The 51,924-nt window shown below is 48.6% G+C and overlaps 1 protein-coding gene and 1 long non-coding RNA gene across 3 annotated transcripts; one reads left to right on the top strand and one right to left on the bottom strand.

The window, feature by feature from the left end:
• Window positions 1-27,726: 27,726 nt before the first annotated feature.
• Window positions 27,727-28,821, bottom strand: LOC135361707 (uncharacterized). Its single transcript, XR_010405399.1, has 2 exons — window positions 28,541-28,821; window positions 27,727-27,938 (listed from the first exon to the last, which is right to left on the bottom strand). It is a non-coding gene; the product is annotated as an uncharacterized LOC135361707 (long non-coding RNA).
• Window positions 28,822-28,900: 79 nt separating this feature from the next.
• Window positions 28,901-51,295, top strand: RRM2 (ribonucleotide reductase regulatory subunit M2). 2 transcript variants are annotated; one of them, XR_006792413.3, is made up of 12 exons: window positions 28,901-29,116; window positions 29,196-29,270; window positions 29,638-29,781; window positions 30,266-30,382; window positions 30,953-31,086; window positions 32,748-32,842; window positions 32,970-33,103; window positions 34,293-34,397; window positions 34,484-34,597; window positions 46,002-46,104; window positions 46,489-46,556; window positions 48,778-51,295. XR_006792413.3 is itself a non-coding variant. In XM_045884069.3 (10 exons), the coding sequence occupies exons 1-10, from the start codon at window positions 29,009-29,011 to the stop codon at window positions 34,825-34,827; spliced, it is 1,179 nt and encodes a 392-aa protein (XP_045740025.1). In that variant the 5' UTR covers window positions 28,908-29,008; the 3' UTR covers window positions 34,828-36,587. The 2 variants fall into 2 exon arrangements, 1 of the variants encoding a protein (XP_045740025.1); XM_045884069.3 differs by lacking the exons at window positions 46,002-46,104; window positions 46,489-46,556; window positions 48,778-51,295 and adding an exon at window positions 34,675-36,587 and having other exon boundaries at window positions 28,908-29,116.
• Window positions 51,296-51,924: the final 629 nt, after the last annotated feature.

Here is a 51,924-nt window from a genome sequence, read left to right as displayed (position 1 = left end):
GAGAAGTAGGCATACAAACCAGAGACTGATGGAAGGTCTTCATATGGACAACACATCATCCTCCACCTCCTCCAGTTCATGTGTCAGGAGAAAGGATCGGGTGGCTAGTGGGGAGCTCTGCTGCGGGGTGAAAGAATCTTTTCCTGATGAGGTTTTACCTGGAGTGGGGAGCTCTGGTTGGGGTGGGGTATTTACGAGTGGGCAGGAAGCAGCCCACTCTGGAGTTGGGCTACTCTAGGTTCGGGTGCCCACACCTGGCCCACTGAGCTACAGTGCTGGCCCAGGTGGCGGGACCGTCCCCTCCCAGGGGCTGTGGACAGCACAAGCATCACAGCTGTCCAGTATGGCATCATCCACAGTTGCCGGCCTCCGTGAACCTGATCCCTGCTCCTTGCAGATCCGCCACTCAGACAGCCATAGGCTGACTCCCCTTTCCACAAACACAGTTTTGAGTTGGAGATTTGGAGGGCATTCAAAGCATACTTAGACTCTAGGCTTTGTTATTTTTCATCCTAGGGAAGTCCTATAGCAGGAGGGGAGAGGGGAGAGGGCAGTGGGGGGAGGGAGGGGCAATGCAGCAGGTGTGAACATGGCCTTAATAGGTTTTGATTATGGAAGTGAGCCTTTGCACTCCCGCTGGCTAAAGAGCACACATCCAACATGAAACGTCCAACTTTAAGCTCAAACCACCCCACTGTGAACGGCACCTCTGCAATGTGGAAACTGCCCTGTTCTCGTCGCTTCTGCACAGAACCAGTGCATGGTCCCATAGAGCTGGGGAGATGCTTATATCCCTCCTCCTTCTGGGAGACCTGAATATTCCCCAGTGAACTGATCACCCAAAGGAACAGTCAAAGCTCAGGTTAAATATTAAGTTTGCTGGCCCTTCTGTTCATAGTGTTTTAACTTGTTAAGTGGCACCGAAGTCTCAGCCTGCTCATATGGATGGATGCCTGGGAATTGTTTGTACAGGTCCTCCTGTGGAAAGGACCCCCTGTCCTGTGGAATGCAATCAACCACCACCCAGGGAGGTTAGCTAGCTCTTCCTGGTCCCTTTACAGACCTGGGCTCCTTAAAGGAGCCTCTTAGCAACCTCCTAAGGTAGATACTACCTTCCTCCATTTTAGGGACGGCAAAGCTGAGGCTCAGAAGAGCTGCGGACTCGCATAAGGTCTTGAAGCCTTGAAGTAGCGAAGGTGGGACTCGAACCCAAGTCTGTCTGGTCCTCATGGTCTTTTCGTTACGCTTGCTATACCCAAATATTGAGAAACCTAGCAGAACAGACAAACTGAGCTCCTTAGAAGGAGCTACCACCCCAGTACCCAGGTCTACCATGTAGGTAGGGTGACCAACCTTTTCTGTTTGCCCAGGACTGAGGGTATTCCTGGGTTGTGGGATTTTCAACCAATGAGTCCGTCGCCCTACACGTAGGGTTGTACAGATTATTTACTGAACGAAAGTGCCTGACCAGGGAGCAAGTAGAAGCTGCGATTCAGCCATGCTCCATCCACCCAGCTCTCCCCTGTGCATCAGGGATGTGCCCCCCTGCCCTGGAGGGAAGTGCAGAATGAGCTAGCATGGTGTGGAGGACAGGCTGCCCCAAGATGAGCCACTCTGACCTGCAGATTCTTTTGAGCTAAAGGCAATCCAGACCCTACAGGCTCAAGAGAAACTTCTGCCCCTCCCTTAACTACATAGGAGAATCTAAATCAGAGGATCTTTCCAGAATAAGGGTTACTTCCACAGATAAATTTTATCTGAGTGACCCATCTATATGGCAGCGCAAGCTTTTGTTTACCAAACATTTACTCTTTTTCATCTTCCTGTGAATTACATCCCTTCCCTTTGAAGTCCAAGACCCCCTAGCCCCTTCTCCTTAGTTCACAATGGCATAAATACCCGATTTTGCCTGTCTTTGGAATTTCCATGTCTGTGTGGATTCCCTGTATGTACGCTATTAAATCTGATTTTCTCTTGCTAATCTATCTCGTGTCAGTTTGGATCTTAGTCCAGCTAGAAGGACCCTTGAAGGGAACAGGAATTCCTGCTTTCTGACACTTGCTAAGGCCCCACCAATTCCTCTGATGCTATTAACCCAGAAGTTTGAGTAGCTGAGTGATTAAGGTAATGTTCTCATTTTACACTAACCTGTTTACCCTCTCTGGCCAAAGAATTTCTCTTAATCCCTACACACACACACACACCACACACACACACAGGATCCAAGCACAAGTTCCTAATCATGTTCTTACAAACTAGTCCTGTCACTGATGGGCAATGAAACTGGAGGAATATGGGAGATCTAGAATGTTGTGTCTGATAGCCAACATTTCCTCCTGGAAAAATGGTAGGAACGCACTCTCCACCTTGGGATTCGGCGGTCCTGGGACATTCTCTGGCCAATGATTCCTGAGCAAAATTGAGTGTGTCACTTTTGGGACTCCAGCCATCGAGCCTGCTGGAAGATCTCGAATTCTCTTTCTGCCACGGTGACCAGCAACGTTCGCGATGGTGGTAGCTCTGTCACCCAGGGTCCTAGAGGGGCGGTCACTGAACAGATCCCCTGGCCAACTTGTGATGGGTATGGAGCCAAGGCAAGAACTAAATCTTTGCTGCTGTAAGCCAGTCCTCGTGGGTGTTTCTTGCTGTGGTGTAACCTAGCCCCACTGCACTCCATGGTGAAGAAATGGACACTTGATTCTGTGAACTATGTGGAGGGCTCTGCGGAATAGTACAGTCAGGTTGGCAGTTTCCAAAGACCACCCTATTCTAGCTCATTCTTGGGGTTGTTAAGCATAAATAAGTTTAAGAATAGGGTTTGTCCTAAATATATTCTTAGAAACTAGGATTTTTTCAAGCTTTGATTGTAATTTTCTTTTGATAAAAAGTTACTCTAATAGTAGTTGTGATGGTTAATTTTATGTGTCAACTTCACTGAGCTAAGGGAGGCCCAGGTAGCTGGTGGCACATTATTTCTGGGAGTGTCTGGGAGAGTGTTTCCAGAAGACATTAGCATTTGAATCAGCAGACCAAGTCAGGAGATGCCCTCCCTGATGAGGCTGAGGACCTGATTTGAACAAGAAGGAGGAAGGGCGAATTCTTACTCCCTGCTGGAGCTGGGACACCCATCTTCTCTTATCCTTGGGCATTGGTGCTCCTCATTCTCAGGCCTTTGGGCTCAGACTGAGTTATGCCACCAGCTTCCCGGGGTTTCCAGCTTGCAGAAGGAAGACTATGGGGCTTCTCAGCCTCCACAACCCCGTGAGCCAGTTCCTATAGTAAGCCTCCTCTTATATATACCCCACTCTATATATCCTATTGCTTCTGTTTCTCTGGAAAACCCTAATACAGTAAGCCACGTAAAATCTCTGAGTAATCAAAAAAATCAAATTTATTTTCCTACATTGATTAAAACTTAACACTTCCATTTGGGGCCAGTGTGGGGCTTTCTCTGCATAGTTCTGTGCTCTCCCCACACTGCAGTAGATCAACACAGCCAGCAAGCTCCCTTCTGGGCACAACAAACCTCAGACCTCAAAGACAGGGGGGTGGGGGTGGGTGAGGAAGGGGTCAGTGACAGCAGCAGTTGGGCTCTGCCGCAGGTGAGAGGCCAGCCATCCTTCTGGATCAGAAACCGCCATTCAGACTCAAGAGGTTTCCTTTTTTCTCACTCATTTGATTTTCTGTGTTAACATTGCAACACCATAATAACCTTACAACTTGGTCATCATGGCTTCCATTTATATGTGCTTGCTGTGTTTAAGAGAAGGGACCAGTAAACCCAAAGATGGACCGTTTAGTTCAGGAGTCGGCAACCTACAACCAGCAAGCCAAATCCAGCTCCCACCTGTTTTTGTAAATAAAGTTTTATTGGACACAGCCATGTCCCCCGTTTGTTCATGTGCGGTCTTCCACTGGTTTAAATCACTCTGAAGGGTTGAGTAGTTACCTCAGAGGCCCTTTGTCCTGCAAAGCCTAAAATATTTACCATCTGGTCCTTCCCAGAAAGGGTGCCAATTCCCAGGTTAGTTGGAAGGCCTCTGAGTTTCACCCAGTCATTCCGGATGATATAGCTTATTCATGAAAGAAAAGGAAGTTAATATTAACCACCTGCGATTTTTAGTAACTTATTTCTGCCTTCATACCTAACTTAGCCTTCTCACCCAGGGCCTTGGGTGAGCTTGTTGAGCTATGAAATTCACAGTAAAAGGTTCTCATAGACAAACCCACCTTCTCAGTTTTTAAATTCCTTCTTTTGTATGAGCCAGAAACTAGATCTGCAAATCATCCTCATGTTTCTGCTTCTACTGGTTTTTTCCCTTACAGATAAAATGTTGAAAGTATTACCGTCCCCTCATTCTCTCTCTTATTCACACACAAAGGGAAAAATCTCTCCGATTTCCAGTTTTGTAAGCATCAACACTAGTGATGTGTTAAAAGTTATTTGAAGCTGTTTAAGAATACATACCCAATTATGCTTTGATTCCTTAAACTAAAAGCAAACTTATACCAAAATGAAATCATCAGAAAAGAAACTCAATCCGTTTGAACAAGTATACACCCCACATATATTCAATCTGATTAAGTCTACAAACATTTGTGAAGCACATAATGATAAATCTGGGGAATAAACAAACGATCCATAATCCCTACCCTCAGGGAATTTGGGGACCAGAGGGAGAGACAGCTATGTTAAATAATTCAGATAAAGGGAGAAATGGGAAATAACAGGTACAAAATAGAGAGGAAGGAGGATTAACATGAATTAACTCAAGAGTGGTCAAGAAAGCGTCCTGGGGCCAACACCAGAGCTGGGTTTTAAAAGAGGAGCAGAAGGTGAGTCTTCGAAAACAGAGGTGAAGGCACGGGATGTTCGTGGGCTTGGCGGGGAGGGCAGAGAAATGCTGCCTTCTTCCAAATGCCCTCTTGGGTTCTTAGCTTCCTGCTCCAGTGGGAAAAACAGCAACCGGATTTTTATTTATTTTTTTTATTATTTTATTTTATTTATTTATTTTTTTGCAACCTGATTTTTAAATAGAATCCTGCTTTTGGAATGAAATGAAATCCTCGAGTAAAGAAAGGCTTCTCCTGGCCCCAGCCCATCTCCCGTTCCCAGCACAGAGGTCATTCTGTCACTTGGAGCATGACCCCCACGGGCCCCTTGCTGGCGCTGTGTTCTAGACTAGACAGCGATGGTGAGGATGCCACACAGCAAACACGGGGGCGTGGAGTCAGCCCTGGAAGGAGCCTGGGTAGCACACGCGCTGAACAGAGTCCTGAAGAAGGAAAAGTGACTCACCCGAAATCCTGCGGCCAGGATTTCAGAGTTACCATTTATTAAGGGCTCTGGGGCCCTTATAATAAACCATTCTGATGGTTTGACCCATAGCAGCATTATGGGGTAGACTCCATGGTCCCCCCATTTGACAGACAAGGCACTGAAGCTCAGAGAGCCCAAGACACTTGCCCACAGTCACACAGCTCATTGGAGCCTCGGGCCGTCTCACTGCAGAGCCCATGCTCCAGAACACCGGTCCTCACGATAAGGCCACGTGCCCGGGTCCCTGGCTGTGCCCTCCATCACCCGCGAGCCCCCCCAACTAGCAGACCAGCAGGCGGGAGCACGGACGGCTTTGGTGGCATTTACAGAGCGTGTCATGCACCATCATGACAACATGCATCTTGAAGTCTCTCTTTTCCAGTAAGATGCGAGCACCTCCGCTCTTAAAGCAAACTTTGGTTGCCCTGGTAACTGGGCCATCAGCCTCTTCCGGCCTGAACAGTGCCAGCAACACCCTGGTCTTATCTCTAAAACCCAGCACTCAGTGAGTCACTCACGCGCCTCTAGCTGCAGGCTGCCGAGCTCTGGGTGGGGGGCCCGAGGGGGCGAGGTGGGGCAAGGAGGGGCAGGGAGGCTCTCCTCACTGGCGCCAGCCATCTTCAGCCTCAGGAGCAAACTGCCGAGTCAGTACTTTGATCCTGGTGGAGGTAGGAGAGCCTTTCCTTAGCCATCTGTGTTTTGTTGGGGGAACAGGCATCGCGGGGGGCAGGGGGGCGTTTTGCTGCCTCCCAGACCCGGCTTCCTTTTCTTTGTTGTTGTTAAACTAATCTCTACACCCCACAAGGGGCCTGAACTCACAACTCCAAGATCAAGAGTCGCACCCTCCACCAACTGAGCCAGCCAGGCGCCCCCCAGCGGTATGGATCAGAAGTGCCCTGCTGTCCAGGGACTGGCGGTCCCCGAGGCCAAGAGCCGCAGCGAGCCGGGGACCAGGGCGTCGGGCCAGGCCGGGGAGAGAGTCCCGCTGTGGCTGCCCCTCTCTTGGTGCTGGCTGCCTGGGCCCGTGGTCGGAGCTCCACATGGCCCCCCCAGAGCGTTGCCCAGACCTGCGGCCCAGCAGGAAAGAGGAGAGGTGCCAGGCAGTTAACAAGGAGACAGAGAACCGGTCTCAGGTTGGAGAGTCAGGAGACACGGTGACACAACACAGAAGGGGTCCTGCACCCCAAAAATGGCTGTCGGGGAAAATCCAGGAAATTGGGATCTAGTCTAGTATCGTGCTTACCACAGTCAGTGTCCTGGTTTTGTAATCCTACTATGGTGATGCCACATGTCAGCACTGGGGGAAGCTGGGTGTGCTATGGAAAAGCTCTTCCATAGGTCTAAAATTATTTCGAAATAAAGTGTTTAAAAATCGTATGTTTTTACTCATGAGAATAAAAGGCAGTACCTCCTTGGGACCTCATAAACTCATTTTGCCAGACTGCCTTATATTTCCTCAATTCTTTACTGCTCCAGTTACTCAGGCCAAAAACCTTGGGGTCATCCTCAACTCCTCCTCTCTCTCACATCACACCTTCAAACATCAGCAGTTCCCTTGGTTTGGCCTTCCGATGACATATCTGGAATCTGGCAACTTCTGACCACCTTCATGGCCCTCTCTCATTCCTTGCCAGCCTCCCTGCTCTCCATGCCCGTCCCCGATCATGCCAGACACACGCACACCCCAGGGCCTTTGCACTAACCGTGTCTGTGTCACTCTTTCAGAAAGCTGCACAGCTCACGTCCATCCACATGGATGGATCCCACTCAGTCCCATTTCATCATTGTAGGGAGGCCTATTTTCAATCAACCCCCCACCCTACACTTCAAACCTCTTTATTTTGCTCTATTTTCTTTCCATAGCCCTTTCTCCTTCTAAGATATAATTTAATATACTTATTGATTATGTTTATTGTTTGCTTCTGTTTTCCTCCTGCTAGAATGTACACTCCCGGGGCAGGGATTTTTTTCTGTATTGTTCCCTGCTATGCTCCCAGCACCCAGAATAGTACTTGGCCCTCAGTAACCATTTGTTGCGTTGAATGCAGTCGTTTCCTCTCCGGGGACAAGCATGGGCAAACTGTCCACAGAACTATTCTTTTGTAGGTTTTTGTTCTTCTAGAGCAGAAATATGTCTGGCTACACGCTCGCTGTCCAGCCAATGCCAAAACAGAAATGGGGTCTATTCTCAGGCAGTGGCATTTGGAAACGAAGACACTCAGATGTGAGTTTACACATCTCCACCATCTGTGTAGCTCCAGATAGATTATTTAATCTCACTGCGCCTCAGCTTCCTCATCCATCAAATGGGGATTAATAATTCCCGCATCGTCGTGTTGTTGTGGGGAGAGAATACGACTGAATGTGGGCGTGCATGTCAAGCTATCAGCATACAACAATGTCGAGCACGTGAGAGGCACGCAGAGAATGTGAGCTAAAAATGCATTTGCAAAAGGTAACTGTTTAAAATTCAAAATACATTTTTTCCCAGAGAATCGATGAAAAAAACTGAAAAAAAAGAAAAATTCCCTAGAGCACCTGAGAAAATTTGGTAACAGAACTGAGAACGTATAATTGGCTCAAAGCTGGTACAGTTCAGTGAACATTTACTGAGGGCCAGCCACATGCGGGCCACTGTACCAGCCACATGCCGGCCACTGTACCCATGGCAGGTAGGACTGACTTCTTAAGCAAGGCACAACTTTGTTTACCTTCTGGCTCTGGACTCATCAAGAGGAGTAGAAATCAGTTGTCAGCGCTCAAAGGACACTTAAATGCCCATCTTTCCAGGTGGGCAAGCTGAGGCCTGGAGATGTAAATAATTTGCCCAGGGTCACACAGCTGCTCCTGTCCAAAACCGTGTTCCTTTTGATGTTCGACATGACTGTTATCAACGACTATTCATGGAATAAAAATGTCTTCTTTGCAATACAAATGTGTCCCAGCGTCTTCTATATAATGAACAACTGTGTCACTGCTCTCAGGCAAACGTGAAGCCTGAGCTCCCTCCTCCAGCGTCTCCTTGAAGACATGTTTTCGATCAGCTTTTCTCGGGTCTCCTAGGCAGCAGGGGAGAGGTCTCCCGTTTTGTTGGTTTTGCTTCCAGCCTGGAGGTGACTGACAATAGCGCCGAGCGCGCCCCCTGCCGCCCATGGGTGGTACCGCTCTTCCAGGACTCCAATCCCAGCTCAGGCTGAGTGGGGGTCTCGCAGAACCTCTCTTTATGAGCAGGGCTGAGGGGCAGCCATCTGCCCTTAAGTTGAGGGTGTGACACTGGCTGTGGGACTTGACTTTAGCCTTTGCAACGCGCACTATTTGATTTGGGTGGGGGTGTTCATTTGAGGAGGGCTTAGGAGACACGCCCCGTCTGCTCACCCCCAACACCCCACCATCACCAACTCGTTCCTTCAATGGCACTTGGCTAAATTTAATATCTACCATGGCCTACCACGTGCAAGGCATTGTGCTCAGAGCTATGGGAAATATGGAGATTAATAAGATCTTTAAGTAAACTCACAAAGACAAAAGCGCAGCGCGTTGTTCCGTCCACCCCCGCAGCCCCTAATACGTGCTGAGGGGTGTGCTCTGACACGGGGCCGCCAACATGGGACACCGTGCGCGCTCGGTAAATGTTAGCGCTCATCATCTTCACCACTGGCCAGGGTAAATGGACTCACTCAAGGTCCCGGAGTGGGAGATAAAGGGTGGAATTAAGGGTGTATGCATATAGGGCGCCTGGGTGGCTCAGCTGGTTAAGCGACTGCCTTCGGCTCAGGTCATGATCCTGGAGTCCCGGGATCGAGTCCCGCATCGGGCTCCCTGCTCGGCGGGGAGTCTGCTCCTCCCTCTGACCCTCCCCCCTCTCATGTGCTTGCTCTCTCTCATTCTTGCTCTCTCAAATAAATAAATAAAATCTTTAAAAAAAAAAAAGGGTGTGTGTATATATCTGCTTTGGTTCAAATGCTTTTTCTCTTAGTGCCTCCATGGCGCTAGAAAAAAGAGCTTGGCCTTGAATGGCTTCTCACTCTTCCTGGAAAGGCCAGTGAGAGTGGAGTGGAGTCTTCTTTCCCACACCTCCTCCTCTAGCTGAAGAAGATCCAGGGGCTGGGGGCCAGGTGGTGGGCCCAGCGTCCTGGAGCGGGAGGTACAGTCCACCTGTGCCAGTCCCTGGGGCTGATAGGGTCTTCCCTGCAAGACGTCTTGGGTCACCAACCTGCTGACGTGGCCCCAGGGAAGGAGATGGGGTGGGGGCGGGGGGGGGGTACCATTTCCCAGAACCTTTGCCAAGGAGTATCTCTTATGGATAAGTTTTCAGAGAAGGAGATGGAGTCCCCATGGCTTTTGGGGACCCTGTGCAGCCCATCGGGATGGCAGCTGTCCTTGGTGCTTCCGGGCCAAGTGGAGTCACCTTGAAGAGTCAAGCTGGCCAGAACCCGCTAGAGGGCAAGAGGAAGACAAGAAGTGGTTTCCTAGGAATGATGCCTGAGCTGTGTGCTCCCGAAGGGGTGGGAGAATGTATGTGTGTGTACATATTTTTAAGGGAATATTGTCTAAATTCCAGAGACATGCCTTTTGTTGTCAGGCCCTAAATTGATCACCAGTCTCTATGAGGAAGTAAGTAAAAAGTTCAGATTTTAAAGTACTAAATATCAGTAGGATTTTTTTTTAAGTAACATTAGGTAACGTTTAGACCTTTTCTGCGCTGTTCCTTTAGCTCTCCTTGAACTGTTAACACAGAACCGAAGGGTCTCTCACACACACACACACCCTCTGGTCTTAGAAGGGGCAGGAGGGCAAGAAAGGTTGGCCGCGTGTAGGAAGATGCCTGGGAATGAACAGGCACCGGGGTGACCATGTGAGCAGGGCCGAATGATGGTGCCAGAGATGGGGTGGAGGTAGGGGTACTCACCAAACTGATGGCACTTCTGGGTGCCGGGGGCGGGTTGGGGGAAGGGGTAGGCAGGGTGGAACAGCTACTCTGGGCTTTTCAGGCACTTAAACCAATAAATACCCTTTTTGCTCAAGTGTCTTATCACTTGCAACCAGTAGAGTTCTGAGTCCCCTTCTGGGTTCGTTCTGCTTGGCTCTGCATTGAGTCCACCTTCCACTCTGTGCTTCCGAGTCTCAGGCTTAATTCTCTAAGCTCCAAATGCAGCAGGAAGTCAAAGCTTCTCTTTCCGCCTATGGCCAGCAAGTGGCCTGAAATTGGGCTTCTTTAGCCCAAGGCTTGAGTTGGTTGCCCATTCCTAATGGGGTAAGCGCCGTGAAATTGCCAGGGTAATGTCCTTCCCTTACACCTTTGGGGGGCCAGGAGGAAAGTGGGGAGCTGACCCATGGGCCTCGAGGGCCTTACAAGGACGTGGACATCTGCTTGTACGAGATGAAGTCAGAGTGATCAAGCCCACGCTGGGTGTGCAATCCAGGCATCCTAGTCCTCTACCTCTTGGAACACCTTCTTGACACTTTGGGTTATATCAACCCACCCAAAGTGTGATTCTGCAGGTTTCGAATCTGCCCATCTGGCAGGCCCCATCTCTAAACTCCGTAATCTCCCCACACTCCTGTCCTCAGCTGTGGGCCAAGCCTAGATAAGCATCCCTGGGCCTGCCCATCAGGCACCCACAGAGAAAGAATAGTGACACCTCCCTTGGGTCTCATCAGGCCATGCAGTGGGGCTTTTGGATGGTGGGTCCAGGGGGGGCCCTTGGAAAACTCTGGGACAAAACTCCTAATGTTCATAATAGCTACCAATTATTGAGGACTACCAAATGCCAGGTACTCCACTAGATGCCATAAATTCTTTCACTGAAGCTTCACACGTCCTACTGAAATATTAATGCCCCATTTTATAGATGAGGGAGGTAAGGCTCGAGGAAGAGGCAACTTGCTCAGTTACACAGCAGGATGTGACAGAGGACAGCAGACGAGGTCTGTCCAACTCCAAAGGCCACGTTTGGAGTTACAGCCCTCTGTTTCCATGTCCCACCTCAAATGAATCTCTGGTCTCTTGTCAAATGTTTTCAACCTTTTTCACCAAATGGGGTTATGTGATAGGCAACAGATAACAGTATCAACTTTGTTCCAAACTCTACATCGTCAACCTATTAAAATACTCCTATAAAAGTTAATGCTGGAAATGCAAACCCAAACCACAATGGTTATTATTTTAAAAACCCATAAAATAGGGATGCCTGGGTGGCTCAGTCGGTGAAGCGTCTGCCTTCGGCTCAGGTCCCAATCCCAGGGTCCTGGGATCGAGCCCCGCATCGGGCTCCCTGCTCAGTGGGGAGCCTGCTTCTCCCTCTGCCTGCCGCTCCTCCTGCTAGTACTCTCTCTCTCTGACAAATAAATAAATAAAATCTTTTAAAAAAATTAAAAAATAAATAAAATAAATAAAAAACCCATAAAATAACAAGTGTTGGTGAGGATGCTCTTGGTGGGAGGTAAGAGGGTGCAGTCACTATGGAAAACAACATGGCAGTCCCTTAACAAATTAAAAAATTACATTATTCTCTGCGTCTTTTTAATTTTTAAAAAAAAATGAAGAAGGAAGGAAAAAGTACAAGCCACATTTTCTGGTAAATTATATCAGAGCAAAGAAAATATGTAAAGTTTCTTAATTTTATTCTAATGAAGCTACTTGGATTCCAAACTATGTGAGAAACAGAGTGGGAATGAAAAGATATCTAAAACTGAAATCAAATTGTATGGATAATTAACATTTTTGACTTTCTAAATCATTCAGATGAAGGTGGAAATCAAAACCAAAAATTCAGAAAGAATGCAAAAATGAGATCACACCCATTAAAACCTGTGGAATTTGGCCAATATATACTCAAAAGAACATACAAGGGCATTAATGATTTCATTAAAACAAACAAACAAACAAACAAGCTAAGCACAGTGTGGGATCCTGGATTGACTCCTGGAACATTAGTGAGAAATCTGGTAGAATCAGAATAAAGTCTGTAGTTAATAATTTGGTACCAATGTTAATTTTTTCACTTTTAACAAAGGTAAGATGTCATTATTAGGAGAAGCTAAATGAAGAGCACGTAGGAACTTTCTATAACATCTTTGCAATTTTTCTATAAATCTAAAATTATTTCAAAATAAAAAGTTCGAAGAAAAAGATAGCAGCTTAGAGCTACACGGGTGTCGAGAGGAAAAGTACAGAGCATCCACTCAGTGGCAAGGATTCTGGCTAAGCAGTGTGGACTTGACCCCTATGGGGGCCTTGACCTCTTGCCACTCAGTGGCAAGGATCCTGACTAAGCAGTGTGGACTTGACCCCTATGGGGGCCTTGACCTCTTGATCCCAGTCTTCTGGTCATGGTACTGGTGGTAGCTCCCTTGGGGGGCCAGCTCTGCAGTGCTCTGGAAGTTGCTCCTGGAAGGTCCTGGAAGCTCCCCCCAGAGCCCAGCCCTCTACCACTTGCAATAATTTTGTAAGCATTGACTCCCCCAGTCAACCTAGTCAACCCTTTTCTGCTTAAATTGGCTACAGTAGTTTCTGAATGCTCCCTCACTGAGATGCAGATAGAAATACTGACTATTTATACCCCATAGAAGGACATGAAAAAGTTATCAAAAGTTTACCTCCCTCTGCACAAAAAGGTGCTAATCCTTGAGAGTTTTTATAGGCAAGTTCTATCAAGCTTACAAGAGACAGAGCATTTAAACTCTATGAGAGCAAAGAAAAATATGTAAAGTTTCTTAGTTTTATTCTAATGAAGCTACTTGGATTCCAAAGTGTGTGAGAATAGAAAATTTAATAATTTAAATATTAGCAATTTTTTTGTGTGTGACTGATGCAAAATCTAAATAATGCTATTGGTTCTAGTAGAGTAGTCAAAGAATAAAAGACCATGACAGACACAGACTAACTTTGGGGTTAATTGCACAGATTTAGGAAAAAGACTGTAAGGTTCATATCCTAGTTTCACCTGTTTGATCTTGGGTACGATACATAACTCCTCTGTCTCACCTTCTTCATATGTACAATGGGGATGATGACATACCTCCCTTGTGCAGTCGTCAGGAGCTAAAATGAGTAAATACAAAAAGTGCTTAGGACAATCCCAGTATATAGTAAACGTTGTGTATTAGTTGGCTATTATTAGCATCATTCCAGGATGCAATGTAGCACATTACATTAAATAGATTTAGGTTAAGAATCACAGTTTTCTTGGTAGATGCCAAATGAGTATTTGATTAGGGGCGCCTGGCTGGCTCAGTCACTGGGCATCTGCCTTCGGCTCAGGCCATGGTCCTGGGGTCCTAGGATCGAGCCCCACGTCGGGCTCCCTGCTCTGCGGGAAGCCTGCTTCTCCCTCTCCCACTCCCCCTGCTTGTGTTCCCTCTCTTGCTGTATCTCTCTCTGTCAAATAAATGGATAAAATCTTAAAAAAAAAAAAAAGAGTATTTGATTAAATTCAACACTTCTCATAAAAGCTGTCTGTGATCTGGGAATACCGTGACATTTATTGAACATAATAAAGAATATGTATCAAACACCAACAACAGATACTTCAGGAGAAAGAGGGTGAAGTGAAGCCAGATCATAGATTCTCCTTCCTGTCATTCAGTGAGTATTTGTCAAGAACATACTGGGATCCTGTGCTGGGAATGCAGCAGTAAACGGCTTGCTGGGTCCTGCTCTCATAAGCTTACATTCTAAATAAGAAAAAATTCAAGGGCGCCTGGGTGGCTCAGTTGGTTAAGCGACTGCCTTCGGCTCAGGTCATGATCCCGGAGTCCCTGGATCGAGTCCCGCATCGGGCTCCCTGCTCGGCGGGGAGTCTGCTTCTCCCTCTGACCCTCCTCCCTCTCATGTGCTCTCTCTCATTCTCTCTCTCACAAATAAATAAATAAAATCTTTAAAAAAAGAAAAAATTCAAGTGACTAACAAGTGCTGTGGAAAACATTACAATAGGGTGGTGTGTCAGAGTGACCAAACCAGTGACACTCTGCTGAGATCAGAGTGAGAAGAGTGAGCTGTGAAAGAGACCAGGAGAAAGGGCATCTCAGGCCCTGAGAGCTACCCCGAGGGCTCTAAGTGGGGGGTCAGTTTGGGATGGCCATGGAACACAAAGAAGGAATAAGCACTCAGCTATGAAGATACTGAGAATTAAATCCAAGGAGAAATGTGCAAAACCTACAAGAAGAATATGATAAAACTTACTGGTGGTCATTGAACAAAACCTTAATGAAGAAGTGTATCATGTTCATGAACGGGTGGACTTAGGATAGTATTTTCCCCAAAATAATCTATAAATTAAATGTAATTATAATTTAAAAATTCTGGTAGTTGTTTCTAGTTTGTTTTAATTTGGAAATTGACAAACAAATTGTTAAGATTCATCTGACAAATAACTGTGCAAGAATAGTCCAGAAATACTTGAATAAAAGAATAATAGGAGCATCTGGCTGGCTCAGTCCATAGAGTGTAGCTCTTGATCTCAGGGTCTTGAGTTCAAGCCCCACACTGGGTGTGGAGCCTAAAAAAAAAAAAAAAAGGAAGAAGAAGAATGAGAGAGTCGTGGCCTAGCAGACATAAAAAATAAATTACATAACTGCAATAATTAAAAGAATATGGGAATTGATCAGTGGCACATAATTGAGAATTCAGAAATTATACATATGGAAATTTAGTACCGTACTTTATAGGATAAAGATACATTTTTTTTTAAAGATTTTATTTATTTATTTGAGACAGAGAGAATGAGAGAGAGAGAGCACATGAGAGGGGGGAGGGTCAGAGGGAGAAGCAGGCTCCCCACCAAGCAGGGAGCCCGATGCGGGACTCAATCCCGGGACTCCAGGATCATGACCTGAGCCGAAGGCAGTCGCTTAACCAACTGAGCCACCCAGGCGCCTGGATAAAGATACATTTAAAAGTAGTATAGAAAAAGGGGCTGCTGTGGGGCGCGTGGGTGGCTCAGTCAGTTAAGTGTCTGCCTTTGGCTCAGGTCATGATCTCGGGGTCCTGGTATTGGGGTCTGCATCCAGCTCCCTGCTCAGCGGGGAGTCTGTTTCTCTCTCTCCCTCTGCCTCCTCTCCCCTTCCCATGCTCTGTCTCTCTCTCTCAAATAAATAAATAAAAAAAATCTTTTTAAAAAATAGAAAAAGGTGCAGCTGGCTGGCTCAGTCGGTAGAGCATGCAACTCTTCATCCCCAGGTGCTGAGTTCAAGCCCTACTTTGGGTTAAGTATAACTACTTAAAAAACAAAACAAACAAAAAATCCCTATCAACTAAAATTACTATAGAAAGGATAAGTGGATTATTCAATAATGGTATTGGAACAATGACCTATCAATTTAAAAAAGCAGAGCTCAGGGGCGCCTGGCTGGTTCAGTTGGTGGAACAGGAGGCTCTAGATCTCGGGTTATGTGTTCAAGCTCCACATTGGGTGTTGAGCTTACTTAAAAATAAAATATTAAAAAAAAAAAAAAGGAGAGTTCAGCTACTAAAAAGTAGAGTAGAGCTCAACCTTATTCAGCAGATCAGAGATTCAAGTGTACAAAGTAAGTCGTCAATATTCTGTAAGAAAATGTATCTTTGTCTGGTGTGTTAGCAGGACAGCAAAACCAGAAATCAGAAAAGGAAATTTTTAACAGCCTTATCACATAAACACTTACAAACCTCTGAATGGTAAAAGACATCATAAATGATATTAAAAGATAAATGAACAAGCCACAGACGGGGAGAAAATATTTACAAACCACCTGCCTGACAAAGGATTTGCATCCAAAATATAATAAAGAACTCTCTAAACTCAACAGTAAGAAACAACCAAAAACATCACCAGACTTTGCCAAATGTCCCTGGCGGTTCAAAATCACGCCCAGTTGAGGACCACTGAACTAGAAAATGAGCAAAAGACCGGAACAGACACTTTGATGGAGAGGATGTGTGAATTGAAAGTAAGCACAACATGCAAAGAAGTTCAATATCATGAGCCAGGAGGGAAATGCCAACTAAAGCTCCATTAAGACATTACTATACACCTACTAGAATGCTAACATGGAAACTACCAACAATATCAAGTGCTTGTGAAGACATGGAGCCCCTGGAACTCACATTCCTGGCTAGTGAAAATGTAAACGGTACAACCACTCTCCAAAACAGCTTGGCAGTTTCTTATAAAGTTAAACAGACACTTAGCATATGAACCAGCAATTACACTCTTGAGTATTTATCCTAGAGAAATGAAAGCATATATTCACACAAAAATCTATATATGAGTATTCACCATAGCTTTATTTGTAATAGCCAAAACCCAGAAAATAACTCAGACGTCCTACACCAGGGGAAGGGTTAAACACACGGTGGCACATCCACACCATGGGACACCACTCAGAAATAAAAAGGGATATACTACTCACACACTGAGCAACATGGGTTCACCTCAAGCTCATTATGCTGAGTGCAAAAAGCCAATCTCCAAGGGCTGCACGCTGCATGATTCCACTTATATAATATTCTCTAAGTGACAAATTATGGTGATGGAGACAGATTGGTGATTGCCAGGAGTTAGGGATGGGGGTAGTTTGGACTATTAAGGAGTAACACAGGGACTTTCTTTGTGGTGATGGAACAGTTCTGCCTCCTGATTTGGTGACAGTTACTTAAATCTACACGTGTGACCAATTTCTAAGAACCATGGACACACAGTGTTTACTCCCAGAAGTGTATGTAGAAACTGGTGAAATCCGGGGCACCACGGTGGTTTAGCGTCTGCCTTTGGCTCAAGTCATGATCCCCCGGGGTCCTGGGATGGAGCCCCATGGTGGGCTCCTTGCTCAGCAGGCAGACTGCTTGTCCATTCCCTCTGCCCCCCCACCCCAGCTTGTGCGCTCTCTCTCTCTCAAATGGATAATAAATAAAATCTTCAAAAAAAAAAAGAAAGTAATTGGTGAAATCCAGATAAGCTTCAAAATTTACTTAATGGTATTGTGCCAATGACAATTTCCTGATTTTGACAATCCACTATGGTTATGTAACATATTGAGGGAATCTGGGGGAAGGGTACACCAGAACTCTACTAATTTTGCAACTTCTTGTGTATCTTAAACTATTTGAAAATTTAAAAGTTCTCATTTTTAAAAAGACATACATGAAAAACCAGGAAAATATAACTGCTGTATATATGAGAGAGGAAGAGGTACTATCCCAGACAAATAGAGCTCCTGTAAACCAGTAAGAAGATGATGAATAACCCAATCAGTGTAGCGACAAATATCAGGAAATTCGGAGGAGAAATATAAATGGACATTCAATAAATATCCATGTGTCGAAGCACCTGGGTGGCTCAGTCAGTTAAGCTACCGGCTCTTGATTTTGCCTCAGGTCATGATCTCGGGGTCATGAGATCGAGCCCTGTTTCGGGCTCCACGCTCAGCATGGAGTCTGCTTGAGATTCTTTCTTTCCCTCTGCCCCTCCCCCCACTTGCATGCGTACTCTCTCTCATTTGATAAATAAAATCTTGAAACAAATTAAAAAAAATCCATGTGTCCATATTCAATCTCACTAATAATTAAATAAATTCAGATGAAGACAACAAGCAAATATTAGTTTCCATCCATACAAGACTGATGACCAACGTATAGACAGACGGACATTCCCACTCAGTGTCAGTGTAAATTGGCCAACATATTCACAGGTAGCTTTATGGTACCGCCCCAGATATTAAATGTTACACCATTTGACTGAGTAGTTCTACTTCCAAGAAATACAGAGGTGTTCACTGCAGCATTGTTTATAATAGTGAAAAATTGGAGATGACCGAAATGTTCATTACAGGCGATTGGTTAGACAAAATAACAGTAATGACCATGAATATTTATCTGGTGTTTTTGACGTCCCAGGAACTTTCTTAAGTGCTTTACATGTATCGATTCACTTCATCCTCACAATAATCCTATGAAGTAGGTTCTAGGTACTGTTAGGCTCATTTCACAACGGGGGAAACACGCTCATTAGCAAGTGGGGAAGCTGGGATTCACGCCCAGGCATCCTGGGTCTAGAACTTGTACCCTTAACCAAATACCACATTTCCAGGTGCTAATGTGGAGGGATGTGCAGGCATATGAAGTGAGAAAATCAGTATGTATAAGAGGATCCCAGACAACAGTGTGGATATAAAAGGAAAGTTCTGACGTTATCTTTTTTTTTTTTTAATGTTTTATTTATTTATTCATGAGAGACAGAGAGAGAGACAGAGGCAGAGGGAGCCTGATGCGGGGCTCGATCCCATGACCCTGGGATCATGACCTGAGCCAAAGGCAGACGCTTAACGACTGAGCCACCCAGGCACCCAGTTCTGACATTCATTATCTTTGGGGCTAGCTATTATGGGAAACATTTACCTTTTGTTTATACATTTTTATATTGCTTGAATTTATAATAATACAAAATGTATCATTTTTATAATTGGAGAGATTATAAGGATATTTAAAGGCAATAGACCAAAAATTTAAGAGAGGAGAAAGGGAGAGAGAGAGAGAGAAGAGAAAGGAGAGAGGGTGGGAGAGCAGAGTGAGAGAAGAAGAGAAAGAGAGAGAGAGACACCAGATAGGAATTTAACAGCCTCAGGCTCTTGGTCCACTCCCCACGCCCCCCTCTGCTGTGGGAGGGTCTCCCCTTGGGCGGGGGCTCCTTCTCCTGAAGGTGAAGGTGGAATCTCCTGGCTCAGTGATAGGTGGTGGGCCACCGTCTTCAGGCCTCTTCAGGGCTGGCCCTTCCCCAGCAGCTGATACTGCCCCAGGGGAACAGGAGATCACAGGCCAAAGTAAAACTACTTCAAAAGACAAACAACAAACTAGATTCCAAATACCATCAAAAACTGGAGATTAGAAGGGACAGACCAAGAATTTAACATAAGCATAACATAAGAGACTCTTAATCATAGGAAACAAACTGAGGGTTGCTGCAGGGGAAGGGGGTCATCTGGGGATGGGGTCACTGGGGGATGGGCACTAAGGAGGGCATGTGATGGAATGAGCACTGGGTGTTGTATGCAACTGATGAATCCCTGAACTCTACCTTTGAAACTAATAATATACTATATGTTAGTTAATGGAATTTAAATTTTAAAAATTCTAAAAAAAATAATTTAATCTCATAAGAAATTCTCTTACCCTAAAGCCTTTTGAGATAAATCAAGTTGTGGTTTATTTTTATTTTTTTTTTCTTTTTGGATAAGGAATTATTTATGTGTTTTAAATATGAATTCAGATTTTATACATGACTTTACAAAGTAACTATAAATTTATCAGTGCTATTAAATTTGGTGTTTTCTATTTAAAAAAAATAAAGTATTTCCCTTCGCTATAAATAAATAAACGCATAACAAGCATACAGAAATCTGTGGATTTGAGGTTCTAAAAATCACACCCGTCAAGCTTTAAAAATGCTAATATTACAAAAATAAATAAATAAAATAAAATAATTAAAAAAAAATGCTAATATTGGCAACATGGTGGAAATTGCATCCCCTGCTACGATTTAAACTTATGATGAAAAAGTTCCAATGTCAATTTAGTGTGTACAAAGGGGCACACCACTTTTCGACATCATTTTGGGGGCTACCTAAGCAAAAAGCACACCACCCATCCCAGCTGGGCACTGTGCTAGCCGCCTGACCCTGGCCTCTCCATGTCCGAAGCTCTGAGTCTGCACACCCTGGAGGTAGAACTCTGCCAGGCTGTGAGGCAAGAAAGCAACTTCTTGATTGGGATCGGAGCTTAAAATGTATCCACCCTCCTTGGGAGGAACAGAATTAGGGTCACTTTGTGGTTAACACCCACATCAAAAAGCTCCATCTATTTGGAGGTAAGGGATGGGGGTCTGAGGGTGGGAGAGCTTCCTGCTTAACCATTTCCTGTCCAGGACTGAGTGAGCTGCCCAGAAACTAATTACAGAGTTTTAACTTAAGGGGGCTGGAGCAAAGCAGGGAGCTGCTCCCTGGGGTTAAGATGCTGCCTGGAACAAGGCCCTGATTTATGCCTGAGTGCAATAATAGTTCATTTGCTGTGTTAAAGAACAAAATTCAGCTGAGTAAATTTCAAAGATCTAATTGGCTTTATTTTTTTTTAACTTTTAAAAAAGATTTTTTTTATTTATTTGAGAGAGAGCCATAGAGAGAGCACGAACAGGGGGAAGGGCAGAGGGAGAGGGAGAAACAGACTCCCCTGGACCATGGAGCCCAACTCAGGGCTGGATCCCAGGACTCCAGGATCATCACCTGAGCCGAAGGCATTGCTCAACCGACGGAGCCACCCAGAGGCCCTGGCTTTATTTTTTTTTAAAGATTTAATTAATTTATTTATTTAGAGAGACTGCGCCCATGCAAGCAAAGGTAGAGGCAGAGGGAGAGATGAGAGAGAGAATCTCAAGCAGACTCCCTACTGATCATGGTGCTCCATGCTGGGCTCGACCCCACGACCCTGAGATCACGACCTGAGCTGAAATCAAGAGTCCATCGCTTAACCCACTGCACCACCCAGGCGCCCCTAATTGGCTTTTTTAGTTGATTCATGAATCAGGCAGCATGCCATCTAGCAAGTAAAGGGGAGCACTATGGAGCTGCAGAAAAGGATTTTTAAAGCTAGGAAGGAAGTGAGAAAAAGAAAATTTTAGCAAAGAATCCAATGTTTCAGGCAAGGTCTCCTAAGGGTAACTAGCTGAAAGGCTCTATCTGTAACTTTCCTAGTGCTGACCAGTATTTTCCAGGTGTACTGATTAAAAGTTACATTCCCAGGTTGCGGGGGGTTGGGGGGGGTGGCGGATCATTGAAACTGCAGTTAGGTTAGGTATTAAGTCTTGGTTTACTGACCTGGGGATCTTAATAGGAATGACTCCATCTGGGGCCTGTGTTTTTCTTGGTCACAGCCATCAATACGAAGACAAATTTTGAAGAGCTAACATTGAACCCAAGAAAAGACACTCTTTTTTAGCAAATGCCAGTACCCTTGGAACAATGAAAAAGTGAGTTGCAAAGACATCCTCCTGCTCACTAAATAAGAGAAAGTCTGGGCTTTTCACCCAAGGTGCCCTAGCCTCTCTGCAGTCTTCTGGGCCAAGGCCGTGCTTGAATCTGGTGCGAGGCCATGTTTAACCCAAGTTGGCAAGGGTGAGAGTTCTCTGGAGCTGCTTCCTGGTCCAGCTGGGATTCATAAACCAGGCTCATGACCTCTCTGCCATGATGCCTCGTCTTCCTCATTCATGTAATTCAACCAATGTCTGCTCATTGGGGCTACGTCCTTCCTCCCCACCCCCACACCCTACCTGACTGCCTAGGAGCCCTCTCCAAACAGGGCGCACAATGCCAGGGAGGATAACGAGGCAGCTCCACAACACAGGGCACAGGGCATGGAGAAAGCAGTCAAGGTCCCAGCCCGGACCAGGCCCACACCGGCGCAGATGGCCTCGGGAGGAGACGCCACTTGAGCATGGATGTGACCAACCCTGGCAGGCCTCAGATCCCAACCTCATGTGACTGTCAGGGGACCTGATGCTTCATGGGGGTAGGAATTAGGCCTAGGGACATGGGGGGCTTTGTGGAGTGGAGACACTCGGGGCTGGGCCCTCTTCCTCATGAGTCACTCCTTCAGTTCCTTGGAGGAAGCCTTGCCCCCCACTCGTGATGGCCAAAGGTGCTGTGGGGCCCTCTGGTTTGAATGGGAGGCACCATTTCTGCTTCACTCGCCTGCATCAAAGACTACTGTGGTGGGGAGGAGACAGAAGAGAGAGCCGGAATAATGACCCAGTGACCTGAAAATGAACTGAAGTAGGAAACGGGGAAAACCACATTGGAATAGCTTCAGTTTTGTATTTCAGGAGACTGAGAGAGGTCAGCTAGGCTAATAAATGGAAAGGACTGGACTTCCATAAAGCACCTTTCAGGAGCTTTAAATATCCTACTCTGTTTAATCGTTAGAAGAACCCCCGTGCGGTAGGAATTATCATGCCCATTTTATCAGTAAAACAACAGGCACAGAAATATCCAGCGGCTTGTCCTAGGTCATCTAGTAAGTAAGAAGTGATGCTGGAATTCAGACGTGAATCCAGGGCTGGTCCCTTCACTCCACCGCACTTAGTCTAAAAGCAGCTGAACTTGTAGCAAGTGAATCATCAGCGCTGTGTAGGATTGATTTACTTGGGCTTTGTCTTTCCCCATCCTGAAGTTATTATTTAGCTCAAATGCATGAGTGCTGAGTGTGGCCTCCCAGGATTCCTCTCCGCTGACCTGGCCCCTCCTTCCTTCCCCTCCCAGCCCACCCTCCTCACAAATGGCAGGACTGGCTCCTTCTCCTACTTGAAAACCTATTTGCTTAGGTTGCTCTCGGTTGGCCCGTTCAGAATACCATTCAAAGCTGCTGTCCCCTCTCCCCCCAAACATACACACGTGCACCACTACTTAGAAAGAAGTCAATGATGTGGCCCCCTTATCCAGGGAAGGAGGCTGTTAAGGAGAAATGACCAGTAATAAGCCAACAGGAAGTTGAGCTTGGTCATGAGGAAATAAACTTATCCTGGGTATGCACAATTGTGCCCTTACATTCTTTTCTTTCTTTTTCAAGTCAACTCTTGGGAAATCCTCTTTAAGACATAGCCTGGATGGGGCAGAAACGCAGCCTTCGGGGGAGGGGCCGGGCCTGGGAGCAAGATGGTCAGAGCAGGGGCTTCGAGGACAGCTGGGGAAGGCCCTGGTGGTCAGGCCCCAAAAGAGGGAGGGCAAGATAGGGCCCTGAGGTAAGCTAGGGCGGGGTGGTGGGGAGGTGTTTTCACAAGAGACCTGTGGAAGGGAAGGTCCCGTGTCAGGTTTCCTGTGGTTGTCAGAGGACTGGAGGGCAGAAAGTGGCTGACCCAACCCCCCCGTCAGCCCACTGTTCCACTCTAGAAGTTCCACAGCGAACAAGTCACACTTGGGATGGAGTATTCAGTTTTCCGGCTTCCCTTGGATGCATTTTCCCCAACAGAGGGTTCTGAGCATCCTGAAGATGTGAAAGGGGAATATCAAGTTCAGAAGGAGGAAGGGGTGCTCTGGAACCACACACAGAGTGGAGCATAGTTTTGAGAAGGGCTGACCTTGCTGCCTAGTGGTTGGGAAACAAAAGAACGTGGCCATGGACAGAAGGGGCAGGTGGACTGTAGAAAGGAAATCTCATACACAGAATTTGGCATATCTCTAGGATGGAATCTTATTCAGCCTTAAAAATGAATGAAAGGCTGACACATGCCACAACATGGATGAGCCTTGGCGGAGTTGTGCTAAGTGAAATAAGCCAGTCACAAAGGGAGAAATTTTGTAAGATTCCACTTATCTGGGGTACTTAGTCAAGTTCATAAAGACAAAGTAGGATGGTGGTTATGAGAGATCGATGGGAAGAGGGATGGGGAGCTAGCGTTTAATGGGGGCAGAGTTTCAGTTCGGGATGAGGAAGACGTTCCGGAGATGGATGGCAGTGACTGATGGTTGCACAATGGTGTACTGTCCTTAAAAGGCACTGGTTTGCCCCTTGAAAATGGTTCAAATGGTAAATCTTGGCTTATGTATATTTGACCGCAATAAAAAAAAAAAAAAAAAGCTAAGTCTAGTAAAGCCTTTAGATCAAACTCGCATTTTGCAGTAAATACAGGGGTTAGCAAAACAAGTTAAATGACACCATGAAGACCCACTGAGGCCGGGACATTCTACAAGAAAACGGCCTGAACTTCAAAAGGTCAATGTTGGCGGGGGGGGGGGGGGGGGGGGGAGGAGCGGAAATAGAATTGTTCTAAATAAAAGAGAACAAAAAGACACAATAACCAAATGTAATGTGTGCACTTAAAACAGACAAACTTAAAAGACATATTTGAAATGGCTGGGAAAATTTGATTATGGGCTAGATATTAGGTAATATTAGGGAATTAATGTTAGCTTTCTTTTTTTTTTTTTAAAGATTTTATTTATTTATTTGAGACAGAGAGAATGAGAGACAGAGAGCATGAGAGGGAGGAGGGTCAGAGGGAGAAGCAGACTCCCTGCCGAGCAGGGAGCCCAATGCGGGACTCGACCCCGGGACTCCAGGATCATGACCTGAGCTGAAGGCAGTCGCTTAACCAACTGAGCCACCCAGGCGCCCTAATGTTAGCTTTCTTAGGGGTGAATATCCTACCATGGTTGTTAGAGAATGTCCTTAGTTTCAGGAGCTACCTGCCGAAATATATTGAAAAACCTGGGGTCAAAGTGGCATAGCATCTGCAATCCACTTTCAAATGATCCAGAGAAAACAAAAGTCTCATACACCCATTGAAGGGGAGAAAGAAAATATGGCAAATGGAAATGACTGTTGAATCCTAGGTGGTGGGTGAACACTGGAGAATTTTTTCCATTTTTGTGTCTGTTGAAATATTCCTAATAAAAAGCTAGGGGAGAGAATGGCTAAAATTAACAAGTCAGGAAACAACCAATGTTGGTGAGGATGTGGAGAAGGGGGAACCCTCTTACACTGCTGGTGGGAATGCAAGCTGATATAGCCACTCTGGAAAACAGTACAGAGGTTCCTCAAAAAGTTAAAAATAGAGCTACCCTACGACCCAGCAATTGCACTACTAGGTATTTATCCAAAGCATACAAGCACAGTGATTCAAAGGTGTGCATGCACCCCAATGTTTATAACAGCAATGTCCACTATAGCCAAAATACGGAAAGAGCCCAGATGTCCATCGACAGATGAATGGATAGAAGATGTGGTAGGGGTGCCTGGGTTGCTCAGTCTGTTAACTGTCTGCCTTTGGCTCCTGGTCATGGTCACGGGGCCCTGGGATTGAGGTCAGGTGCCCTGGGTCAGGTGCCCTGCTCAGCAGGGAGTCTGCTTCTCCTTCTCCCTCTGACCCCCCGCCTGTTTGTGATCTCTCTCTCTCGTGCAAATGAATAAATAAAAATCTTAAATAAAAATATAAACCTTGAATAAATAAAAATCTTAAAAAACTAAAAATCTTAAAATCTTAAAAAAAAGATGTGGTATATACCTACAATGGAATATTACTCAGCCATCAAAAAGAATGAAACCTTGCCATTTGCAACAATGTGATGGAACTGGAGAGTATTATGCTGAGCAAAATAAGTCAGTCAGAGAAAGACAAATACCATATGATTTCACTCATATTGGAATTAAAGAAAACAGATGAACATAGGGGAAGGGAAGGAAAAATAAAATAAGATAATTGAGGGAGGCAAACTGTAAGAGACACTGAACTCTAGAAAACAAACTGAGGGTTGCTGGTGGGGAGGGGGGTGGGGAGGATGGGGTGACTGGGTGATGGGCATTAAGGAGGGCACTTGATGGAATGAACACTGGGTGTTATATGCAATTGATGAACCATTAAATTCTACCTCTGTAGCTAATAAAAAAATAAATTAAAAAAAAGTTGGGAGAGAAAAGTTCTAGCTGTGAAGTTTAAGCTGTGCGAACTTGGGCAGTCTCCTTGCCTCCCTGGCCTTACTTCCTTCAGCTGAAGAACAGGGTCAAAAATACCCCACACAGGTGCCTGGGTGGCTCAGTCGGTTGAGCGACTGCCTTCGGCTCGGGTCATGATCCTGGAGTCCCAGGATCGAGTCCCCGCATCGGGCTCCCTGCTTGGCAGGGAGTCTGCTTCGCCCTCTGACCCTATCCCCTCTCATGTGTTCTTTCTCTCTCATTCTCTCTCTCTCAAATAAATAAAATCTTTAAAAAAAAAAAAAAATACCCCACACAGTTGTCCGGATTGAAAGCGCCAAGCACCTGGCCCAGGGGCCCAGGGGCAGTCGTCATTAGCGTTAATAGACAGTCCCCAGCAGGGTGTCTGGTAGAGTGAGCAGTGGCTCTGAGAAAATCACTTGAGCCCCCGGGCCGGTTTCTCTGCCCCGGGGGACGAGGATGGGGAAGCGGCCCCTTAGAGGCCACCTCACTTTGCCAGCCGGGGCCGGCAGAGGTGCAGCTGCTAGGGCCCGGCGGCCACGGAAGGGGGCGGGGCTCGCAGGTGGGCGGGCGGGGAGCCCGAGCCCAAAGGAGTGCGGCCTCTCGGGAGCCGGGGGCGGAGCCTCTCCCTGGCCAACCACTCGTGGAGCAGATGTCAAAACGGGCGCCGAGGGGAAACGAGAAAGAACCGCAGATAACCGGGCCGGGCGGCCTCCTGTCCAGCTGATTTGGGCCGCCGGGTCCGGTCGCGCGTCCTTCTCTCTCCGGCCCCCAGGGCTAGAGAGGAGGCTCTGCGGGCCAGAAGCCCCGCTCGGCGGTCTCCCCTGGGAGTGACCTCTGGGCAGAGCCACGTAGCTTTGTGCGCCCGCTTCCTCCTGTGCAGTGAGCGGTAAAAATCCGTAGGAGGCTAGACGGGACATGCCCAAGTGACTCAGAGTTGGGAGGCAGTGAAGGCGAGAATGGCGACCTTTCTTTCTGCCTCGTGGTACCACTCGTCTTCCCAAGTTCTCTACCACGCACATGGGTTATGTGGGGAGTCAGGAAAAAGTTAAGCGGAACGCGAAGTCACAAATTCTGGCTAGCTCACAGAGGAGTACTTTACGGTTCCTGTACACACAGGGTGTCACAGAAGCCAAAAAGCACGTGGTGCCCGAGAGCAACCGGAAGGAGCACTTCGGTTATTGATGATGTGAGATAGGAATGTGAATTGGGCCTTAGAGGGTACCAAGGAATCCTTGATACTTTCCTTAGACGTGACAATGGCTTTATCGGCCATAAAATCATCACTAAAAGTGTCCATTTCCTGGAGCTGGATGCTGAAGGAAGGTGAAACTGACCACGTCTGGGAGCTGCTTTAAAACGAAGGATGCCATGGGCGCCTGGGTGGCTCAGTTGGTTGAGCGACTGCCTTCGGCTCAGGTCATGATCCTGGAGTCCCGGGATCGAGTCCCGCATCGGGCTCCCTGCTCGGCAGGGAGTCTGCTTCTCCCTCTGACCCTCCCCTCTCTTCATGCTCTCTCTATCTCATTCTCTTTCTCAAATAAATAAATAAATAAATAAATAAATAAATAAATAAATAAATAAATAAAATAAAATAAAATAAAATAAAGTGCTTCCAGCGGCGCCTGGGTGGCTCAGTCGGTTGAGCGACTGCCTTCGGCTCAGGTCATGATCCTGGAGTCCCGGGATCGAGTCCCGCATCGGGCTCCCTGCTCGGCAGGGAGTCTGCTTCTCCCTCTGACCCTTCCCCCCTCTCATGCTCTCTGTCTCTCATTCTCTCTCAAATAAATAAATAAAATCTTAAAAAAAAAAAAAGATTCATAAAACGAAGGATGCCAGACCGAAGTTTTAGTCGTTGCTTTGTCTAAGAGAAATGATTGTCAGTAATCTTTCTCTGAGGCTTGAGAATACATTAAACACAGTATGTATGTGGTACTAAGAAATGCAAGAAACAGACTCAAGTGAGGAGGGGATCGTCCCTACCTCCGACCTCTTTATTGTATCCAGAAAAGACTGTAAAAAGCCCAGTGTTTCTCTTAGGGGCGGCCCTAAGAGTGTTTGCAGATGTTGGAACTTTCCCAGGTGAATCATTTATTTCTCGGATTCTAACATTTCTTTCTCTTCATTCCTGGCATTTTGCCACTTTCGGGGCAAATGTCTGTGGCAAATCTGAAAAACCAAACACAAAGTAAAACGAAAAGTGCTAATAAAGTCATGTCTCCCTCACGACAATGCAGGTTTTCAATCTCCTCTTCAGGCTACTTGATGCCCAATAAGCAGTACATGGATTCCCAGTTCTTCAATCTTTCTCAGGATTTTTTTGCTCACTTTCTAATTTTAAAAAATGCTGACACTGGGGACAGTGGCCTGACAGCAGACACAAGTTCAGTGGGAAAATGCACCAAAGCCCCCCCCCTCCCCCGGCATTTACTTAACTCAGCTTTACCACGGACTGCGCATTTTACAAGAACTATCGCATTGATCTCATTTTATTAATAATCCCACAGGGTAGGTCCGGCGACCAGTCCCATTATACCAAGGAGGGCACTGGATCTTTTAGCCTGGTGACACGTCCAAGTGACACAGCAAGTGCACTGCGGGACTCAGTAGCCAGTGGCCCTACCCGTTAGGCAGCACGGTGGTCACCGACCCTCCCACAAATGTGCCGGAACTCGAGGACCCCTAACCCCCCACCCAGGTACACGTATCCAAACGGTCGCAACCCCGCGCTTCTCTCGCAGCCAGGGGCGTTCCCCGGCATTTGCACTAACCTCATTTGCAAAACCACTTGCCCCGACCCGCGAAAACGGTTCAGGGGTGGGGGAATTCTCTCCCGCTCCGGGGCGGCCTCCAATCGCGTTGCTCTATTCAATTCCGAGCGGTTCCCGGATAAGCGAGTCCCCCGCGCGCCACGGCCGCCGAGTCGCGCGGGGACCGCAGCCCTTGCCCGGGGGCCCCGCGGGGGCCCAGGCCGCGGCGCCCCTAGCCCTGTGCGCGGGCCCGGGGGCTCCGGGGGCGTCCCGGGGGGTCCCGAGGGGCAGCCCGGCGGCGGGCGGGCGGCGCTCCCGCGCGGCTCTCGACTCGCGGACGTCCGGCCGGCGCGTCCAATGGGAGGGCGGTGTGTGGCCACGCCCGCTGTGCGCGCCCCTCCGCGGTGGGCTTTTAAAGGCCGGCGGGGCGGCGCGGGGGCTCCCAGGACCTGCGCGCCGCCTCGCCTGCCGTGAGCCCTCGCCGCCGCCATGCTCTCCGTCCGCGTCCCGCTCGCCACCATCGTGGACCCCCAGCAGCAGCAGCAGCTCCAGCTGTCGCCCCTCAAGGGGCTCAGCCTGGCGGACAAGGAGAACACGGTGAGCACGCGCGGGCCGGCCGGGGCGGCGGGGGGCCTGCGGGGCGGGGGCCTGGCCCTCACCGCGCGTCTCTCCGCAGCCCCCGAGTCTCAGCGGGACCCGCGTGCTGGCCAGCAAGACCGCCAGGAGGATCTTCCAGGAGCCCGCCGAGCCGGTGAGTGGCCGGGGCGGCCGGCGGGGAAGCGGCCTGTGGGGCGGGGCGCTGCCGGTAGGGGGCGCTGGCCGCCCTTGGCGCCAACGCCTCATTGTCTCCTCCAGGGTTTCAAACCCTGGCCACTCCCCGGCCCGCGCTTCTTTCCCGCCAAGGCATTCCGTCCCCGTCCTTCACACTTCCGCAGATTTCCTCCTGTTCCTCTGTCACATCCCGGTTCTGTTCTCTGGAGGGTATACATGTGTGACCGCTGACCCACACGCTGAACCACCCGGGATTGCCGGTCACTGAATGCACTAGGCCCGAAAAAATGGCAACTTCATGTGGTTCCCTCTATGATTAGCATTTTCATTCCTTTCTCGCCCAACAGAAAACTAAGGTGCTTGGCCCCAGCGTGGAGGACGAGCCACTACTGAGAGAAAACCCTCGTCGCTTTGTCATCTTCCCTATCGAATACCATGATATTTGGCAGATGTATAAGAAAGCTGAGGCTTCCTTTTGGACAGCTGAAGAGGTAATCAGAGTCAGGAGCTGGAGACTTAAAAGGAAGTTTAAGCATTGCCCCCAGCTTCTAGAAGAAGCCCCCTGCAGTGGTGGTTGTAACTTGCTTGAAATATACTCTTGTTCCTCTTGGGGGTGGTTGGGGATGGTTGCCCACGGAGGATGTGGAATGGGAGGGATGTTCTTGATCAAGTGGTGTCGGTAGACTTAAAAGAAGGTTTAAGAATTATGTGTATGGGGGCGCCTGGGTGGCTCAGTTGGTTAAGCGACTGCCTTCGGCTCAGGTCATGATCCCAGGGTCCTGGGATCGAGTCCCGCATCGGGCTCCCGGCTCAATGGGGAGCCTGCTTCTCCCTCTGACCCTCTCCTCTCTCATGCTGTTTCTCTCTCGCTCACTCTCCAATAAATAAATAAATAAAATCTTAAAAAAAAAAAGAATTATGTGTATGTGTGAGGCCCCGCATGCTTAATGTCCCTTGTGATCGTCTAAACTTCAGGTGGATCTTTCCAAGGACATTCAGCACTGGGAATCCCTGAAGCCTGAGGAGAGATACTTTATATCCCACGTTCTGGCTTTCTTTGCGGCGAGTGATGGCATAGTAAATGAAAACTTGGTGAGTTTCCAAAAAACGTCTGCTTTCGTTCGCTTCAAGATTAAAGAGAAAATCAATTCTCTCTCCTCATCTTTTAGGTTATACTAGTTGTAAGCTAGTAGTTCTGTTACATGATGTTGCCTGTTTTATAATATCCTTTGCAGTTCTTTCTTCCCTACGGTTAATTTTTCCCCCCACTGGCTCTCGAGAGGCTCAAAGACAATGTTAAGTGGTAGTAATCGGTTTACTCCTTGTGGCTATGACATTGCTTTCCTTCTTGTGGTTTTGCTGTTTTAATAACTTGAGTCTATATATGTCTTATAGTGAGTGGATCCTTCGTGCAGTGAATTAGGAAAAAATGAATTGATGAGTGTTCTTAGGATCCCTATAAAATAGACATTATCTATTTCCTGATCTGTAAATTGAGCGCATATGGCATAAAATGCCCAGCTTTACCACAGAATAATGAAGTATTGTTTCTAAAAATAGAAGCAAACCCTATAATGGTACAAAGGGAGTGTGATGTATCCAGGATCCTCTGAGTGGATGCTCCTCAAGCTGAGAGAAAGCTGTGATGTGTTTTACCACTAGGTGGAGCGGTTTAGCCAAGAAGTTCAGATTACAGAAGCCCGCTGTTTCTATGGCTTCCAAATTGCCATGGAAAACATCCATTCTGAGATGTACAGTCTCCTCATTGACACTTACATTAAAGATTCCAAAGAAAGGTGAGTATTTGGGTGGCCTGCCAACATGTTTAGGACTCACTAATTGTTAACGTTATTTCAAGTTTTTGAGTTCACATAGGGGTAGAAGAATGACTTAAGTGACTAAGCAGACAAAGCAGTTTCTACCACCCATGTTCCCGTCTGCTCTGAGGAAGAGGCCTACACTCACTTTATTAGCAAGTCACTTAAAAACTCAAAGTTCTGAGGTTACTCCATTTTTAGAAGTGGAAGTATACCGTTGGTCGTTCAGTCTAATGCCTTTGAAAACAAAACAAAACACATCTGAGGAGGCTGTGTATGATGAACGAAATCCTAGGTCTGACAGTTTGTACTCGTGTGGCCAATCTGTTAACCTACAATGGGAAGCTGGGGCAAAATGGAGGGGATGGAGGGTGCACCCGAGTAGAACGTTACTCTCCTCTTCAAGAGCTCGTAATACAGTACAGAAAATCAGACCTAGAAGTGTGAGTGAGAGGAATTCCATAATAAAGCAGAGGCAGCAGTTTACAGTTAGATGAACTTAGGCACAGGACTGTGTGAAGAGATGGTTTGCATCATGGGATCACAGAGGAGAAACGAAGGTAGCTTCACACCCATTTTACATTTTCAAGATTAGAGAGGAGGAGAACATTAAAAGTGGCTGTCTAAGTGGTCTAGATACTGAGGTCAGCTTCAGGATGAGAGTCTTGCGTGGAACAGAAGTGGTAGGGCTGGAAGGTGGGCTCCTGTGGGTAACCAGGAAGAATGTGATTTGGGAAAATGAGTGGTGGCTTGGAAGGGCTGGCAGGATTGGGGAGACTCTGGGGGGTAGGACGATTTGAACACATTTGTAGGCAGAAATGAGGAAAGATAAAGATAGGCATGACCCGGATAAATAACCAGAAGGGGCAGGATCAGGAAGGTGTGGTGGTTGAGCTTCAAAAGCTAGGGAGAGGCAGACCCTGGTCTCAGGATGTAGACATGGAAAGAGAATGAAGGGAGCCATATGGTCTGATGACCTTGGCTTCAGAGAACAAGGTCGCCTGATAAGGAACAGGCTGGGGAATCTGTAGACTCCCAAGCAGGGCACAGGGTTACATTGGAGGCGGAAGAGGGTAATAAGGAAGACCCAGGTAAGTGGGGGGCCAGTTGATTTGCTTTCCTGATCTGGGACCATCAGTGTAGCATAGAATTAAAGTAGGAAGCAAGCTCAGATTATTCAGTTTATTGGCTTTAATTACTTTATTATATACATATGGCATTTGGGGCCCATACAGTTGACCTGATGGTATAGTCTGGTGAGGAAGGTGCTGTCTAGGAAGATAATGGTCAGTATAACTGAAGTAGTCTTAGCAGTTAAGATTTTATGGCTTCTCAAGTTCAAAGATAGGGCCTGTGAACTTTGTCATGACCTGGGCTTGATATAATTAAGCTGATAAATGCTCTTGGTGTAACGGACTAAGACTTTTAATGTTAGTAGATCTCGGGGATCCCTATGAACTAAAGAATAGGAACCAAGTGAATGTTGAGATTTTAAAAAGAACGCTGGAGGAAAAGCAAAAACAGTAATGAGAAAACATTTCAGTTTGAGGCTCGATTTGGCCTTGGCCCCAGTGGTGTTCTCCGGATGTTTGTGATAGGAGGTCTTTGCTGTAACTGCTGACGCTCTGGGTGTCTACTAGGGAATTTCTCTTCAACGCCATCGAGACAATGCCTTGCGTAAAGAAGAAGGCAGATTGGGCCTTGCGTTGGATTGGGGACAAAGAGGCTACCTACGGTAAGGACCCCTCTAGCCCCGCGTCCCCCTGAGCTTCATCCTCTGAGTGCCGTCCCTGGTCTGTGGCCCCCCCTTGTGCGTGTGCTCGGTTGCTCGCTAGAACTATGTCGGTGTTAACTCTTCACAGGAGAACGGGTTGTGGCTTTTGCTGCTGTGGAAGGAATCTTCTTTTCTGGCTCTTTTGCGTCAATATTCTGGCTCAAGAAACGCGGCCTGATGCCTGGCCTCACGTTTTCCAATGAACTTATTAGCAGAGATGAGGTGAGTCTAATTCACATAACAGGTTAATGGGCACCCCAAACATCTACAACTCTTGGGTTCACTGATGGGAACTCCAGGTGAAAGATTGCCTGATATCCACATCTAACATGTGAGTTCAGCCATATCCGTACTTGGCAGAAAATGAAATACTTTAATTTACTGGAAGTGCTTGTGTTCTCAATACCTTTATATGTCTGATGCACCCTAGGTGATGGGGTGTTCTATTCTTTTTGCCCAGTATTCTGTATGACCCTACTGTACTTCAGAGTTGGGCGATAAGCATCCTAGTGAAGAATGAGAATCCATTCTGGTCCAGTTTATGTCTTTGGGTGCACTTGGATTAAACTGGAGGGGAAGGTGAAGATGTCCAGATGTTCTAATTTAATTCCAGTTGGCAAGGCCAGGGCCATGAACCCTGCCAAAGTTGGAGCCCAGTGGGCAGATCAGTTGGTCTTGCTTTATAATAAGAAGCTCTTCCTTCTGTTACAGGAAGATCAGGGTTACTTGGCACTAAGACTCGTAGACTCCATTCACTGGAAATTGCGTTACTGATTTCCCGAGCATTAGGCTGTAAATCTCACAACTAACTAGCCTGTTCACCGAGTTTTGCCTTCCCTGCTGGGAATAGTGGCAACACAGGAGCTCAGAGATGTAGGAAGAATGCTTTGAGCAGAAGTCCTTCCCCATCCTTGGCTACCACCCGGGGCAGCAGGGACCGGACCTGGCCTGCTGTTGTTCCCCAGAGGAGCAGTGTTGAGGGCCTTGGGTGCTGCTGAACCTGCCGTGACCTTCGCAGAGCAGATGGCAGTTGAAGTCCTCTCCCCCTTGACCGTTGAAGTGCTTAAAGCACTGCCACCCAAGGGGTAGGAGGAGAATGCAGAAAAGGGGAAAGTAATTTCCTGTTTCACCTTACCGATACAAGACTGGTTCTTTTTTTTTTTTTTTTTTTCCTTTTTAAAGGTTTGTTTATTTGTTTGACAGAGAGAGACACAGCGAGAGAGGGAACACAAGCAGGGGGAGTGGGAGAGGGAGAAGCAGGCTCCCCGCTGAGCAGGGAGCCCAATGTGGGACTCGAACCCAGGACCCTGGGATCGTGACCTGAGCTGAAGGCAGACGCTTAACGACTGAGCCACCCAGGCGCCCTGATACAAGTCTGGTTTTAATAGTGATCTTAAACCTTTTCTTCTAGGGTTTACACTGTGACTTTGCCTGCCTGATGTTCAAGCACCTGGTCCACAAACCTTCCGAGCAGAGAGTGAGGGAAATAATTATTAATGCCGTTCGGATAGAGCAGGTGGGTGTTGCATCAGGGTCTCTCGTGCCAGCTAGAAGGTGTCTTGATGCTTCCGTTTTATTGAGAAGCTCTGTTTTGGTCTCTAGGAGTTCCTCACGGAGGCCTTGCCTGTGAAGCTCATTGGGATGAATTGCATGTTAATGAAGCAGTATATTGAGTTCGTGGCAGACCGACTTATGCTGGAGCTAGGTTTTGGCAAGGTAAAGTATTGTTTATAGCCTTCTGGTTCTTCTGAAACTGGTGTTCCGTATTTAAATTTTCCTGTGAACCTTTTCAGGTTTTCAGAGTAGAAAATCCATTTGACTTTATGGAGAATATTTCACTGGAAGGGAAGACTAACTTCTTTGAGAAGAGAGTAGGCGAGTATCAGAGGATGGGAGTGATGTCAAGTCCAACAGAGAATTCTTTTACCTTGGATGCTGACTTCTAAGAGAAATGAAGATGTGCTCTTATTTTGCTGATTTTTTTTTTCCCCTTTCTCATCCAAAAAAAAAAAAAAAAAATCAGCTACTTGAAGTGTATCAAACCAGCTACACCATGAATTATCCATAATGTTCATTAATAGTATTGTTAAAACTGTGTAGCTACCTCATAAGCAAGCCTGTTGATTAGTGATGCTAGTTGTCTCACCTAGAAAGAAGCATAGACAAAAGCTCCTCGGATTCTTAGGAAAGACCTTGGCCGTGTTTGGCTTTTGCAGGCAGGCTGGCTGTCCGTGAGTTCACCGTGGCTCTTAGTGGCAGTCAGGGCTCAACATGCGTGGACCCTGGAGTGAGTCAGATCCGGCAGGATTAATCAGTCAGTCACTCAAAGGCCCTTGGGAGGCCTCAGCCTTGGCGCTTCAAAGCAGATTTTAAAGTTTACTTACTGATTTGTATATAAAACTGGCACTTTACATACAAATAAACAGAGTTTGTACTGTTGAAATAAAGGCCTGATTTAACCTAATTTGGTTTCTAGCCCACATGCAAAGCCTTCTATTGACCACTAATGGGAGCTGGTCTGGATTTTACTAGGTGGCTGAAGTCCGTCAAACCTGTGCAGATCGAGCACGTTATTTCTATTCTTTATTTTCTAGAATGGATGTGCTCTTTGATCAACTTCAAAGTTAGCCCTGCACATACCTAGGTATTAGCTAGATGGTGCCACAAAGAGGACAGGTTGTGGTTTGTATTTTGGAGGCCAGGTGGAGTGTTGTGGAATGAGAGCGAGGGGAAAGGAGCTTCGGACTTAAATCATTGGAGCTTGCAGTGTGATGCAGGCTGTCTGCTGGTCATCTGGGGAGTGAGAGGGGCAGCATCCTCTTATATTCCCCAACTTCAAGCTCTTAACGAAGATCTTTAGATCCTTAGCTATAGGATCTGAGATAATATTGTAAATTGATTTTCCAATCATCCTTGCGCAAAATGCCCCACTGAGGATCTTGCTCCAATTAAGTGGCACAACCAGGACTGACGTTGGCTCCCCGAAAAGCTGAGCATGTATTCCGATTTGGTTGAATTTGTAAGTAGGTACTGTTGCTCTATTTCATTTATATTTACTACATGTTTTTTAAATTAGAACTTTTTTTTTTTTTTTTTTTTTACTGTGTATGTCCTTTTATATCTGTGGTTCATAGTTTGAAATAATTGCCCAGTTAGTGCAGTTCATGATTGAAGCAGATAGAATTCAGTGCAGTTACTTCCAGCATCTGCCTCAATCTGAGCATTTATCTTATTGGATTCCTGACCTCCAGGAGAAAACTCGAGTTGCATGAGCTATATTAACACACGCTCTATTCACATTGTAATTTTAGATTGATAGTATAAGATAATATACTTAATAGGGCTAGTTTGAATCGACCTGCCTTTGTTTCCCCCTGCCTTCTCCTTTCCACGCTCCCCCCCCCCCAAAAAAAAAACCCAGCCCAGCCATGATGTTAGGTGGAAGGTGGTGGATGATACGCACTGATTCTTTGGCTGCATTTGTTAACCTGTTGTATTGTGTTGGCTGATCACTGGCCTGTTCTATTGTCAGTTTTTTCATTTATTGTATAAATTGTCAAATAGTCAATTTAACAATTTCTGTAACAGGGGCTTTCTATCTTTAAATTATTGTGACCTAAAGTAAATCCAGATTATGTGGTTCTTACACTTGTGCAACACAAAAGTGAATAAACGTTTTTGCCTCGCGTGTCAGGTGCCGGTGGAAGTCGGAAGTCGATTTTAGGATTCGGCCTCCCCGTTAGTGCGTTAACAGAAGGATTCATTTCTGCCAACTCCAGTTCTGTTTCCCGATCTGTCAAAGAGAAGCAGATTTTAGTCAAGCATTTCAAAGTCTAAAAACTGAATGCAGCACAGGGGTTAAATGAACTGTTCTTATGTCCGTTCCTTGATAAATTAATTTGCATTTCAGTTTAGGAAGAAAAAAACGAGAAAGTCTTTTTCATGAAGGCGTATGCGTTCATTTGCTTTTCCTCCATTTGGGGGAGAGGACTTCGCTAATGCCTGAGACGTGATGAACAAGAGTGTGCCCTGTGCTTCTCCTGGAGTTTGTGGGCCAGGGTCAAGGGGGCTTAAGTTCCCAACCCCCCCCCTGGGTGAGCTGCTACCCCGCCTCCATTTTCCCAGCTGTTAAACGATGGGGGTGGGGACCAGATGGGGCTAAAGGTCTTCCCCGCTTTGCTCTTCCTCATCAAATTGAGCTGCGTGGACTTCTTTATGGCCTTGGATTGGCCCCTCTGTCTATAAATGGCCTTTCCTGGCCCACCTTCCTAAAGCCTTTTTGAAATCCTGGCCTTGTATATCCTGCCACTTTGGATATGCAGGTGTCTGTGACGACCAGCTGCCGGGCAGGCACTGTTCAGAGGTGCCGGAGGTGCGGCTGGGGGCCTAGCCGTCCCTGTGCAGCTTACGTTCTCAAGGAGGGAGCTGATGCGTGAGTGAACCTGTTAGACAGTGAGCCAGAGCAGGCAAGGAGCAGTGGAGAACTTGAGGTGGATGGGAGCACTTAGGAGAGGTGTAGGTGCCGGAGGTGGGGGGTGACCTTGTTTCTCTGTGGAGGGGGGGGGGGGCTAAACCAGATTCCCTCCCTGCTCTTCCTGCAAAGGCTCACAAAGAACGGACGCCCACGTCCGTATCCATCCCCGTCTTAGCATGAGGCCCCCAAGGATCAGGCCCTGGTGAATGAGGAAATTAATTGGAGCTGAGTATTTTGGGGTGGGTAATGTCTGGGGAGCAGGTGTGTTCTGTGTCTCAGAGGAACCTAGCAGAGATCTTTGCCTTTATACCCCAAGGGCACGCTGAATGTCATTTGATTTATGTCAGGTTGGGGTAGCCATGCTCTCAGGATCAACTCTGAACAGCCTCCCTGTGGGCCCCCTACAGTCCTGCTTCCCCTGCCATCCACCTGTGCGAGCTGCCCACCCTAGAGCACGCTTCCCGCACTTCACTTACTGGACCTGCGTCAGCCAAGTGTGGTTAAGTCATGCGGTCAGAATTGTCTGCTTGCCTGTGATCCGACTTGGGTGCTGGCTCCTTGCACAGCTGGAACTGGATGGGTATTAAGGCCGTCGGGCCAGGGAGCTGACTGGCTGTTCGTGTGCCAGTGAGGATGAATAGCTCTGTCACTGTTGGTCTGGAGATCCTGATAGTGGTTTAATCCCGCATAGCAATACGGTTCCCTGGGGAGCGGCTGTAGCTTTGAGGGAACAGGATTGTATGTATGGCTTGGCGTGTTCTGAGAGAAGGCTGATAGCATACCCCATCATCTCGCCGGCCCCCCCCACTTCTGTAGAGGAGGCTACTCTGGTGTACTCTGGGTACTTGAGAAAGAATGTGATCCCCTGCCGTTCCTGGGAGCGGATTCGCACATCTGGATGTTTGCTGATGAGAGTAGCTGAACCCACTGCGGATGTAAGGTTCAGGAACCACAGTCCCCTTGGCCTGGCTCTAAGGACTGGAGTGGTTCCAGCAAGAGAGGGGACTGAGGTGACCCGAACAGCCTCCCAGCTTCAAACACCTGCCAGTGATCACGAAAGTTAAGTGGGTATTGATTTCCTAAGAAAGAGGAATTTTCAGATGCTGGGAACAAAGACAGGGACTGGGAAAGCTTGGGCTCATTGTAGCCCTGGGGGTTGGTTATTCATCTCTTGGAGAACTTCCTGTTACGATGATAGATGATATAATGGGATCAGAAGGGAAAAAATGAAAACCCTAAGAACAGCATATTCTAAAGAAGTGGGCAGATTTTTTAAAAACTTCCTACAATTTCTAGGAATATAACAAAACTACTGGAATTAAATATTTTGGAACTTAAGAAAAAGATGCTTAGTAGGAGGAGACACAACTGAGGGTGAATTGGTGATGGGAAGGGACCTGATGGAATTATCCAGAAGTAGATGGGGGAGAGAAGTGGAGGATGAAAGGGGGTGCATGTTATTTTTAAAGGAAGTCTTACCGTGAGGGACTGGATAGCTAATGTTTAAAGAGATAATGACTGATGATAATGTTCTAGAAGCGACTAAATCAGAAAGTGCAAGGAATCCCAAGTCAGATAAATGAAAATAAATCCATACCTAGGCTCATTTGTAGTGAATCTGCAGAGCATATGGACAAAGGTCATTCAAGTTTACAGGAATGGTAGATCTATAAAGGAGTAATTATTAGGCAGAAATTCTCAACAGCACTACAGTCAAAGCCAAAGGTTATGGAAGCAAATCTTGAGATGCTAAGAAAATAAACTTACTTAGAAGTAAGATTTCCAAGTTCATTCATACCCCCTCTTCAAAAGAAGGACTAAAGAATACACTTTAAGGAGAAAATTGAATCAAAAGGAGGGTAGTGAGCAAAGAAATGGGTTGCCGTGTAGTGAATCTAATCATGGATAAAATCAAGTGGACCCAGAATACTGGACAACATAGCAGGGAGGCAGTGGGGGCAGGTCCTCCTGCCGTAAATAAGAGTGGGCTAGCGGGTTCACCAGATATGTGAAGAGTCTACAGTCCTGCTTACAAGAACACAACAGAGTGTGTCACTTTCAAAGTGGTGGCAGAGAAGGGGTATTGAACAGGTGATCGGTCTAATAGGCAAAAAAGATGAGAAAAAGCAGAGAGTGGTAAATGGAAATCCTGATAAGATCAAGAAGCCCAATAAATGCAGGTAGACTAACCAGTTAAATCACAGAAGCTTAAGATTCGATGAGAAGAACTCTAGCTAGAAGCTATTTCTGAAAGTTAAACACATAATGCAAAAAGGTGGGAAGGATGGGGAAAGCCCTGGGTGGGCGACACTGTGTTAGAAGGAAAAAGGACTTTGAGGCAAAAAGGCTTACTGGAAATGGCAGTTCAGACCTGAGGGATGATCCGGGGAGAAGCAGTTGTAACTTTGTACCTGACCGCATGGCTTCTCTGTCTGCAGGGTCTTTGGGCATTGCCTTATCTTAACCTCCCAGGGTCTGATGGCGGCTGGACATGGTGGCCAAAGGGGGAATGTCTTGCGGTTCTAATCTAATCCTCTTTAGTCACAGTCTGTTTTTTATCCTTCCTAGTGCTTTGCATTGTCCCTGTGTTTGCTTTTATGCCAAATTCAGAGAGTCCTCTGAGTCTGTATGCAGTTGGTTGGAAGCCCAAACCTGGAGCCCAGCCTTTAACTTCTGTCTCCTTCGAGTTCCTACCAGACATGAGAAGGTGCCTGGTCCTCCTGTGTCCAGGCAGGACCACCGGGGTGGGGTTTTGGGGCCCAGTGTGGGCTGGGCAGGTGTAACCCATGGGCTGTTTACAACATGAGAACGTTGTGAGTGACACCACTTGGCCACACTAAAAGGGATGAACGAATGGGATGAACAAGGCAAGGGGTTGGGGCCTGGATGGTGGCAGGTGGCAAGACTTGCTGAGTGGGGATGTCAGGCCAGTTTGGGGCGGCCTGAGCCTTGTGAGGTGTGGCCTGACCTGAGAGTTTATAGGAGTGGGACGAAGGCTGCCTGTGACCCACAGAAGGCCTTTTCTCTCTTTTGTTTTTAAGATTTATTTGAGAAAGAGAATGTGAGTGAGAGAAGGGTCAGAAGGAGAGAATCTTGAAGCAGACTCCCCACTGAGTGCGGAGTCTGAAACAGGGCTGAGTCTCACGACCCTGAGATGATCTGAGCCGAAACCAAGAGTTGGACGCTTAACTGATGAGCCACCCAGGCGCCCCAGAGAAGGCCTTTCATTCTGCACTCTGAATTGGGTGGAGATGGTGGGAGGGGAGCTGTTGTCTCTCCTGGCATTGACTAGTTGCTTCAGGAGTCGGTAAGGCCTTGGAAAGCCTTGTTTTTCCTTCAGAGGCCACCCACCAACTGACCTCTTTTGCCCTCTGTCCAAAGCCCCCTGGCCACAGCCCCTGGGGTTCCAGACGCCACGGGGTGCAGAGGGGATTGGGCTGCTGTGGCTGTCGAAAGGAGCCCACACTCAGGACAGGAGAGCTGATCTGCGGGTCTTCAGAGAAGACGGGGTCTTTATGACCTTGTTCATTTTCTGAATCCATCCATGCCTGAATTCCACTCCCCCGACTTTTCACTTAAGTAAGCCAATAAAGTCCTAATAGAATCAGGACGTTTGTGCCACATGCAACCAAGTCAGACCTGAACAGAACCCACAGTCCTGAGTTCATTGGATCCACCACCACTCGGAGGGGTCGGGGGGGGGGGATGATTAGCCCCATTTCACAGATGTGTCCAAGAGGCTCCGAGAGGCCATGGGCCTTGCTGAGGGCCACAGGTAGAAACACAGTGGCCAACCAGGACTGGAACTCAGGTGTCCTGGCCCCACGGCCATGTTCTTGTTACTACCCACAGCCCATTATGAGAGAACAGGCGCCCTAGACCTCCACTCTGGTCCCGAGGAGACTGCTTCTGCTCAGCAGGGATCGTGTCCTCACTCCCCTTGTCCGGCTCTGCCTCATCACTGTCCCCGAGGCCAGGTGGCCCGTCTGGGCAGGCGTCTCCCCCGTCTTCATGGCCCAGGCTTTGGACCCAGGGAGCCACTCCCAACCTGCTTCTGCCTGTGACTCCCAGATGAGGTCGTGGGTCTGCGGAGGCTGAGGAGGGGTCATGCATCACACAGCTAATTGGACTCTCGGGCTTAGTAACGAGGTGGGGAGCAATGACTGAACTTGAAGATGGAAAACAGGAAGGTTCCAGCTGTGTCCAGAAAGAGCTTGGGGACTAGCTGCCTGTGTGTGGTGCACTGTGCTTCCCCTCCACTTGGGGGGAGCCTCCCCTGCAGGGGCCCAGGACGTGTTTGCTTTGAAAGGTGTGCAAACAAGTGCCTGCCTGGGGCTGGCCTGATCTGAGTTTCTGTTGCTGAGCTGTATTTCCCCACCATGGTGGGCCTGTTTGTTTTTGTTGGTGCAGGGACAGTGGCAAAAAGGCTGACCTTATAAATTGTCACTGTGAGGGGCGCTGGCTGGCTTAGTCGGTAGAGTTTGCCACATGTGATCTCGGGGTTGTGGGTTCGAGCCCCACTTTGGGTGTAGACATTACTTAAAAAAATACAATATTAAAAAATATTGTCATTGTGAGAATCAGGTGACTAATGGCTGGTGTATTTTTTAAAACAGCTTTGTTGAGATATAATTACAGACCATCCAATTCACCCATTCAGAGTGCACATTTCATTGGCTTTTATATATTCACAGAGCTGTGTAACCACCACCACAGTCAACTTTAGAACACTTTTCTACCTTCAAAAAGAGACCCTGCACCCATCAGCAGTCCTCCCCGTTCTCCCTCTCCCTCCCAGCCCCTGGTAACCACTGATCAAAAGTTCTGTCATCATAGGTTTGATTTGGCACATTTTTGAGATGCTCATTAAATAGAAGTTATTAATGGAAGAAGTGCTAGATGTTTATTTCTGAGAGATCATTTAGAAGATCAGAGGCAACAAAGAGGTGATGGGTCTACCTTGCAGGGAGAGATTTATGTTTCAGAAAGCTCTTTTTTCCCTTGCATATTAGAAAAAAAATTCTGCATTAAAGAAAAATTCATGACATTGCCTGGAAGTGGTCTTTGCTAGCTGAATTGGAGAGCCTGTGAACTGGCTGGCTGACCTTCGTTTCTTCATCCCCGGATCATCAAACATTAACTTCGCCTCTCTCCTCCTGTGCCTGGCCCTGTGCTGGGTGTGGGGGTGGGGCGGAGGCAGGGGCTGCAGGGGACACACTGAAGGTCGTAGCTCACAAAACTAGGCCCCGGAGCCACATCTGGTCCACCGCCTGTTTTTGTACGGACTCTGAGCTAAGAATTTTTAAAGATGTATCAACAATATTTCGTGACATGTTTAAATGACATGAACCCACATTTCAGCACTCACGGATGGTCTCCCCGGGACACAGGTACACTCGTGTACGTACCGTCCCGGCTGCTTTCACGCTGACATGGCAGAGTAGAAATGTGGCGACTGGCCGTATTTAGGTAGAGCTAAAATATTTATTTTCTATTTGGACCTTTCCAGAAGGCATTTGGTGACTTCTGAGTGAGATGTGACCTTGCTCTTTTAATTTTTTTTCTTAAGATTTTAATTTTATTTATTTTTTTGAGAGAGAGAGAGAGAGCATGAGAGCAGTGGGGAGGGCAGAGGCAGAGGGAGAAGCAGACTCCTCCCCACTGAGCAGGGAGCCCGATGCAGGACTCGATCCCAGGACCCTGGGATCATGACTGAGCCGAAGGCAGATGTTTCGCCGACTGAGCCACCCAGACGTTCCAAGACATGACCTTGCTCTTGAGGGTCCACAGTCAAGTCAGGAAAAGGGAAAGTGGTAGATGGTCAATAACGGGCAGGAGCCAGGAAGCACGGGCAAGAGCTAGGAAGCACGGGCAGGAGAACAAATTCCTAAATTTTTAGGAATTTTGGGAGCATATTAGCTTGCTAGGACTGCTGTAAGGAACTACCACAGACTGGGTGGCTTGAACAACAAATTTATTTCCTTATGGTTCTGGAGGCTGGAAATCTGAGATCAAGTTGTGGGCAGGGTTGGTTTCTCCCGAGGCCTCTGTGCGTGGCTTGCAGACCGGCCGTCTCCTCTTGTGTCCTCACACCGTCGCCCCTCCCGTCTTTCTGTCCTAATCTCCTCTTACAAGGATACGGGTCAGATTGTATCAGGGCCCACCTTTATGATCACTTTAGTTTAATTACCTCCTTAAACACCTTATCTCCAAAACCAGTCACATTCTGAGGTATTGGGGGTTGGGACTTCAGCGTATGAATTTTAGGGGGACACAATTCAGCTCATAACACTGAGCTGGTTATTAAATACAGCCATTATTAAAAAGCAAATTATGGGGGGCGCCTGGGTGGCTCAGATGGTTAAGCGTCTGCCTTCGGCTAAGGTCATGATCCTGGAGTCCCGGGATCGAGTCCCGCATCCGGCTCCCTGCTCGGCGGGGAGTCTGCTTCTCCTCCCTCTGACCCTCCTCCCTCTCCTGCTCTCTGTCTCTCATTCTCTCTCTCTCAAATAAATAAATAAAATCTTAAAAAAAAAAAAAAAAGCAAATTATGTAAGCCTAAAATTAAATACATTATATTAAAGAGAAATGTGGGAAGTACTCAAACCCTATCTTACCACACATTCCTATCATCTGTGCTGCTGAGGCTGTTTATGCCTGTCATGTCTGTACGGTAGAAATAACTATATGACATATGGTAGAAATAACTATAGAACGGTGTATTGCTGAGCATTTGGTGGTTCGGAATCAGCTTTGGTGGGAGTATTTACACCATGGGAATTAGTAAGTGCTACAATTCAGCGTCCCTTTCTGGAGAGCTGGTTGTTAAACATTTACAAACACACCACTGCTACAGGGCACCGAGGGCTCAGACGGTCAGCCTGGGCCCGGTGGGGTGCAGAGGAGGATGCCAGGCCCTGGGGAGGCAGGGAAGGTTTCACAGACCAGGGGATGCCAAGTGGCACCTTGGAGCGTGAGTCAGATGTGCGGGAATAGGGGTGACCTGGGTTTGCAAAGCCCTGAGGCAAGAGAGGACACCCCGTATCTGGGGATGGAGGTCGATGGTGTAGGAGTCATCTGGTGGGAATCGAAGAGAATTGTAAGGGGTGGTTGGGCAGGACCTGGGGTGCCATGCTGTCTAAGAGCCTCTACTTGACCTGGCAGCCGTAGGGAGCCATGGAAGGGCCAGGAACTGGGTGTGGGGGCAGGGACAGGTAGTGAGTGGACCACTGGCTGTCAGTGGGTTTTTATTTGTGCCTCTGTGTGGAGCATGCATGCGAGGTACTGTGACTTGCTCTCAACGGGCCCTTTGCAGGTGGGAGGTTCTCCACCAATGCTCGCCAAATGGCTGCATCATCCCATTCATTTTGAAATCTTTAAAAGGGGACTCAGCCTTCCATCTCCAGTTAGAGTTAGAGCTGGAAATAATCTGAATGCCGAGCAAAAGGGGAATGGGTGTGCGAGTTATGTCCTATCTCTAAAGGGCGTGCTAGCCCGTCATTATAAACGGTAAATAAATGAAGGTCATGCAGCCACGTGGAGAGCAGCTCACAGAATACCGGAAAATGAAAATAGCAGAACATAAATTCTGTGTGTACCGTGGTTACAATGACATAAAAATATGTGTACATATGGGTAAAAACAGGAGGTATCGCAAATGGAGAAATGAAAACAGTTGTCTTGGGGAGGTGGGAGTGCGTTTTTCTTTCTGTTCTGTTTTTCTGTTTTAATTTTCCTGTAATAAATATTGAAGAGCGGTTGTGGCAACTCAGGCAGCCGCTCCCCGGGCAGATGGCAGGTGCCCCCCGCCCCCAGTGCCTGGAGGGCTGGGCCAGCCCTGCAGCTGTCCCCAGAAGTGCCCTGCAGCGTGCAGGCTGAGTCACGCAGATGTCACGGCCCCTCGCAGGGCTGTGCTGGTGATTCACGTGTGCGCCCACTTCTGTGCAATCACCTCTGGATGGTGCTCGGGAGGCTGAGGATCTCACCGGAAACCGGGAGCCAGTTGCTTCCGTCCAAAATGGCCGGCCAGGGGGCCAGATCTGAAGCCCCTCTCAGTTCAGAAAACCCTGGGCTCTGGAGCCCAGCGGACCCAGCTAAGTCCCGCTCCGCTGCTTGTGAGACATTCTCCTGGGCCCAGGGGTTAAGTGCGCAGGTGGCAAAGCCAGGACCTCAGGTGTGAGGCTGTGCTGGGATGACGTCCCTTCTATTCATGTGGCCTCCCTGGGGAGACTGTCAGCCCCCGGGGGCAGGATCCATCTTCTTTTGCATTCCTGGTTATGCCCCAGAGGCCTCAGCTCTCAGAGTATAGATGGTTCCTGCTTGTGTCTGAATGAAGGGGGCCTGGTGTCTGAGGCCTGGTCTTGGAGTCAAGAGAGCATGCGATTAAGGGTCCGGTGTCCCAAGATCACACAGAGGAGGGTGTGAGTAGGTCTAGGGAGGGAGGGGGTAGAGAGCAGGGGAAGGACCCCTACCTGTTCTTGTTGGGAAGGGAAGAAGGAGGGGTTGGGGGGTAGTGCTGTTCCAGGGCCAGAAACAGGAGTGCACACAAGACAGAAAACAGTCGGGAGGAGGGGTGAGGCGTGGGTTGAGAGGCCGTTCATTTGTACGTGTTTACTGAGCGCCCTGCTATGTGTCTGCTCTGCTCAGGGGCCAGGAAGACAACAAAGCACAAAGCAGATGAAGCCCAGGCCCTCGTGGAGATTGTGCACTGACGGGGGACGTGGGAAACCAGCCAACTAACTGATGTGTGGTAAGTCAGGGGAAGGAAATGGAAGTAGGGAGGAGGCGGCGGGCAAAGGGCTCATGCTTTTTCATGTGGGTAGTCGAGGAAGAGCTCTGAGGAACTAGAGGAGGAAGTGGCGGACAAACCACATGGTTAGCAGAGGAAAGCTTGTTTTAGGCATTGGCATTGCAAGTGCAAAGGCCCTGCGGCAGGGACATTTTTGTTTTTGTGTGGTGAGAGCAGAGTGAGGGATGGGGTTGGGGTTGGATCAGTGGGGGGGGGGGGGGGGTGCACAGTGGGTCTTGTGGGGCCTTGTAGGCCCAGGTTGGGATTTCATTCTGAGTGGAATGAGAAGCATGGGAAGTTTGGGATTAGCCTTACCTTTTCAAAGGTGCACTCTTGTTTCTGTAGGTCCGGTATCAGTTGGCATGTACCAGTGGAAGCCGGAGCCTTGCTCGGAGGCTGTCACAGCTGTCCAGGTGAGAGGTGGTGGAGACTTGCAGGGGTAGTGAGGGGCAGGAGTGGAGGTGGCAAGCAGGCCAGGTTCTGCCTGGGTTGGAAAGACAGCTGGTGGGATCGAATCAGGGGTTGCCTGTGTGTGAGAGAGGAGTCAGAGGCTTCCAGGACTCCAAGGGTCCTGGAAGGATGAGCTCAGTTTGAGCCTGAGCGGTTTTATTTGGGGGAAAGGACGAGGGAGAAGGGTGGGTAGGGTCGACATTTGCAACCAGTCAGCCAGCCCTGCCAGCATACCAGGCAGGGGTGGGGGGCGCAGGGGTGCGGCCCCTTGGAGGGTTTCCCAGACACCACATCTGGGCTTCTCTATCCTTCCTGTGTTGCATCCTTGGGAGGTGACACCCTTTCCCCATCCTGTTCCGTCTCTGCAGCTACTACCACCTACCCAGGTCCCTTCACGCCTTAGTTCCTGCCGTGTGACTTCCTCCCCATCTCACCACTACCCTGCGTCCCTGAGAGCCTGAGACCTTTGCTTTCTTTCCCCCAGCATTTATGTAGTGCTCGCCTTTTCATATACTGACTCATTCACCCCTTACAATATCCCTTCATAGTTGAGGGACCAAAGGCACAGAGGGGTTGAGCGCTTGCCCAAGGTCACACAGCCAGTTAAGGGGAGGAACTGGTACTTGAGCCTAGGCAGCGGGGCAGGCTGGTTCCAGAGTGGCTCTGAACCTTTATGTCCGTTGTGCCCCCTGTGTCTGTGACTCCCCTTCAGTTCTCACTGGGGTCCCTGGCTCCGGGATCCCATACCTACCCCTCCGGGCGTCTCCTTCCCAGTCTTCGCCCTCTGCCATGCCCCGCTCCCCACTCCTCTTGCTCCTGCAGGGTTTTCCCCTGGGGCCTTTTCACACTGGTCTGTGGAATTGCCCCTCTCCCCAGTGTAGTTTTTGAGTTGCAGACCGAACATTCAACTAGACATGTCCACTTGGGCGCCCCACCGACACTGCCCCAAACTGCACCCCATATGCTGGTCATCTGTTGGGCGAATGGCACCCGGGCCTCTAGGAGCTAGGTCGAAGAGCCAGGTGTGGGCTGCTATTCCACGTGTGGTCAGGAGGGGGAGCCTCGCACCCCTCCTTCGCCCTCACCGCCCCCCAGTGCCACCTGCTGATCCACTCCCAGATGGCGCCCCGGTGCAGCCCCATCCCCCTGCAGATCCCTATGGCCACACTCAGGGGCAGGCTGCCCGCACCCACTCTTCTTCCTCTAGTCCCTTATCCACACAGCGTCTAGAATGATCTTTCAGAAAGCAAATCAGGAGGAGCCACTGTGTTGCTAGAGCCCTCAGGGCGCCCCCCCACTCCTCAAGGTGAAGCCCTCATCTGCCCCAGCCCAGGCACCCTGCTGGCTTCACCTTGACCGCACGCGCGGACCCTCCCTGAGCCTCAGGGCTGCGGACACCCTGTTCCTGCGGCTCCCTACCGTGCCTGGACCTTGCTGCCCGTCCACCTGCCGAACTTCGGGTTCCAACCTGGAGACCATTTTACCTGACCCCCCCCACCGCCGCCCAGCGGGCTGGGTTAGGGGTGCTCTCTGTGCTCCCCTGGCCCGCAGGAGTACCTGCTCTGAGTCTGCCGTGCAGAATGGGACCAGTCTGCCACTTTGCTGACCTTCCCCCCCAACCCCCTGGGTTGTGAGCCCCCTGAGGCCGGGGACGGGGTCTGCTGTCCCCACAGGATGTTCAGCTAGCCCCCGACACGGGCACAGCACTCTGGATTCTCTTCATAAATGTTTATTGAATGAATGAGTGGATGCGGGAGCAAGTGAGTGACCGCCCCGGGGGAAGTTGCCGTCTGTAGCAGGAGGGTCATGACAGTGGGGATTAAAAGAGAGAATGCTTGGGGCGCCTGGGGGGCTCAGTCGGTTAAGCGTCTGCCTTTGGCTCAGGTCATGATCCAAGGGTCCTGGGATCGAGCCCTGCATCAGGCTCTCTGCTCTGGAGGGAGCCTGCTTCTCCCTCTGCCCTTGCACCCCCTCCTGCTTGTGCTCCCTCCCTCTCTCTCTCTCTTGAAAATAAATAAAATCTTAAAAAAAAAAAAAGAGGTGATGCTTTGGAGCCTCTGGCCCCTGAGGGGGTGGTTGGTACATGGGGCGCACTTCCCAGCTTCTCCTCCTCTCCCCTGGCTGCCTGGCTAACCCGGGAGTGGTTGCAGATGTTAACTGACCATCCTGTCTGCTCCTTCACAGAGCCTTCTGGAGACTGTCCCATAACCCTGAGCTGCAGGCCTTCCGGGCCCAGGACCCTAACCAAAGGCGGAATCCTCAGGGCATACTGGCTCTTCCTTCCACCCGTGTCCCTGGCTCTGGGCCGGGCTGTGCTCCCTTCCGAGGACTCAGAGAAGCCAGGCATCTCCTTGGGTGCTCCCAAGGTCCAAGACGAGGTCTTGTGTCTACTTGCTAATGCACAGTTTATTCCTCTTCCAATTTTCTCTGGGACCTGTGCTTGTCCACATGTTTCCGTGGTGTGGTGGGAAGTGAGTCTTATGGGGCTAATGGCTGCATGCCATTTGGCTTCGCTGTGCTTCTGGAGATTCGGGGGGCTTAGAGCTGGGGCTCCAGCTGCGCACGGCTGCCTGCCTTCTTGCGGCATTTAGCTTTTGAGCCCGGCGCCTTCCTTGGCCCCAAACATGTGAGTGACCTCATGACTCTGGCCCTTCAGTGATCCCCGACAAACTCTTCCAGCACGTAGGTGGAATTCCTATTTTTAATAGCCAAGTTGTTGAGAAGTTGTAGGGCTTCTACTTCCTTTTGAACAGAAGGCTTCCAGAAATATTTATACCTTAGCTTCTCCAAAATCTAGGAAGTTATCCCGGCCCAGAGGAGGTCAGCAGGTGGCGTGTGGCGTGGGATCACCTAGGAGACGGCCCCAGTGACATCACGCTCGGCTCACTCGGTCAGGCTGTCCAGTCCTCTCTGTCAGCTGAGCGCCGAGGGGGCGCGCCTGGCCCTGCTCTCTCCTGGGTGTGTGTGTGGGGGTGAGGGTGGACAGGAACCAGGTCTTGGGGGCTTTCAGTGTCATGCTGAGGGATCTGAACTCTGTCCCTGAGGCCGCAGTGAGTTTTAGCGGAGGAGTAAGCAGATCAGATGTGCATTTCCAAGAGGCTGGAGGGAGTGGATTAGAGCTGCGTTCTGTCAAGTCTTTCATTTTGCAGAGGCCCGTGTACAACCTCCCAGGATGCCAGGACGCAGTCACTCCAGCCATGTGCAATGCATTCCAGCGTTTTCTATTCTACTCTGTTTCATTTGTTTTTCTAAAAATACTGTTTGCAACCGTCTGCATTGATTTCCTGTCTCCCTGAACGTTTTTGATCTGCAGTTTGAACAGCGCCGGGTTGGAGGGAGGAAGCCCGGGCAGAGGCTGCTGTCTCTGCCCAGCTGGGAAACTGTGGGGGTGGCAGTGCCGGGCCTGGGGCAGACAGGGAGGCTTCCATTGGGGCGGTCCTCGGGCCCCGGGGCTGTGCGCAGCGCCTTGAATCCGTGGGCTCAGCGTACCCCCTGCAGGAGCCGTGGAGCAGCCCCTGAAGCAACCAGAGGGGCCCGTGATGGTGTTGTGTTGGGGAATCCAGAAGCTGTGCTTTCATAACTCAGACATGCTGCGTGGTGTCTGAAAGTCATTTCATTAAATGTCGCATGGAATCAAAATAGAAATTACATCTTTGGGACAAAGCCCATTGAGCCAGGAGCCAGGCATTCTGAATTGGACCCAGAATAGTCTCACGGAAGCTGGGACCGTGGATCCAAGGCAACCCTTGTCGACACGGCCAGCCTCCCCCGCCCCCCCCCCCCCCCCCCCCCCCGGCTCACACTTGAATCCCCAGATGCGGCATGTGGTCCTGGAGCCCAGTCGACTCGCAAGAATCAATGCGGCTGGGGTGGGGGGGTAGGCAGTGATGACAGCCCCCCTTCATCACATTCCTAGGTGGCCATGCCGAGCTGAATCGTCATGTATATTATCCCTGATCCCCACCTACTTCTGGGAGGTACACTTATTATATTTGAGGAGGCTCAGGGAGGTCAAGGTAGGGGTCTGAGGTCGCATAGCTGGCAAGAAGCTGGGTTTGAACTCCAGACCAGCTCCCACAGTCACTTCCTCTCCTGCATCTCCCCTGTTGCTCTGGTTCTTGCAACTAGCTGACCAAAGTTGAGGGACATGCCCAGATGAAAGCTGGGGGAGGGGCTTGGGCCTTGGCATGTTTGAGGCTCCCTGGCAATCTTAACATCGTGCTAGCTGGGGACCACTGCTCTGGGAAGGGGCACAAGTGGCCTTTGTATCTGCCTTCCATCCCAGCCTCTGCTGGGTGGTGTGTTCATTCAGCCAGTGCATGAGAAGGACCCTCTTCTGGAGGCCTGGTAGCCCACACCTTGCAGCCCTGAGTGCATCCCCCGCCCTCGCCCCCCACCCCTGCCTCCATGGGTGTGCTCATCCCCCCACCCCTGCCCTTGTGTGTGCACTCATCCCTCTACCCCTACGCCCAGGTGCATGCTCATCACCCCACACCCTGCCCCCGGGTGTGTGCTCATCCCCCACCCCCAGGTTTGTGCACACCCCCCACCCCGCCCCCAGGTGTGTGCTCATCACCGTCCTCCTGGTCCCCCCCTTCCCAGGTGGGCCAGGCTTGGAGGGCAGGAGAACTGGGGTGGGGTAGGGTGGAGCAGGCCCTGAGGGAGTGCCTGGTGAACCCAGAAGGGGAGGGAAGAGGACAGGTGGGGAGGGCACCCACTTTGAGCCTGGGCGGAGGGAGGGGTATACCGGAAGAGTGAGGAGATGCCCAGGGGCTGACTTCCCAATCCGTTACTTTTGACCCTTATGCATGTTCTGTCCTATTTTTCTTAGGTTGATTTTGTTCTTTTTCTGACTTCCTACTTTGGACACCTAATTGATTTCCTCTTTTTTTCGGGGGGGGGGTCTGTTTATTTAAATGTAAGTTTTTGAGACTATGGATTTTCCGGGTGCCTGTGTGGCTCAGTCGTTAAGCATCTGCCTTTGGCTCAGGTCATGATCCCAGGGTCCTGGGATCGAGTCCCACATTGGGCTCCCTGCTCAGTGGGAGGCCTGCTTCTCCCTCTCCCACTCCCCCTGCTTGTGCTCCTGCTCTCGCTGTCTCTGTCAAATGAATAAATAAAATCTTAAAAAAAAAAAAAAAAGACTGGGTTTTTCTCTGAGGACTTGTTTAGCTGACTCCTATAGAATCTCACATGCAGGTTTTCATTATTACTATTTCTAGACCTTCTGCAATTTGGGTTTGGACCGCTTCTTTGACTCATGAGCTAAAGACTTTTCCTGCCTCAAGATTTTGTCATTTATTTTTAATATAATTGCACAGTGATTCTAGA

The sequence above is a fragment of the Mirounga angustirostris genome, unplaced genomic scaffold (assembly GCF_029215605.1).
Source record: "Mirounga angustirostris isolate CCGP_5_RB_7025 unplaced genomic scaffold, mMirAng1.0.hap1 SCAF_10, whole genome shotgun sequence".
Classification (NCBI taxonomy): Eukaryota; Metazoa; Chordata; class Mammalia; order Carnivora; family Phocidae; genus Mirounga; species Mirounga angustirostris.
Note: the sequence above shows the minus strand (reverse complement) of the source record. Positions and strands in the feature narration are given on the sequence as shown.

Coding starts and splice junctions, on each gene's coding strand:
- RRM2 (XM_045884069.3), top strand. CDS start 29,009: ATGCTCTCCGTCCGCGTCCCGCTCGCCACCATCGTGGACCCCCAGCAG. Junction 29,117..29,195: donor TGGCGGACAAGGAGAACACG/GTGAGCACGCGC, acceptor GTCTCTCCGCAG/CCCCCGAGTCTCAGCGGGAC. Junction 34,598..34,674: donor TGGAGCTAGGTTTTGGCAAG/GTAAAGTATTGT, acceptor GAACCTTTTCAG/GTTTTCAGAGTAGAAAATCC.